This window comes from Taudactylus pleione, unplaced genomic scaffold (genome assembly GCF_031769625.1).
Source record: "Taudactylus pleione unplaced genomic scaffold, aTauple2 ptg001123l, whole genome shotgun sequence".
NCBI classification, from domain to species: domain Eukaryota; kingdom Metazoa; phylum Chordata; class Amphibia; order Anura; family Myobatrachidae; genus Taudactylus; species Taudactylus pleione.
In genome coordinates this window covers 1,085,030-1,157,118 of record NW_028285524.1, presented here as the reverse complement: position 1 = coordinate 1,157,118, position 72,089 = coordinate 1,085,030, and positions in this window count along the sequence as shown.

Sequence of the window (72,089 nt, the reverse complement as noted above, 5' to 3'; positions counted from 1 at the left end):
AAAGGGCCGGCTGGCTTGACCGTTAAAGGGTGCTGTAACCCCCGAAAGTACACTCCAGTCCAAACCAAAAAAAAATTATTTTCTGTGTTTGTGAATTGTGTGCGCAGTAGCCGCACGTGCATCAACAAAGTAGTGCCAAGCGTGCGCCTGTGTCATAAGTAAAGGGCCGGCTGGCTTGACCGTTAAGGGTGCTGTAACCCCCGAAAGTACACTCCAGTCCAAACCTAAAAAAAAATTATTTTCTGTGTTTGTGAATTGTGTGCGCAGTAGCCGCACGTGCATCAACAAAGTAGTGCCAAGAGTGCCCCTGTGTCATAAGTAAAGGGCCGGCTGGCTTGACCGTTAAAGGGTGCTGTAACCCCCGAAAGTACACTCCAGTCCAAACCTAAAAAAAATTATTTTCTGTGTTTGTGAATTGTGTGCGCAGTAGCCGCACGTGCATCAACAAAGTAGTGCCAAGCGTGCGCCTGTGTCATAAGTAAAGGGCCGGCTGGCTTGACCGTTAAAGGGTGCTGTAACCCCTGAAAGTACACTCCAGTCCAAACCAAAAAAAAATTATTTTCTGTGTTTGTGAATTGTGTGCGCAGTAGCCGCACGTGCATCAACAAAGTAGTGTCAAGCGTTCGCCTGTGTCATAAGTAAAGGGCCGGCTGGCTTGACCGTTAAGGGTGCTGTAACCCCCGAAAGTACACTCCAGTCCAAACCAAAAAAAAAATTATTTTCTGTGTTTGTGAATTGTGTGCGCAGTAGCCGCACGTGCATCAACAAAGTAGTGCCAAGCGTGCGCCTGTGTCATAAGTAAAGGGCCGGCTGGCTTGACCGTTAAGGGTGCTGTAACCCCCGAAAGTACACTCCAGTCCAAACCAAAAAAAAAATTATTTTCTGTGTTTGTGAATTGTGTGCGCAGTAGCCGCACGTGCATCAACAAAGTAGTGCCAAGCGTGCGCCTGTGTCATAAGTAAAGGGCCGGCTGGCTTGACCGTTAAGGGTGCTGTAACCCCCGAAAGTACACTCCAGTCCAAACCTAAAAAAAAATTATTTTCTGTGTTTGTGAATTGTGTGCGCAGTAGCCGCACGTGCATCAACAAAGTAGTGCCAAGCGTGCGCCTGTGTCATAAGTAAAGGGCCGGCTGGCTTGACCGTTAAAGGGTGCTGTAACCCCCGAAAGTACACTCCAGTCCAAACCAAAAAAAAATTATTTTCTGTGGTTGTGAATTGTGTGCGCAGTAGCCGCACGTGCATCAACAAAGTAGTGCCAAGCGTGCGCCTGTGTCATAAGTAAAGGGCCGGCTGGCTTGACCGTTAAGGGTGCTGTAACCCCCGAAAGTACACTCCAGTCCAAACCTAAAAAAAAATTATTTTCTGTGTTTGTGAATTGTGTGCGCAGTAGCCGCACGTGCATCAACAAAGTAGTGCCAAGAGTGCGCCTGTGTCATAAGTAAAGGGCCGGCTGGCTTGACCGTTAAAGGGTGCTGTAACCCCCGAAAGTACACTCCAGTCCAAACCAAAAAAAAATTATTTTCTGTGTTTGTGAATTGTGTGCGCAGTAGCCGCACGTGCATCAACAAAGTAGTGCCAAGCGTGCGCCTGTGTCATAAGTAAAGGGCCGGCTGGCTTGACCGTTAAAGGGTGCTGTAACCCCTGAAAGTACACTCCAGTCCAAACCAAAAAAAAATTATTTTCTGTGTTTGTGAATTGTGTGCGCAGTAGCCGCACGTGCATCAACAAAGTAGTGCCAAGCGTGCGCCTGTGTCATAAGTAAAGGGCCGGCTGGCTTGACCGTTAAGGGTGCTGTAACTCCCGAAAGTACACTCCAGTCCAAACCAAAAAAAAAATTATTTTCTGTGTTTGTGAATTGTGTGCGCAGTAGCCGCACGTGCATCAACAAAGTAGTGCCAAGCGTGCGCCTGTGTCATAAGTAAAGGGCCGGCTGGCTTGACCGTTAAGGGTGCTGTAACCCCCGAAAGTACACTCCAGTCCAAACCAAAAAAAAAATTATTTTCTGTGTTTGTGAATTGTGTGCGCAGTAGCCGCACGTGCATCAACAAAGTAGTGCCAAGCGTGCGCCTGTGTCATAAGTAAAGGGCCGGCTGGCTTGACCGTTAAGGGTGCTGTAACCCCCGAAAGTACACTCCAGTCCAAACCTAAAAAAAAATTATTTTCTGTGTTTGTGAATTGTGTGCGCAGTAGCCGCACGTGCATCAACAAAGTAGTGCCAAGCGTGCGCCTGTGTCATAAGTAAAGGGCCGGCTGGCTTGACCGTTAAAGGGTGCTGTAACCCCCGAAAGTACACTCCAGTCCAAACCAAAAAAAAATTATTTTCTGTGTTTGTGAATTGTGTGCGCAGTAGCCGCACGTGCATCAACAAAGTAGTGCCAAGCGTGCGCCTGTGTCATAAGTAAAGGGCCGGCTGGCTTGACCGTTAAAGGGTGCTGTAACCCCCAAAGTACACTCCAGTCCAAACCAAAAAAAAATTATTTTCTGTGTTTGTGAATTGTGTGCGCAGTAGCCGCACGTGCATCAACAAAGTAGTGCCAAGAGTGCGCCTGTGTCATAAGTAAAGGGCCGGCTGGCTTGACCGTTAAAGGGTGCTGTAACCCACAAAGTACACTCCAGTCCGAACCAAAAAAAAATTTATTTTCTGTGTTTAGCCGCACGTATATATCAAATCGATATAACATAAATGGAGGACCAAACTTTCTCCGATAAAAATAAAATAGAGAAAGATCAAGAACCACTTCCTCCTAGTGCTGAAGCTGCTGCCACTAGTCATGACATAGACGATAACATGCCATCAACGTCGTCTGCCAAGGCCGATGCCCAATGTCATAGTAGAGGGCACATACAATCCCAAATGGCAAAGTTCAGGAAAATGACCTTGAAAAAGACATTTAAATCAGCTGAAGAGAAACGTAAACTTGCCAATATGCCATTTACGACACGGAGTGGCAAGGAACGGCTAAGGTCGATCCCTAGTATGTTCATGACTAGTGGTTCAGCTTCACATGACGATGGAAGCACTCCTCCCACTAAAAAAATCAAAAGAGTTAAGCTGGCAAAAGCACAGCGAAGAACTGTGCTTTCTAAGAAGATATCACAAATCCCCAAAGAGAGTCCAAGTGTGGTGGTGGTTGCGATGCCTGACCTTCCCAGCACTGGACGGAAAGAGGTGGCTCTTTCCACCATTTGCACGCCCCCTGCAAGTGCTGAAAGGAGCACCCACAGTCCACTTGCTGATATGCAAATTGAAGATGTCACTGTTGAAGTACAACAGGATGAGGATACTGGTGTAGCTGGCGCTGAGGAGGAAGTTGGCGAGGAGGATTCTGATGGTGATGTGGTTTGTTTAAATCAGGCTCCGGGGGAGACAGTTGTTGTCCGTGGGATGAAAAAGCCCATCACGGTCATGCCTGGGCAGAAGACCAAACATTCCACCTCTTTGGTCTGGCAATATTTCTATCCAAATCCGGACAACAACTGTCTTGCCATATGTACCATATGTAAAGGTGAAATAAGTAGGGGTAGGGACGTCAACCACCTAGGAACATCCTCCCTTATACGGCACCTGCAGCGCGTTCATAAAAAGTTACTGTCAAGTTCAGAAACTTTGGCTCAGACCGTAAGCAGTCCAGGGACACCTAAATCCCGTTGTCCTGTTGTATCCAAGCGCCTGCAAACCACACCGTCAACTCCCTCCTCGTCAATTTCCTCCTTAGTCAGGATCGGAAGTAGTCCTGCAGGCCATATCACTGGCATGACTGACTCTCCTATCCGGGATTCCTCCGGAGGATCCTGCATTGCTACGCCTACTGCTGCCGCTGCTGCTGTTGCTGCTGCTGCTGGGAGTCGTTCATCATCCCAGAGAGGAAGTAGGAACACCACTACTTTTACTAAACAATTGACCCTCCAACAGTCCTTAGCGAGGAGGATGAAGTACGACAGCAGTCATCCTGAAGCAAAACGTATAACTGAGGCCTTGACTGCTATGTTGGTGTTAGACGTGCGTCCGGTATCCGCCATTAGTGCAGTGGGATTTAGACAATTGATGGAGGTAGTGTGTCCCCGGTTCCAAATCCCGTCTAGATTCCACTTCACTAGGCAGGCGATACCGAGACTGTACAGAAACGTCAGAAAAAGTGTCCTCAGTGTCCTGAAAAATGCCGTTGTACACAATGTCCACTTAACCACGGACATGTGGACAAGTGGAACAGGGCAGACTAAGGACTATATGACTGTGACAGCCCACTGGGTAGATGTATCACCTTACGCAGCAACAGCAGCAGCGTCACCAGTAGCAGCATCTCAGAAACGCCAGCTCGTTACAAGGCAGGCTACGCTGTGTATCACCGGTTTCAGTAAGAGGCACACCGCCGACAACCTCTTAGAGAAACTGAGGGAAATCATCGCCCAGTGGCTTACCCCACTTAGACTCTCCTGGGGATTTGTGATATCTGACAACGCCACCAATATTGTGCGGGCATTACATCTGGGCAAATTCCAGCACGTCCCATGTTTTGCTCACACAATAAACTTGGTGGTGCAGAATTTTCTGAAAAGCGACAGGGGCGTGCAGGAGACGCTTTGGGTGGCCCGAAAAATTTCTGGCCACTTTCGCCATTCAGCGACTGCGTGCCGAAGACTGGAGCGCCAGCAAACACTCTTGAACCTGCCCCGCCATCACCTGAAGCAAGAGGTTGTGACGCGGTGGAACTCAACCCTCTATATGCTTCAGAGGATGGAGGAGCAGCAAAAGGCCATACAAGCCTATACATCCACCTATGACATAGGCAAAGGAGGGGGTATGCACCTGACTCAAGCGCAGTGGAGAATGATTTCCGTGTTGTGCAAGGTTCTTCAGCCCTTCGAACTTGCCACACGTGAAGTCAGTTCAGACACTGCCAGCTTGAGTCAGGTCATTCCCCTCATCAGGCTTTTGCAGAAGCAGCTGGAGAAAGTGAAGGAGGAGCTAAGACGGAGCGATTCCGCTCGGCATGTGGGACTTGTGGATGAAGCCCTTCATTCGCTTTGCCAGGATTCCAGGGTGGTCAATCTGTTGAAATCAGACCACTACATTTTGGCCACCGTGCTCGATCCTAGGTTTAAAGCCTATGTGGTGTCTCTCTTTCCGGCCGACACAAGCCTGCAGAGGTGCAAAGACCTGCTGGTGAACACACTGTCAGCTGAAGCGGAACGTGACACATCAACGGCTCCTTCTTCATTTTCTCCCGCAACTGGGGCTGCCAGGAAAAAACTTAGGTATCCTAAGCAACCCGCTGGCGGTGATGCAGGGCAGGCAGGACCAAGTTTGGACATCTGGTCCGGACTGAAGGACCTGGCAACAATTTCTGACATGTCTACTGTCACTGCATATGATACTGTCACCATTGACAGAATGGTGGAGGATTACATCGGTGACAGCATCCAAGTAGGCATGTCAGACAGTGCATACCTGTACTGGCAGGAAAAAGAGGCAATTTGGAGGCCCCTGTACAAACTGGCTCTATTTTACCTGAGTTGCCCCCCCTCCAGTGTGTACTCCGAAAGAGTGTTTAGTGCAGCCGGGAACCTTGTCAGCGAAAGGCGTAGGAGGTTGCTTCCACAGAATGTGGAGAAGATGATGTTCATCAAAATGAATTATCAGCTCTTCCAGGGAGACCAGCCTCCAGAAGGTACAGAGGGACCTGTGGTGGTGGATTCAAGTGGGGACGAGTTAATACTTTGTGAGGATGAGGATGTACACACTGAAGAGGGTGAGGAATCGGTGGATGAGGAGGATGAGGATGACATCTTGCCTCCGTAGAGCCAGTTTGTGCAGGGACACATTAATTGCCAGCTTGTTTTGTGGGGGCCCAAACGAACCAATCATTTCAGCCACAGTTGTGTGGCAGACCCTGGCGCTGAAATGATTGATTTGTTAAAGTGTGCATGTCCTGTTTATACAACATAAGGGTGGGTGGGAGGGCCCAAGGACAATTCCATCTTGCACTTCTTTTTTTTCTTTGCATTATGTACAGTTTGGGGCCTAGTTTTTCTAACTGCCATCCTGTCTGCCACTGCAGTGTCACTCCTAGATGGGTCACGTGTTTGTGCCGCCCACTCGTGTCGCTTAGCATAGTCATCCAGCTACCTCGGTGCAACCTTTTGGACATAAAAACACTATTGTGAGGTGTGAGGTGTTCAGAATAGACTGGAAATGAGTGGAAATTAAGGTTATTGAGGTTAATAATAGCATAGGAGCAGAGAAACCAACAAATTCTGTGATTTTAGCTGTTTTTATGCTTTTTAAAAAAAAAATACAGATCCAAAACACAAAACCCAGAACCCAAAACACGGAAGGGTGGTTTTGGCAAAACCAATCCAGATCCAAAACACGAAGAAAGATCCAGATCCAAAACCAAAACACAAAACACGAAAAGTGGCCGATGCACACCCCTACTAAAAATGTGATCATCCCACGTGAATAAAAAAAGATATAGCCATCTACCTACTGGTAACATATAGATCATAGTCCCAGGTTTTGTTATATGCGCTAAAAAGGTGATCATTCCACCTAAATAAAAAAGATATAGCCATCTACCTACTGGTAACATATAGAATACAGTCCCAAGTATAGTTATATGCACTAAAAATGTGATCATCCCACGTAAATAAAAAAGATATAGGCATCTACCTACTGGAAACATATAGAAAACAGTCCCAGGTAAAGTTATATGCGCTAAAAACGTGATCATTTCACCTAAATAAAAAAGATATAGCCATCTACCTACTGGTAACATATAGAATACAGTCCCAAGTATAGTTATATGCACTAAAAACGTGATCATCCCACCTAAATAAAAAAGATATAGGCATCTTCCTACTGGAAACATATAGAACACATACCCAGGTATATGCGCTAAAAATGTGATCATCCCACCTAAATAAAAAAGATATAGCCATCTTCCTACTGGAAACATATAGAACACATTCCCAGGTATAGTTATATGCGCTAAAAACGTCGTCATCCCACCTAAATAAAAAAGATATAGCCATCTTCCTACTGGAAACATATAGAACACATTCTCAGGTATAGTTATATGCGCTAAAAACGTGGTCATCCCTCCTAAATAAAAAAGATATAGGCATCTTCCTACTGGAAACATATAGAACACATTCCCAGGTATAGTTATATGCGCTAAAAACGTGGACATCCCACCTAAATAAAAAAGATATAGGCATCTTCCTACTGGAAACATATAGAACACATACCAAGGTATAGTTATATGCTCTAAAAATGTGATCATCCCACCTAAATAAAAAAGATATAGCCATCTACCTACTGGTAACATATAGAATACAGTCCCAAGTATAGTTATATGCACTAAAAACGTGATCATCCCACCTAAATAAAAAAGATATAGCCATCTTCCTACTGGAAACATATAGAACACATTCCCAGGTATAGTTATATGCGCTAAAAACGTGGTCATCCCACCTAAATAAAAAAGATATAGGCATCTTCCTACTGGAAACATATAGAACAGATACCAAGGTATAGTTATATGCTCTAAAAATGTGATCATCCCACTTAAATAAAAAATAAATAGCCATCTTACTACAGGAAACATATAGAAAACATTCCCAGGTATAGCTATATGCGCTAAAAACGTGGTCATCCCACCTAAATAAAAAAGATATAGGCATCTTCCTCCTGGAAACATATAGAACACATACCCAGGTATAGTTATATGCGCTAAAAATGTGATCATTCCACCTAAATAAAAAAGATATAGCCATCTTCCTACTGGAAACATATAGAACACATTCCCAGGTATAGTTATATGCGCTAAAAATGTGATCAGCCCACCTAAATAAAAAAGATATAGCCATCTTTCTACTGGAAACATATAGAACACATACCCAGGTATAGTTATATGCGCTAAAAATGTGATCATCCCTCCTAAATAAAAAAGATATAGATATCTACCTACTGGTAACATATAGAAAACATTCCCAGGTATAATTATTTGCACTAAAAACTTGATCATCCCACCTAAATAAAAAAGTTATAGCCATCTTCCTACTGGAAAAATATAGAAAACATTCCCAGGTATAGTTATATGCGCTAAAAATTTGATCATCCCACGTAAATAAAAAAGATATAGCCATCTTCCCACTGGAAACATATAGAACACATACCCAGGTATAGTTATATGCGCTAGAAATGTATTCATCCCACCTAAATAAAAAAGATATAGCCATCTACCTACTGGAAACATATAGAAAACAGTCCCAGTTATATTTATATGCGCTAAAAACTTGATCATCCCACCTAAATAAAAAAGATATAGCCATCTACCTACTGGAAACATATAGAAAACAGTCCCAGGTAAAGTTATATGCGCTAAAAACGTGATTATTACACCTAAATAAAAAAGATATAGCCATCTACCTACTGGTAACATATAGAATACAGTCCCAAGTATAGTTATATGCGCTAAAAACGTGATCATCTCACCTAAATAAAAAAGATATAGGCATCTTCCTACTGGAAACATATAGAACACATACCCAGGTATATGCGCTAAAATCGTGATCATCCCACCTAAATAAAAAAGATATAGCCATCTTCCTACTGGAAACATATAGAACACATTCCCAGGTATAGTTATATGCGCTAAAAACGAGGTCATCCCACCTAAATAAAAAAGATATAGGCATCTTCCTACTGGAAACATATAGAACACATACCCAGGTATAGTTATATGCGCTAAAAATTTGATCATCCCAGCTAAATAAAAAAGATATAGCCATCTACCTACTGGTAACATAGAGAATACTGTCCCAAGTATAGTTATATGCGCTAAAAATGTGATCATTCCACCTAAATAAAAAGATATAGCCATCTACCTACTGCTAACATATAGAATACAGTCCCAAGTATAGTTATATGCGCTAAAAACGTGATCATCCCACCTAAATAAAAAAGATATAGCCATCTACCTACTGGAAACATATAGAAAACAGTACCAGATATAGTTATATGCGCTAAAAACGTGATCATCCCACCTAAATAAAAAATAAATAGCCATCTTCCTACAGGAAACATATAGAACACATTCCCAGGTATAGTTATATGCGCTAAAAACGTGGTCATCCCACCTAAATAAAAAAGATATAGGCATCTTCCTACTGGAAACATATAGAACAGATACCAAGGTATAGTTATATGCTCTAAAAATGTGATCATCCCACTTAAATAAAAAATAAATAGCCATCTTACTACAGGAAACATATAGAAAACATTCCCAGGTATAGCTATATGCGCTAAAAACGTGGTCATCCCACCTAAATAAAAAAGATATAGGCATCTTCCTCCTGGAAACATATAGAACACATACCCAGGTATAGTTATATGCGCTAAAAATGTGATCATTCCACCTAAATAAAAAAGATATAGCCATCTTCCTACTGGAAACATATAGAACACATTCCCAGGTATAGTTATATGCGCTAAAAATGTGATCAGCCCACCTAAATAAAAAAGATATAGCCATCTTTCTACTGGAAACATATAGAACACATACCCAGGTATAGTTATATGCGCTAAAAATGTGATCATCCCTCCTAAATAAAAAAGATATAGATATCTACCTACTGGTAACATATAGAAAACATTCCCAGGTATAATTATTTGCACTAAAAACTTGATCATCCCACCTAAATAAAAAAGTTATAGCCATCTTCCTACTGGAAAAATATAGAAAACATTCCCAGGTATAGTTATATGCGCTAAAAATTTGATCATCCCACGTAAATAAAAAAGATATAGCCATCTTCCCACTGGAAACATATAGAACACATACCCAGGTATAGTTATATGCGCTAGAAATGTATTCATCCCACCTAAATAAAAAAGATATAGCCATCTACCTACTGGAAACATATAGAAAACAGTCCCAGTTATATTTATATGCGCTAAAAACTTGATCATCCCACCTAAATAAAAAAGATATAGCCATCTACCTACTGGAAACATATAGAAAACAGTCCCAGGTAAAGTTATATGCGCTAAAAACGTGATTATTACACCTAAATAAAAAAGATATAGCCATCTACCTACTGGTAACATATAGAATACAGTCCCAAGTATAGTTATATGCGCTAAAAACGTGATCATCTCACCTAAATAAAAAAGATATAGGCATCTTCCTACTGGAAACATATAGAACACATACCCAGGTATATGCGCTAAAATCGTGATCATCCCACCTAAATAAAAAAGATATAGCCATCTTCCTACTGGAAACATATAGAACACATTCCCAGGTATAGTTATATGCGCTAAAAACGAGGTCATCCCACCTAAATAAAAAAGATATAGGCATCTTCCTACTGGAAACATATAGAACACATACCCAGGTATAGTTATATGCGCTAAAAATTTGATCATCCCAGCTAAATAAAAAAGATATAGCCATCTACCTACTGGTAACATAGAGAATACTGTCCCAAGTATAGTTATATGCGCTAAAAATGTGATCATTCCACCTAAATAAAAAGATATAGCCATCTACCTACTGCTAACATATAGAATACAGTCCCAAGTATAGTTATATGCGCTAAAAACGTGATCATCCCACCTAAATAAAAAAGATATAGCCATCTACCTACTGGAAACATATAGAAAACAGTACCAGATATAGTTATATGCGCTAAAAACGTGATCATCCCACCTAAATAAAAAATAAATAGCCATCTTCCTACAGGAAACATATAGAACACATTCCCAGGTATAGTTATATGCGCTAAAAACGTGGTCATCCCACCTAAATAAAAAAGATATAGGCATCTTCCTACTGGAAACATATAGAACAGATACCAAGGTATAGTTATATGCTCTAAAAATGTGATCATCCCACTTAAATAAAAAATAAATAGCCATCTTACTACAGGAAACATATAGAAAACATTCCCAGGTATAGCTATATGCGCTAAAAACGTGGTCATCCCACCTAAATAAAAAAGATATAGGCATCTTCCTCCTGGAAACATATAGAACACATACCCAGGTATAGTTATATGCGCTAAAAATGTGATCATTCCACCTAAATAAAAAAGATATAGCCATCTTCCTACTGGAAACATATAGAACACATTCCCAGGTATAGTTATATGCGCTAAAAATGTGATCAGCCCACCTAAATAAAAAAGATATAGCCATCTTTCTACTGGAAACATATAGAACACATACCCAGGTATAGTTATATGCGCTAAAAATGTGATCATCCCTCCTAAATAAAAAAGATATAGATATCTACCTACTGGTAACATATAGAAAACATTCCCAGGTATAATTATTTGCACTAAAAACTTGATCATCCCACCTAAATAAAAAAGTTATAGCCATCTTCCTACTGGAAAAATATAGAAAACATTCCCAGGTATAGTTATATGCGCTAAAAATTTGATCATCCCACGTAAATAAAAAAGATATAGCCATCTTCCCACTGGAAACATATAGAACACATACCCAGGTATAGTTATATGCGCTAGAAATGTATTCATCCCACCTAAATAAAAAAGATATAGCCATCTACCTACTGGAAACATATAGAAAACAGTCCCAGTTATATTTATATGCGCTAAAAACTTGATCATCCCACCTAAATAAAAAAGATATAGCCATCTACCTACTGGAAACATATAGAAAACAGTCCCAGGTAAAGTTATATGCGCTAAAAACGTGATTATTACACCTAAATAAAAAAGATATAGCCATCTACCTACTGGTAACATATAGAATACAGTCCCAAGTATAGTTATATGCGCTAAAAACGTGATCATCTCACCTAAATAAAAAAGATATAGGCATCTTCCTACTGGAAACATATAGAACACATACCCAGGTATATGCGCTAAAATCGTGATCATCCCACCTAAATAAAAAAGATATAGCCATCTTCCTACTGGAAACATATAGAACACATTCCCAGGTATAGTTATATGCGCTAAAAACGAGGTCATCCCACCTAAATAAAAAAGATATAGGCATCTTCCTACTGGAAACATATAGAACACATACCCAGGTATAGTTATATGCGCTAAAAATTTGATCATCCCAGCTAAATAAAAAAGATATAGCCATCTACCTACTGGTAACATAGAGAATACTGTCCCAAGTATAGTTATATGCGCTAAAAATGTGATCATTCCACCTAAATAAAAAGATATAGCCATCTACCTACTGCTAACATATAGAATACAGTCCCAAGTATAGTTATATGCGCTAAAAACGTGATCATCCCACCTAAATAAAAAAGATATAGCCATCTACCTACTGGAAACATATAGAAAACAGTACCAGATATAGTTATATGCGCTAAAAACGTGATCATCCCACCTAAATAAAAAATAAATAGCCATCTTCCTACAGGAAACATATAGAACACATTCCCAGGTATAGTTATATGCGCTAAAAACGTGGTCATCCCACCTAAATAAAAAAGATATAGCCATCTTCCTACTGGAAACATATAGAACACATTCCCAGGTATAGTTATATGCGCTAAAAATGTGATCATCCCATGTAAATAAAAAAGATATAGGCATCTTCCTACTGGTAATATATAGAAAACAGTCCCAGGTAAAGTTATATGCGCTAAAAACATGATCATCCCACCTAAATAAAAAAGATATAGCCATCTACCTACTGGAGACATATAGAAAACATTCCCAAGTATAGTTATATGCGCTAAAAACGTGAACATCCCACCTAAATAAAAAAGATATAGCCATCTACCTACTGGAAACATATAGAAAACTGTCCCAGGTATAGTTATATGCGCTAAAAACGTGATCATCCCACGTAAATAAAAAAGATATAGCCATCTACCTACTGGAAACATATAGAAAACAGTCCCAGGTATAGTTATATGCGCTAAAAACGTGATCATCCCACCTAAATAAAAAAGATATAGGCATCTTCCTACTGGAAACATATAGAACACATACCCAGGTATAGTTATATGCGCTAAAAATGTGATCATCCCACCTAAATAAAAAAGATATAGCCATCTACCTACTGGTAACATATAGAATACAGTCCCAAGTATAATTATATGCGCTAAAAATGTGATCATCCCACCTAAATAAAAAAGATATAGCCATCTTCCTACTGGAAACACATAGAAAACATTCCCAGGTATAGTTATATGCGCTAAAAATGTGATCATTCCACCTAAATAAAAAAGATATAGGCATCTTCCTACTGGTAACATATAGAACACACACCCAGGTATAGTAGCTATATGCGCTACAAATGTGATCATCCCACGTAAATAAAAAAGATATAACCATCTTCCTACTGGAAACATATAGAATACAGTCCCAAGTATAGTTATATGCGCTAAAAATGTGATCATCCCACCTAAATAAAAAAGATATAGCCATCTTCCTACTGGAAACATATAGAACACATTCCCAGGTATAGTTATATGCGCTAAAAACGTGGTCATCCCACCTAAATAAAAAAGATATAGGCATCTTCCTACTGGAAACATATAGAACACATACCCAGGTATAGTTATATGCGCTAAAAATGTGATCATCCCACCTAAATAAAAAAGATATAGCCATCTACCTACTGGTAACATATAGAATACTGTCCCAAGTATAGTTATATGCGCTAAAAATTTGATTATTCCACCTAAATAAAAAGATATAGCCATCTTCCTACTGCTAACATATAGAATACAGTCCCAAGTATAGTTATATGCGCTAAAAACGTGATCATCCCACCTAAATAAAAAAGATATAGCCATCTACCTACTTGGAAACATATAGAAAACAGTACCGAATATAGTTATATGCGCTAAAAACGTGATCATCCCACCTAAATAAAAAATAAATAGCCATCTTCCTACAGGAAACATATAGAAAACATTCCCAGGTATAGTTATATGCACTAAAAACGTGGTCATCCCACCTAAATAAAAAAGATATAGGCATCTTCCTACTGGAAACATATAGAACACATACCCAGGTATAGTTATATGCGTTAAAATTTGATCATTCCACGTAAATAAAAAAGAAATAGGCATCTTCCTACTGGTAATATATAGAAAACAGTCCCAGGTAAAGTTATATGCGCTAAAAACATGATCATCCCACCTAAATAAAAAAGATATAGCCATCTACCTACTGGAGACATATAGAAAACAATCCCAGGTATAGTTATATGCGCTAAAAACGTGAACATCCCACTTAAATAAAAAAGATATAGCCATCTACCTACTGGAAACATATAGAAAACAGTCCCAGGTATAGTTATATGCGCTAAAAACGTGATCATCCCACGTAAATAAAAAAGATATAGCCATCTACCTACTGGAAACATATAGAACACATTCCCAGGAATAGTTATATGCGCTAAAAACGTGGTCATCCCACCTAAATAAAAAAGATATAGGCATCTTCCTACTGGAAACATATAGAACACATACCCAGGTATAGTTATATGCGCTAAAAATGTGATCATTCCACCTAAATAAAAAAGATATAGCCATCTACCTACTGGTAACATATAGAAAACATTCCCAGGTATAATTATCTGCACTAAAAACGTGATCATCCCACCTAAATAAAAAAGATATAGCCATCTTCCTACTGGAAACATATAGAACACATTCCCAGGTATAGTTATATGCGCTAAAAATGTGATCATCCCACGTAAATAAAAAAGATATAGGCATCTTCCTATTGGTAATATATAGAAAACAGTCCCAGGTAAAGTTATATGCGCTAAAAACATGATCATCCCACCTAAATAAAAAAGATATAGCCATCTACCTACTGGAGACATACAGAAAACATTCCCAGGTATAGTTATATGCGCTAAAAACGTGAACATCCCACCTAAATAAAAAAGATATAGCCATCTACCTACTGGAAACATATAGAAAACAGTCCCAGGTATAGTTATATGCGCTAAAAACGTGATCATCCCACGTAAATAAAAAAGATATAGCCATCTACCTACTGGAAACATATAGAAAACAGTCCCAGGTATAGTTATATGCGCTAAAAACGTGATCATCCCACCTAAATAAAAAATAAATAGCCATCTTCCAACAGGAAACATATAGAAAACATTCCCAGGTATAGTTATATGCGCTAAAAACGTGGTCATCCCACCTAAATAAAAAAGATATAGGCATCTTCCGACTGGAAACATATAGAACACATACCCAGGTATAGTTATATGCGCTAAAAATGTGATCATCCCACCTAAATAAAAAAGATATAGCCATCTACCTACTTGTAACATATAGAATACAGTCCCAAGTATAATTATATGCGCTAAAAATGTGATCATCCCACCTAAATAAAAAAGATATAGCCATCTTCCTACTGGAAACACATAGAAAACATTCCCAGGTATAGTTATATGCGCTAAAAATGTGATCATTCCACCTAAATAAAAAAGATATAGGCATCTTCCGACTGGAAACATATAGAACACATACCCAGGTATAGTTATATGCGCTAAAAATGTGATCATCCCACCTAAATAAAAAAGATATAGCCATCTACCTACTGGTAACATATAGAATACAGTCCCAAGTATAATTATATGCGCTAAAAATGTGATCATCCCACCTAAATAAAAAAGATATAGCCATCTTCCTACTGGAAACACATAGAAAACATTCCCAGGTATAGTTATATGCGCTAAAAATGTGATCATTCCACCTAAATAAAAAAGATATAGGCATCTTCCTACTGGTAACATATAGAACACACACCCAGGTATAGTAGCTATATGCGCTACAAATGTGATCATCCCACGTAAATAAAAAAGATATAACCATCGTCCTACTGGTAACATATAGAATACAGTCCCAAGTATAGTTATATGCTCTAAAAATGTGATCATTCCACGTCAATAAAAAAGATATAGGCATCTTCCTACTGTTAACATATAGAACACACACCCAGGTATAGTAATATGCGCTAAAAATTTGATCATCCCACGTAAATAAAAAAGATATAGCGATCTACCTACAGGTAACATATAGAACACACACCCAGGTATAGTAATATGCGCTAAAAATGTGATCATCCCACATTAATAAAAAAGATATAGCGATCTTCCTACTGGAAACATATAGAAAACATTCCCAGGTATAGTTATATGCGCTAAAAACGTGATCATCCCACCTAAATAAAAAAAGATATAGCCATCTACCTACTGGTAACATATAGATCATAGTCCCAGGTTTTGTTATATGCGCTAAAAAGGTGATCATTCCACCTAAATAAAAAAGATATAGCCATCTACCTACTGGTAACATATAGAATACAGTCCCAAGTATAGTTATATGCACTAAAAACGTGATCATCCCACCTAAATAAAAAAGATATAGGCATCTTCCTACTGGAAACATATAGAACACATACCCAGGTATATGCGCTAAAAATGTGATCATCCCACGTAAATAAAAAAGATATAGCCATCTTCCTACTGGAAACATATAGAACACATTCCCAGGTATAGTTATATGCGCTAAAAACGTGGTCATCCCACCTAAATAAAAAAGATATAGGCATCTTCCTACTGGAAACATATAGAACACATTCCCAGGTATAGTTATATGCGCTAAAAATGTGATCATCCCACCTAAATAAAAAAGATATAGCCATCTTCCTACTGGTAACATATAGAATACAGTCCCAAGTATAATTATATGCGCTGAAAATGTGATCATCCCACCTAAATAAAAAAGATATAGCCATCTTCTAACTGGAAACATATAGAAAACATTCCCAGGTATAATTATATGCGCTAAAAATTTAATCATCCCACCTAAATAAAAAAGATATAGCCATCTACCTACTGGAAACATATAGAACACATACCCAGGTATAGTTATATGCGCTAAAAACGTGATCATCCCACCTAAATAAAAAGATATAGCCATCTACCTACTGGAAACATATAGAAAACAGTCCCAGGTATAGTTATATGCGCTAAAAACGTGATCATCCCACCTAAATAAAAAAGATATAGCCATCTATCTACTGGAAACATATAGAAAACAGACACAGGTATAGTTATATGCGCTAAAAATGTGATCATCCCACATAAATAAAAAAGATATAGGCATCTACCTACTGGAAACATATAGAAGACAGTCCCAGGTAAACTTATATGCGCTAAAAACGTGATCATTCCACCTACAAAAAAAAGATATAGCCATCTACCTACTGGTAACATATAGAATACAGTCCCAAGTATAGTTATATGCACTAAAAACGTGATCATCCCACCGAAATAAAAAAGATATAGGCATCTTCCTACTGGAAACATATAGAACACATACCCAGGTATATGCGCTAAAAATGTGATCATCCCACCTAAATAAAAAAGATATAGCCATCTTCCTACTGGAAACATATAGAACACATTCCCAGGTATAGTTATATGCGCTAAAAACGTGGTCATCCCACCTAAATAAAAAAGATATAGCCATCTTCCTACTGGAAACATACAGAACACATTCCCAGGTATAGTTATATGCGCTAAAAACGTGGTCATCCCACCTAAATAAAAAAGATATAGGCATCTTCCTACTGGAAACATATAGAACACATACCAAGGTATAGTTATATGCTCTAAAAATGTGATCATCCCACCTAAATAAAAAAGATATAGCCATCTACCTACTGGTAACATATAGAATACAGTCCCAAGTATAGTTATATGCACTAAAAACGAGATCATCCCACCTAAATAAAAAAGATATAGCCATCTTCCTACTGGAAACATATAGAACACATTCCCAGGTATAGTTATATGCGCTAAAAATTTGATTATTCCACCTAAATAAAAAGATATAGCCATCTTCCTACTGCTAACATATAGAATACAGTCCCAAGTATAGTTATATGCGTTAAAAATGTGATCATCCCACCTAAATAAAAAAGATATAGCCATCTACCTACTTGGAAACATATAGAAAACAGTACCAGATATAGTTATATGCGCTAAAAACGTGATCATCCCACCTAAATAAAAAATAAATAGCCATCTTCCTACAGGAAACATATAGAAAACATTCCCAGGTATAGTTATATGCGCTAAAAACGTGGTCATCCCACCTAAATAAAAAAGATATAGGCATCTTCCTACTGGAAACATATAGAACACATACCCAGGTATAGTTATATGCGCTAAAAATGTGATCATTCCACCTAAATAAAAAAGATATAGCCATCTACCTACTGGTAACATATAGAAAACATTCCCAGGTATAATTATCAGCACTAAAAACGTGATCATCCCACCTAAATAAAAAAGATATAGCCATCTTCCTACTGGAAACATAAAGAACACATTCCCAGGTATAGTTATACGCGCTAAAAATGTGATCATCCCACGTAAATAAAAAAGAAATAGGCATCTTCCTACTGGTAATATATAGAAAACAGTCCCAGGTAAAGTTATATGCGCTAAAAACATGATCATCCCACCTAAATAAAAAAGATATAGCCATCTACCTACTGGAGACATATAGAAAACATTCCCAGGTATAGTTATATGCGCTAAAAACGTGAACATCCCACTTAAATAAAAAAGATATAGCCATCTACCTACTGGAAACATATAGAAAACAGTCCCAGGTATAGTTATATGCGCTAAAAACGTGGTCATCCCACCTAAATAAAAAAGATATAGGCATCTTCCTACTGGAAACATATAGAACACATACCCAGGTATAGTTATATGCGCTAAAAATGTGATCATTCCACCTAAATAAAAAAGATATAGCCATCTACCTACTGGTAACATATAGAATACTGTCCCAAGTATAGTTATATGCGCTAAAAATTTGATTATTCCACCTAAATAAAAAGATATAGCCATCTTCCTACTGCTAACATATAGAATACAGTCCCAGGTATAGTTATATGCGCTAAAAATGTGATAAGCCCACCTAAATAAAAAAGATATAGCCATCATTCTACTGGAAACATATAGAACACATACCCAGGTATAGTTATATGCGCTAAAAATGTGATCATCCCTCCTAAATAAAAAAGATATAGATATCTACCTACTGGTAACATATAGAAAACATTCCCAGGTATAATTATTTGCACTAAAAACTTGATCATCCCACCTAAATAAAAAAGTTATAGCCATCATCCTACTGGAAAAATATAGAAAACATTCCCAGGTATAGTTATATGCGCTAGAAATGTATTCATCCCACCTAAATAAAAAAGATATAGCCATCTACCTACTGGAAACATATAGAAAACAGTCCCAGGTATAGTTATATGCGCTAAAAACGTGATCATCCCACCTAAATAAAAAAGATATAGCCATCTACCTACTGGAAACATATAGAAAACAGTCCCAGGTATAGTTATATGCGCTAAAAACTTGATCATCCCACCTAAATAAAAAAGATATAGCCATCTACCTACTGGAAACATATAGAAAACAGTCCCAGGTAAAGTTATATGCGCTAAAAACGTGATTATTACACCTAAATAAAAAAGATATAGCCATCTACCTACTGGTAACATATAGAATACAGTCCCAAGTATAGTTATATGCGCTAAAAACGTGATCATCTCACCTAAATAAAAAAGATATAGGCATCTTCCTACTGGAAACATATAGAACACATACCCAGGTATATGCGCTAAAATCGTGATCATCCCACCTAAATAAAAAAGATATAGCCATCTTCCTACTGGAAACATATAGAACACATTCCCAGGTATAGTTATATGCGCTAAAAACGAGGTCATCCCACCTAAATAAAAAAGATATAGGCATCTTCCTACTGGGAACATATAGAACACATACCCAGGTATAGTTATATGCGCTAAAAATGTGATCATCCCACCTAAATAAAAAAGATATAGCCATCTACCTACTGGTAACATAGAGAATACTGTCCCAAGTATAGTTATATGCGCTAAAAATGTGATCATTCCACCTAAATAAAAAGATATAGCCATCTACCTACTGCTAACATATAGAATACAGTCCCAAGTATAGTTATATGCGCTAAAAACGTGATCATCCCACCTAAATAAAAAAGATATAGCCATCTACCTACTGGAAACATATAGAAAACAGTACCAGATATAGTTATATGCGCTAAAAACGTGATCATCCCACCTAAATAAAAAATAAATAGCCATCTTCCTACAGGAAACATATAGAACACATTCCCAGGTATAGTTATATGCGCTAAAAACGTGGTCATCCCACCTAAATAAAAAAGATATAGCCATCTTCCTACTGGAAACATATAGAACACATTCCCAGGTATAGTTATATGCGCTAAAAATGTGATCATCCCATGTAAATAAAAAAGATATAGGCATCTTCCTACTGGTAATATATAGAAAACAGTCCCAGGTAAAGTTATATGCGCTAAAAACATGATCATCCCACCTAAATAAAAAAGATATAGCCATCTACCTACTGGAGACATATAGAAAACATTCCCAAGTATAGTTATATGCGCTAAAAACGTGAACATCCCACCTAAATAAAAAAGATATAGGCATCTTCCTACTGGAAACATATAGAACACATACCCAGGTATAGTTATATGCGCTAAAAATGTGATCATCCCACCTAAATAAAAAAGATATAGCCATCTACCTACTGGTAACATATAGAATACAGTCCCAAGTATAATTATATGCGCTAAAAATGTGATCATCCCACCTAAATAAAAAAGATATAGCCATCTTCTTACTGGAAACACATAGAAAACATTCCCAGGTATAGTTATATGCGCTAAAAATGTGATCATTCCACCTAAATAAAAAAGATATAGGCATCTTCCTACTGGTAACATATAGAACACACACCCAGGTATAGTAGCTATATGCGCTACAAATGTGATCATCCCACGTAAATAAAAAAGATATAACCATCTTCCTACTGGAAACATATAGAATACAGTCCCAAGTATAGTTATATGCGCTAAAAATGTGATCATCCCACCTAAATAAAAAAGATATAGCCATCTTCCTACTGGAAACATATAGAACACATTCCCAGGTATAGTTATATGCGCTAAAAACGTGGTCATCCCACCTAAATAAAAAAGATATAGGCATCTTCCTACTGGAAACATATAGAACACATACCCAGGTATAGTTATATGCGCTAAAAATGTGATCATCCCACCTAAATAAAAAAGATATAGCCATCTACCTACTGGTAACATATAGAATACTGTCCCAAGTATAGTTATATGCGCTAAAAATTTGATTATTCCACCTAAATAAAAAGATATAGCCATCTTCCTACTGCTAACATATAGAATACAGTCCCAAGTATAGTTATATGCGCTAAAAACGTGATCATCCCACCTAAATAAAAAAGATATAGCCATCTACCTACTTGGAAACATATAGAAAACAGTACCGAATATAGTTATATGCGCTAAAAACGTGATCATCCCACCTAAATAAAAAATAAATAGCCATCTTCCTACAGGAAACATATAGAAAACATTCCCAGGTATAGTTATATGCACTAAAAACGTGGTCATCCCACCTAAATAAAAAAGATATAGGCATCTTCCTACTGGAAACATATAGAACACATACCCAGGTATAGTTATATGCGTTAAAATTTGATCATTCCACGTAAATAAAAAAGAAATAGGCATCTTCCTACTGGTAATATATAGAAAACAGTCCCAGGTAAAGTTATATGCGCTAAAAACATGATCATCCCACCTAAATAAAAAAGATATAGCCATCTACCTACTGGAGACATATAGAAAACAATCCCAGGTATAGTTATATGCGCTAAAAACGTGAACATCCCTCTTAAATAAAAAAGATATAGCCATCTACCTACTGGAAACATATAGAAAACAGTCCCAGGTATAGTTATATGCGCTAAAAACGTGATCATCCCACGTAAATAAAAAAGATATAGCCATCTACCTACTGGAAACATATAGAACACATTCCCAGGAATAGTTATATGCGCTAAAAACGTGGTCATCCCACCTAAATAAAAAAGATATAGGCATCTTCCTACTGGAAACATATAGAACACATACCCAGGTATAGTTATATGCGCTAAAAATGTGATCATTCCACCTAAATAAAAAAGATATAGCCATCTACCTACTGGTAACATATAGAAAACATTCCCAGGTATAATTATCTGCACTAAAAACGTGATCATCCCACCTAAATAAAAAAGATATAGCCATCTTCCTACTGGAAACATATAGAACACATTCCCAGGTATAGTTATATGCGCTAAAAATGTGATCATCCCACGTAAATAAAAAAGATATAGGCATCTTCCTATTGGTAATATATAGAAAACAGTCCCAGGTAAAGTTATATGCGCTGAAAACATGATCATCCCACCTAAATAAAAAAGATATAGCCATCTACCTACTGGAGACATACAGAAAACATTCCCAGGTATAGTTATATGCGCTAAAAACGTGAACATCCCACCTAAATAAAAAAGATATAGCCATCTACCTACTGGAAACATATAGAAAACAGTCCCAGGTATAGTTATATGCGCTAAAAACGTGATCATCCCACGTAAATAAAAAAGATATAGCCATCTACCTACTGGAAACATATAGAAAACAGTCCCAGGTATAGTTATATGCGCTAAAAACGTGATCATCCCACCTAAATAAAAAATAAATAGCCATCTTCCAACAGGAAACATATAGAAAACATTCCCAGGTATAGTTATATGCGCTAAAAACGTGGTCATCCCACCTAAATAAAAAAGATATAGGCATCTTCCGACTGGAAACATATAGAACACATACCCAGGTATAGTTATATGCGCTAAAAATGTGATCATCCCACCTAAATAAAAAAGATATAGCCATCTACCTACTGGTAACATATAGAATACAGTCCCAAGTATAATTATATGCGCTAAAAATGTGATCATCCCACCTAAATAAAAAAGATATAGCCATCTTCCTACTGGAAACACATAGAAAACATTCCCAGGTATAGTTATATGCGCTAAAAATGTGATCATTCCACCTAAATAAAAAAGATATAGGCATCTTCCGACTGGAAACATATAGAACACATACCCAGGTATAGTTATATGCGCTAAAAATGTGATCATCCCACCTAAATAAAAAAGATATAGCCATCTACCTACTGGTAACATATAGAATACAGTCCCAAGTATAATTATATGCGCTAAAAATGTGATCATCCCACCTAAATAAAAAAGATATAGCCATCTTCCTACTGGAAACACATAGAAAACATTCCCAGGTATAGTTATATGCGCTAAAAATGTGATCATTCCACCTAAATAAAAAAGATATAGGCATCTTCCTACTGGTAACATATAGAACACACACCCAGGTATAGTAGCTATATGCGCTACAAATGTGATCATCCCACGTAAATAAAAAAGATATAACCATCGTCCTACTGGTAACATATAGAATACAGTCCCAAGTATAGTTATATGCTCTAAAAATGTGATCATTCCACGTCAATAAAAAAGATATAGGCATCTTCCTACTGTTAACATATAGAACACACACCCAGGTATAGTAATATGCGCTAAAAATTTGATCATCCCACGTAAATAAAAAAGATATAGCGATCTACCTACAGGTAACATATAGAACACACACCCAGGTATAGTAATATGCGCTAAAAATGTGATCATCCCACATTAATAAAAAAGATATAGCGATCTTCCTACTGGAAACATATAGAAAACATTCCCAGGTATAGTTATATGCGCTAAAAACGTGATCATCCCACCTAAATAAAAAAAGATATAGCCATCTACCTACTGGTAACATATAGATCATAGTCCCAGGTTTTGTTATATGCGCTAAAAAGGTGATCATTCCACCTAAATAAAAAAGATATAGCCATCTACCTACTGGTAACATATAGAATACAGTCCCAAGTATAGTTATATGCACTAAAAACGTGATCATCCCACCTAAATAAAAAAGATATAGGCATCTTCCTACTGGAAACATATAGAACACATACCCAGGTATATGCGCTAAAAATGTGATCATCCCACGTAAATAAAAAAGATATAGCCATCTTCCTACTGGAAACATATAGAACACATTCCCAGGTATAGTTATATGCGCTAAAAACGTGGTCATCCCACCTAAATAAAAAAGATATAGGCATCTTCCTACTGGAAACATATAGAACACATTCCCAGGTATAGTTATATGCGCTAAAAATGTGATCATCCCACCTAAATAAAAAAGATATAGCCATCTTCCTACTGGTAACATATAGAATACAGTCCCAAGTATAATTATATGCGCTGAAAATGTGATCATCCCACCTAAATAAAAAAGATATAGCCATCTTCTAACTGGAAACATATAGAAAACATTCCCAGGTATAATTATATGCGCTAAAAATTTAATCATCCCACCTAAATAAAAAAGATATAGCCATCTACCTACTGGAAACATATAGAACACATACCCAGGTATAGTTATATGCGCTAAAAACGTGATCATCCCACCTAAATAAAAAGATATAGCCATCTACCTACTGGAAACATATAGAAAACAGTCCCAGGTATAGTTATATGCGCTAAAAACGTGATCATCCCACCTAAATAAAAAAGATATAGCCATCTATCTACTGGAAACATATAGAAAACAGACACAGGTATAGTTATATGCGCTAAAAATGTGATCATCCCACATAAATAAAAAAGATATAGGCATCTACCTACTGGAAACATATAGAAGACAGTCCCAGGTAAACTTATATGCGCTAAAAACGTGATCATTCCACCTACAAAAAAAAGATATAGCCATCTACCTACTGGTAACATATAGAATACAGTCCCAAGTATAGTTATATGCACTAAAAACGTGATCATCCCACCGAAATAAAAAAGATATAGGCATCTTCCTACTGGAAACATATAGAACACATACCCAGGTATATGCGCTAAAAATGTGATCATCCCACCTAAATAAAAAAGATATAGCCATCTTCCTACTGGAAACATATAGAACACATTCCCAGGTATAGTTATATGCGCTAAAAACGTGGTCATCCCACCTAAATAAAAAAGATATAGCCATCTTCCTACTGGAAACATACAGAACACATTCCCAGGTATAGTTATATGCGCTAAAAACGTGGTCATCCCACCTAAATAAAAAAGATATAGGCATCTTCCTACTGGAAACATATAGAACACATACCAAGGTATAGTTATATGCTCTAAAAATGTGATCATCCCACCTAAATAAAAAAGATATAGCCATCTACCTACTGGTAACATATAGAATACAGTCCCAAGTATAGTTATATGCACTAAAAACGAGATCATCCCACCTAAATAAAAAAGATATAGCCATCTTCCTACTGGAAACATATAGAACACATTCCCAGGTATAGTTATATGCGCTAAAAATTTGATTATTCCACCTAAATAAAAAGATATAGCCATCTTCCTACTGCTAACATATAGAATACAGTCCCAAGTATAGTTATATGCGTTAAAAATGTGATCATCCCACCTAAATAAAAAGATATAGCCATCTACCTACTTGGAAACATATAGAAAACAGTACCAGATATAGTTATATGCGCTAAAAACGTGATCATCCCACCTAAATAAAAAATAAATAGCCATCTTCCTACAGGAAACATATAGAAAACATTCCCAGGTATAGTTATATGCGCTAAAAACGTGGTCATCCCACCTAAATAAAAAAGATATAGGCATCTTCCTACTGGAAACATATAGAACACATACCCAGGTATAGTTATATGCGCTAAAAATGTGATCATTCCACCTAAATAAAAAAGATATAGCCATCTACCTACTGGTAACATATAGAAAACATTCCCAGGTATAATTATCAGCACTAAAAACGTGATCATCCCACCTAAATAAAAAAGATATAGCCATCTTCCTACTGGAAACATAAAGAACACATTCCCAGGTATAGTTATACGCGCTAAAAATGTGATCATCCCACGTAAATAAAAAAGAAATAGGCATCTTCCTACTGGTAATATATAGAAAACAGTCCCAGGTAAAGTTATATGCGCTAAAAACATGATCATCCCACCTAAATAAAAAAGATATAGCCATCTACCTACTGGAGACATATAGAAAACATTCCCAGGTATAGTTATATGCGCTAAAAACGTGAACATCCCACTTAAATAAAAAAGATATAGCCATCTACCTACTGGAAACATATAGAAAACAGTCCCAGGTATAGTTATATGCGCTAAAAACGTGATCATCCCACGTAAATAAAAAAGATATAGCCATTTACCTACTGGAAACATATAGAACACATTCCCAGGAATAGTTATATGCGCTAAAAACGTGGTCATCCCACCTAAATAAAAAAGATATAGGCATCTTCCTACTGGAAACATATAGAACACATACCCAGGTATAGTTATATGCGCTAAAAATGTGATCATTCCACCTAAATAAAAAAGATATAGCCATCTACCTACTGGTAACATATAGAAAACATTCCCAGGTATAATTATCTGCACTAAAAACGTGATCATCGCACCTAAATAAAAAAGATATAGCCATCTTCCTACTGGTAATATATAGAAAACAGTCCCAGCTAAAGTTATATGCGCTAAAAACATGATCATCCCACCTAAATAAAAAAGATATAGCCATCTACCTACTGGAGACATATAGAAAACATTCCCAGGTATAGTTATATGCGCTAAAAACGTGAACATCCCACCTAAATAAAAAAGATATAGCCATCTACCTACTGGAAACATATAGAAAACAGTCCCAGGTATAGTTATATGCGCTAAAAACGTGATCATCCCACGTAAATAAAAAAGATATAGCCATCTACCTACTGGAAACATATAGAAAACAGTCCCAGGTATAGTTATATCCGCTAAAAACGTGATCATCCCACCTAAATAAAAAATAAATAGCCATCTTCCTACAGGAAACATATAGAAAACATTCCCAGGTATAGTTATATGCGCTAAAAATGTGATCATCCCACCTAAATAAAAAAGATATAGCCATCTACCTACTGGTAACATATAGAATACAGTCCCAAGTATAATCATATGCGCTAAAAATGTGATCATCCCACCTAAATAAAAAAGATATAGCCATCTTCCTACTGGAAACACATAGAAAACATTCCCAGGTATAGTTATATGCGCTAAAAATGTGATCATTCCACCTAAATAAAAAAGATATAGGCATCTTCCGACTGGAAACATATAGAACACATACCCAGGTATAGTTATATGCGCTAAAAATGTGATCATCCCACCTAAATAAAAAAGATATAGCCATCTACCTACTGGTAACATATAGAATACAGTCCCAAGTATAATTATATGCGCTAAAAATTTGATCATCCCACCTAAATAAAAAAGATATAGCCATCTTCCTACTGGAAACACATAGAAAACATTCCCAGGTATAGTTATATGCGCTAAAAATGTGATCATTCCACCTAAATAAAAAAGATATAGGCATCTTCCTACTGGTAACATATAGAACACACACCCAGGTATAGTAGCTATATGCGCTACAAATGTGATCATCCCACGTAAATAAAAAAGATATAACCATCTTCCTACTGGTAACATATAGAATACAGTCCCAAGTATAGTTATATGCTCTAAAAATGTGATCATTCCACGTAAATAAAAAAGATATAGGCATCTTCCTACTGTTAACATATAGAACACACACCCAGGTATAGTAATATGCGCTAAAAATTTGATCATCCCACGTAAATAAAAAAGATATAGCGATCTACCTACAGGTAACATATAGAACACACACCCAGGTATAGAAATATGCGCTAAAAACGTGGTCATCCCACCTAAATAAAAAAGATATAGGCATCTTCCTACTGGAAACATATAGAACACATTCCCAGGTATAGTTATATGCGCTAAAAATGTGATCATCCCACCTAAATAAAAAAGATATAGCCATCTTCCTACTGGTAACATATAGAATACAGTCCCAAGTATAATTATATGCGCTAAAAATGTGATCATCCCACCTAAATAAAAAAGATATAGCCATCTTCTAACTGGAAACATATAGAAAACATTCCCAGGTATAATTATATGCGCTAAAAATTTAATCATCCCACCTAAATAAAAAAGATATAGCCATCTACCTACTGGAAACATATAGAACACATACCCAGGTATAGTTATATGCGCTAATAATGTGATCATCCCACCTAAATAAAAAAGATATAGCCATCTTCCTACTGGAAACATATAGAACACATTCCCAGGTATAGTTATATGCGCTAAAAACGTGGTCATCCCACCTAAATAAAAAAGATATAGCCATCTTCCTACTGGAAACATACAGAACACATTCCCAGGTATAGTTATATGCGCTAAAAACGTGGTCATCCCACCTAAATAAAAAAGATATAGGCATCTTCCTACTGGAAACATATAGAACACATACCAAGGTATAGTTATATGCTCTAAAAATGTGATCATCCCACCTAAATAAAAAAGATATAGCCATCTACCTACTGGTAACATATAGAATACAGTCCCAAGTATAGTTATATGCACTAAAAACGTGATCATCCCACCTAAATAAAAAAGATATAGCCATCTTCCTACTGGAAACATATAGAACACATTCCCAGGTATAGTTATATGCACTAAAAATGTGATCATTCCACCTAAATAAAAAGATATAGCCATCTACCTACTGGTTACATATAGAATACAGTCCCAAGTATAGTTATATGCACTAAAAACGTGATCATCCCACCTAAATAAAAAAGATATAGGCATCTTCCTACTGGAAACATATAGAACACATTCCCAGGTATAGTTATATGCGCTAAAAACGTGGTCATCCCACCTAAATAAAAAAGATATAGGCATCTTCCTACTGGAAACATATAGAACACATACCAAGGTATAGTTATATGCTCTAAAAATGTGATCATCCCACCTAAATAAAAAAGATATAGCCATCTACCTACTGGTAACATATAGAATACAGTCCCAAGTATAGTTATATGCACTAAAAACGTGATCATCCCACCTAAATAAAAAAGATATAGCCATCTTCCTACTGGAAACATATAGAACACATTCCCAGGTATAGTTATATGCGCTAAAAACGAGGTCATCCCACCTAAATAAAAAAGATATAGGCATCTTCCTACTGGAAACATATAGAACACATACCAAGGTATAGTTATATGCTCTAAAAATGTGATCATCCCACCTAAATAAAAAAGATATAGCCATCTACCTACTGGTAACATATAGAATACAGTCCCAAGTATAGTTATATGCGCTAAAAATGTGATCATTCCACCTAAATTAAAAGATATAGCCATCTACCTACTGGTTACATATAGAATACAGTCCCAAGTATAGTTATATGCACTAAAAACGTGATCATCCCACCTAAGTAAAAAAGATATAGCCATCTACCTACTGGAAACATATAGAAAACAGTACCAGGTATAGTTATATGCGCTAAAAACGTGATCATCCCACTTAAATAAAAAATAAATAGCCATCTTGCTACAGGAAACATATAGAAAACATTCCCAGGTATAGCTATATGCGCTAAAAACGTGGTCATCCCACCTAAATAAAAAAGATATAGGCATCTTCCTACTGGAAACATATAGAACACATACCCAGGTATAGTTATATGCGCTAAAAATGTGATCATTCCACCTAAATAAAAAAGATATAGCCATCTTCCTACTGGAAACATATAGAACACATTCCCAGGTATAGTTATATGCGCTAGAAATGTGATCAGCCCACCTAAATAAAAAAGATATAGCCATCTTTCTACTGGAAACATATAGAACACATACCCAGGTATAGTTATATGCGCTAAAAATGTGATCATCCCTCCTAAATAAAAAAGATATAGATATCTACCTACTGGTAACATATAGAAAACATTCCCAGGTATAATTATTTGCACTAAAAACTTGATCATCCCACCTAAATAAAAAAGTTATAGCCATCTTCCTACTGGCAAAATATAGAAAACATTCCCAGGTATAGTTATATGCGCTAAAAATTTGATCATCCCACGTAAATAAAAAAGATATAGCCATCTTCCCACTGGAAAATTATAGAACACATACCCAGGTATAGTTATATGCGCTAGAAATGTATTCATCCCACCTAAATAAAAAAGATATAGCCATCTACCTACTGGAAACATATAGAAAACAGTCCCAGGTATAGTTATATGCGCTAAAAACGTGATCATCCCACCTAAATAAAAAAGATATAGCCATCTACCTACTGGAAACATATAGAAAACAGTCCCAGGTATAGTTATATGCGCTAAAAACGTGATCATCCCACCTAAATAAAAAAGATATAGCCATCTACCTACTGGAAACATATAGAAAACAGTCCCAGGTAAAGTTATATGCGCTAAAAACGTGATTATTACACCTAAATAAAAAAGATATAGCCATCTACCTACTGGTAACATATAGAATACAGTCCCAAGTATAGTTATATGCGCTAAAAACGTGATCATCTCACCTAAATAAAAAAGATATAGGCATCTTCCTACTGGAAACATATAGAACACATACCCAGGTATATGCGCTAAAATCGTGATCATCCCACCTAAATAAAAAAGATATAGCCATCTTCCTACTGGAAACATATATAACACATTCCCAGGTATAGTTATATGCGCTAAAAACGAGGTCATCCCACCTAAATAAAAAAGATATAGGCATCTTCCTACTGGAAACATATAGAACACATACCCAGGTATAGTTATATGCGCAAAAAATGTGATCATCCCACCTAAATAAAAAAGATATAGCCATCTACCTACTGGTAACATAGAGAATACTGTCCCAAGTATAGTTATATGCGCTAAAAATGTGATCATTCCACCTAAATAAAAAGATATAGCCATCTACCTACTGCTAACATATAGAATACAGTCCCAAGTATAGTTATATGCGCTAAAAACGTGATCATCCCACCTAAATAAAAAAGATATAGCCATCTACCTACTGGAAACATATAGAAAACAGTACCAGATATAGTTATATGCGCTAAAAACGTGATCATCCCACCTAAATAAAAAATAAATAGCCATCTTCCTACAGGAAACATATAGAAAACATTCCCAGGTATAGTTATATGCGCTAAAAACGTGGTCATCCCACCTAAATAAAAAAGATATAGCCATCTTCCTACTGGAAACATATAGAACACATTCCCAGGTATAGTTATATGCGCTAAAAATGTGATCATCCCATGTAAATAAAAAAGATATAGGCATCTTCCTACTGGTAATATATAGAAAACAGTCCCAGGTAAAGTTATATGCGCTAAAAACGTGATCATCCCACCTAAATAAAAAAGATATAGCCATCTACCTACTGGAGAAATATAGAAAACATTCCCAAGTATAGTTATATGCGCTAAAAACGTTAACATCCCACCTAAATAAAAAAGATATAGCCATCTACCTACTGGAAACATATAGAATACAGTCCCAGGTATAGTTATATGCGCTAAAAACGTGATCATCCCACGTAAATAAAAAAGATATAGCCATCTACCTACTGGAAACATATAGAAAACAGTCCCAGGTATAGTTATATGCGCTAAAAACGTGATCATCCCACCTAAATAAAAAAGATATAGGCATCTTCCTACTGGAAACATATAGAACACATACCCAGGTATAGTTATATGCGCTAAAAATGTGATCATCCCACCTAAATAAAACAGATATAGCCATCTACCTACTGGTAACATATAGAATACAGTCCCAAGTATAATTATATGCGCTAAAAATGTGATCATCCCACCTAAATAAAAAAGATATAGCCATCTTCCTACTGGAAACACATAGAAAACATTCCCAGGTATAGTTATATGCGCTAAAAATGTGATCATTCCACCTAAATAAAAAAGATATAGGCATCTTCCTACTGGTAACATATAGAACACACACCCAGGTATAGTAGCTATATGCGCTACAAATGTGATCATCCCACGTAAATAAAAAAGATATAACCATCTTCCTACTGGTAACATATAGAATACAGTCCCAAGTATAGTTATATGCGCTAAAAATGTGATCATCCCACCTAAATAAAAAAGATATAGCCATCTTCCTACTGGAAACATATAGAACACATTCCCAGGTATAGTTAAATGCGCTAAAAACGAGGTCATCCCACCTAAATAAAAAAGATATAGGCATCTTCCTACTGGAAACATATAGAACACATACCCAGGTATAGTTATATGCGCTAAAAATGTGATCATCCCACCTAAATAAAAAAGATATAGCCATCTACCTACTGGTAACATATAGAATACTGTCCCAAGTATAGTTATATGCGCTAAAAATTTGATTATTCCACCTAAATAAAAAGATATAGCCATCTTCCTACTGCTAACATATAGAATACAGTCCCAAGTATAGTTATATGCGCTAAAAACGTAATCATCCCACCTAAATAAAAAAGATATAGCCATCTACCTACTTGGAAACATATAGAAAACAGTACCAGATATAGTTATATGCGCTAAAAACGTGATCATCCCACCTAAATAAAAAATAAATAGCCATCTTCCTACAGGAAACATATAGAAAACATTCCCAGGTATAGTTATATGCGCTAAAAACGTGGTCATCCCACCTAAATAAAAAAGATATAGGCATCTTCCTACTGGAAACATATAGAACACATACCCAGGTATAGTTATATGCGCTAAAAATGTGATCATTCCACGTAAATAAAAAAGAAATAGGCATCTTCATACTGGTAATATATAGAAAACAGTCCCAGGTAAAGTTATATGCGCTAAAAACATGATCATCCCACCTAAATAAAAAAGATATAGCCATCTACCTACTGGAGACATATAGAAAACAATCCCAGGTATAGTTATATGCGCTAAAAACGTGAACATCCCACTTAAATAAAAAAGATATAGCCATCTACCTACTGGAAACATATAGAAAACAGTCCCAGGTATAGTTATATGCGCTAAAAACGTGATCATCCCACGGAAATAAAAAAGATATAGCCATCTACCTACTGGAAACATATAGAACACAATCCCAGGAATAGTTATATGCGCTAAAAACGTGGTCATCCCACCTAAATAAAAAAGATATAGGCATCTTGCTACTGGAAACATATAGAACACATACCCAGGTATAGTTATATGCGCTAAAAATGTGATCATTCCACCTAAATAAAAAAGATATAGCCATCTACCTACTGGTAACATATAGAAAACATTCCCAGGTATAATTATCTGCACTAAAAACGTGATCATCCCACCTAAATAAAAAAGATATAGCCATCTTCCAACTGGAAAAATATAGAAAACATTCCCAGGTATAGTTATATGCGCTAAAAATTTGATCATCCCACGTAAATAAAAAAGATATAGCCATCTTCCCACTGGAAACATATAGAACACATACCCAGGTATAGTTATATGCGCTAAAAACGTGATCATCCCACCTAAATAAAAAAGATATAGCCATCTTCCTACTGGAAAAATATAGAACACATTCCCAGGTATAGTTATATGCGCTAAAAACGTGATCATCCCACCTAAATAAAAAAGATATAGCCATCTTCCTACTGGAAACATAAAGAACACATTCCCAGGTATAGTTATATGCACTAAAAACGTGATCATCCCACCTAAATAAAAAAGATATAGGCATCGTCCTACTGGAAACATATAGAACACATACCCAGGTATATGCGCTAAAAATGTGATCATCCCACCTAAATAAAAAAGATATAGCCATCTTCCTACTGGAAACATATAGAACACATTCCCAGGTATAGTTATATGCGCTAAAAACGTGGTCATCCCACCTACATAAAAAAGATGTAGCCATCTTCTTACTGGAAACATATAGAACACATTCCCAGGTATAGTAATATGCGCTAAAAACCTGGTCATCCCACCTAAATAAAAAAGATATAGGCATCTTCCTACTGGAAACATATAGAACACATACCAAGGTATAGTTATATGCTCTAAAAATGTGATCATCCCACCTAAATAAAAAAGATATAGCCATCTACCTACTGGTAACATATAGAATACAGTCCCAAGTATAGTTATATGCACTAAAAACGTGATCATCCCACCTAAATAAAAAAGATATAGCCATCTTCCTACTGGAAACATATAGAAAACAGTCCCAGGTATAGTTATATGCGCTAAAAACGTGATCATCCCACCTAAATACTGAAGATATAGGCATCTTCCTACTGCAAACATATAGAACACATACCCAGGTATAGTTATATGCGCTAAAAACGTGATCATCCCACCTAAATAAAAAAGATATAGCCATCTTCCTACTGGAAACATATAGAACACATTCCCAGGTATAATTATATGCGCTAAAAATGTGATCATCCCACGTAAATAAAAAAGATATAGGCATCTACCTACTGGAAACATATAGAAAACAGTCCCAGGTAAAGTTATATGCGCTAAAAACGTGATCATTCCACCTAAATAAAAAAGATATAGCCATCTACCTACTGGTAACATATAGAATACAGTCCCAAGTATAGTTATATGCACTAAAAACGTGATCATCCCACCTAAATAAAAAAGATATAGGCATCGTCCTACTGGAAACATATAGAACACATACCCAGGTATATGCGCTAAAAATGTGATCATCCCACCTAAATAAAAAAGATATAGCCATCTTCCTACTGGAAACATATAGAACACATTCCCAGGTATAGTTATATGCGCTAAAAACGTGGTCATCCCACCTACATAAAAAAGATATAGCCATCTTCTTACTGGAAACATATAGAACACATTCCCAGGTATAGTAATATGCGCTAAAAACCTGGTCATCCCACCTAAATAAAAAAGATATAGGCATCTTCCTACTGGAAACATATAGAACACATACCAAGGTATAGTTATATGCTCTAAAAATGTGATCATCCCACCTAAATAAAAAAGATATAGCCATCTACCTACTGGTAACATATAGAATACAGTCCCAAGTATAGTTATATGCACTAAAAACGTGATCATCCCACCTAAATAAAAAAGATATAGCCATCTTCCTACTGGAAACATATAGAACACATTCCCAGGTATAGTTATATGCGCTAAAAACGTGGTCATCCCACCTAAATAAAAAAGATATAGGCATCTTCCTACTGGAAACATATAGAACACATACCCAGGTATAGTTATATGCGCTAAAAATGTGATCATTCCACCTAAATAAAAAAGATATAGCCATCTTCCTACTGGAAACATATAGAACACATTCCCAGGTATAGTTATATGCGCTAAAAATGTGATCAGCCCACCTAAATAAAAAAGATATAGCCATCTTTCTACTGGAAACATATAGAACACATACCCAGGTATAGTTATATGCGCTAAAAATGTGATCATCCCACCTAAATAAAAAAGATATAGATATCTACCTACTGGTAACATATAGAAAACATTCCCAGGTATAATTATTTGCACTAAAAACTTGATCATCCCACCTAAATAAAAAAGTTATAGCCATCTTCCAACTGGAAAAATATAGAAAACATTCCCAGGTATAGTTATATGCGCTAAAAATTTGATCATCCCACGTAAATAAAAAAGATATAGCCATCTTCCCACTGGAAACATATAGAACACATACCCAGGTATAGTTATATGCGCTAAAAACGTGATCATCCCACCTAAATAAAAAAGATATAGCCATCTTCCTACTGGAAACATATAGAACACATTCCCAGGTATAATTATATGCGCTAAAAATGTGATCATCCCACGTAAATAAAAAAGATATAGGCATCTACCTACTGGAAACATATAGAAAACAGTCCCAGGTAAAGTTATATGCGCTAAAAACGTGATCATTCCACCTAAATAAAAAAGATATAGCCATCTACCTACTGGAAACATATAGAACACATTCCCAGGTATAGTTATATGCGCTAAAAATGTGATCATCCCATGTAAATAAAAAAGATATAGGCATCTTCCTACTGGTAATATATAGAAAACAGTCCCAGGTAAAGTTATATGCGCTAAAAACGTGATCATCCCACCTAAATAAAAAAGATATAGCCATCTACCTACTGGAGAAATATAGAAAACATTCCCAAGTATAGTTATATGCGCTAAAAACGTTAACATCCCACCTAAATAAAAAAGATATAGCCATCTACCTACTGGAAACATATAGAATACAGTCCCAGGTATAGTTATATGCGCTAAAAACGTGATCATCCCACGTAAATAAAAAAGATATAGCCATCTACCTACTGGAAACATATAGAAAACAGTCCCAGGTATAGTTATATGCGCTAAAAACGTGATCATCCCACCTAAATAAAAAAGATATAGGCATCTTCCTACTGGAAACATATAGAACACATACCCAGGTATAGTTATATGCGCTAAAAATGTGATCATCCCACCTAAATAAAACAGATATAGCCATCTACCTACTGGTAACATATAGAATACAGTCCCAAGTATAATTATATGCGCTAAAAATGTGATCATCCCACCTAAATAAAAAAGATATAGCCATCTTCCTACTGGAAACACATAGAAAACATTCCCAGGTATAGTTATATGCGCTAAAAATGTGATCATTCCACCTAAATAAAAAAGATATAGGCATCTTCCTACTGGTAACATATAGAACACACACCCAGGTATAGTAGCTATATGCGCTACAAATGTGATCATCCCACGTAAATAAAAAAGATATAACCATCTTCCTACTGGTAACATATAGAATACAGTCCCAAGTATAGTTATATGCGCTAAAAATGTGATCATCCCACCTAAATAAAAAAGATATAGCCATCTTCCTACTGGAAACATATAGAACACATTCCCAGGTATAGTTAAATGCGCTAAAAACGAGGTCATCCCACCTAAATAAAAAAGATATAGGCATCTTCCTACTGGAAACATATAGAACACATACCCAGGTATAGTTATATGCGCTAAAAATGTGATCATCCCACCTAAATAAAAAAGATATAGCCATCTACCTACTGGTAACATATAGAATACTGTCCCAAGTATAGTTATATGCGCTAAAAATTTGATTATTCCACCTAAATAAAAAGATATAGCCATCTTCCTACTGCTAACATATAGAATACAGTCCCAAGTATAGTTATATGCGCTAAAAACGTAATCATCCCACCTAAATAAAAAAGATATAGCCATCTACCTACTTGGAAACATATAGAAAACAGTACCAGATATAGTTATATGCGCTAAAAACGTGATCATCCCACCTAAATAAAAAATAAATAGCCATCTTCCTACAGGAAACATATAGAAAACATTCCCAGGTATAGTTATATGCGCTAAAAACGTGGTCATCCCACCTAAATAAAAAAGATATAGGCATCTTCCTACTGGAAACATATAGAACACATACCCAGGTATAGTTATATGCGCTAAAAATGTGATCATTCCACGTAAATAAAAAAGAAATAGGCATCTTCATACTGGTAATATATAGAAAACAGTCCCAGGTAAAGTTATATGCGCTAAAAACATGATCATCCCACCTAAATAAAAAAGATATAGCCATCTACCTACTGGAGACATATAGAAAACAATCCCAGGTATAGTTATATGCGCTAAAAACGTGAACATCCCACTTAAATAAAAAAGATATAGCCATCTACCTACTGGAAACATATAGAAAACAGTCCCAGGTATAGTTATATGCGCTAAAAACGTGATCATCCCACGGAAATAAAAAAGATATAGCCATCTACCTACTGGAAACATATAGAACACAATCCCAGGAATAGTTATATGCGCTAAAAACGTGGTCATCCCACCTAAATAAAAAAGATATAGGCATCTTGCTACTGGAAACATATAGAACACATACCCAGGTATAGTTATATGCGCTAAAAATGTGATCATTCCACCTAAATAAAAAAGATATAGCCATCTACCTACTGGTAACATATAGAAAACATTCCCAGGTATAATTATCTGCACTAAAAACGTGATCATCCCACCTAAATAAAAAAGATATAGCCATCTTCCAACTGGAAAAATATAGAAAACATTCCCAGGTATAGTTATATGCGCTAAAAATTTGATCATCCCACGTAAATAAAAAAGATATAGCCATCTTCCCACTGGAAACATATAGAACACATACCCAGGTATAGTTATATGCGCTAAAAACGTGATCATCCCACCTAAATAAAAAAGATATAGCCATCTTCCTACTGGAAACATATAGAACACATTCCCAGGTATAGTTATATGCGCTAAAAACGTGATCATCCCACCTAAATAAAAAAGATATAGCCATCTTCCTACTGGAAACATAAAGAACACATTCCCAGGTATAGTTATATGCACTAAAAACGTGATCATCCCACCTAAATAAAAAAGATATAGGCATCGTCCTACTGGAAACATATAGAACACATACCCAGGTATATGCGCTAAAAATGTGATCATCCCACCTAAATAAAAAAGATATAGCCATCTTCCTACTGGAAACATATAGAACACATTCCCAGGTATAGTTATATGCGCTAAAAACGTGGTCATCCCACCTACATAAAAAAGATGTAGACATCTTCTTACTGGAAACATATAGAACACATTCCCAGGTATAGTAATATGCGCTAAAAACCTGGTCATCCCACCTAAATAAAAAAGATATAGGCATCTTCCTACTGGAAACATATAGAACACATACCAAGGTATAGTTATATGCTCTAAAAATGTGATCATCCCACCTAAATAAAAAAGATATAGCCATCTACCTACTGGTAACATATAGAATACTGTCCCAAGTATAGTTATATGCACTAAAAACGTGATCATCCCACCTAAATAAAAAAGATATAGCCATCTTCCTACTGGAAACATATAGAAAACAGTCCCAGGTATAGTTATATGCGCTAAAAACGTGATCATCTCACCTAAATACTGAAGATATAGGCATCTTCCTACTGCAAACATATAGAACACATACCCAGGTATAGTTATATGCGCTAAAAACGTGATCATCCCACCTAAATAAAAAAGATATAGCCATCTTCCTACTGGAAACATATAGAACACATTCCCAGGTATAATTATATGCGCTAAAAATGTGATCATCCCACGTAAATAAAAAAGATATAGGCATCTACCTACTGGAAACATATAGAAAACAGTCCCAGGTAAAGTTATATGCGCTAAAAACGTGATCATTCCACCTAAATAAAAAAGATATAGCCATCTACCTACTGGTAACATATAGAATACAGTCCCAAGTATAGTTATATGCACTAAAAACGTGATCATCCCACCTAAATAAAAAAGATATAGGCATCGTCCTACTGGAAACATATAGAACACATACCCAGGTATATGCGCTAAAAATGTGATCATCCCACCTAAATAAAAAAGATATAGCCATCTTCCTACTGGAAACATATAGAACACATTCCCAGGTATAGTTATATGCGCTAAAAACGTGGTCATCCCACCTACATAAAAAAGATATAGCCATCTTCTTACTGGAAACATATAGAACACATTCCCAGGTATAGTAATATGCGCTAAAAACCTGGTCATCCCACCTAAATAAAAAAGATATAGGCATCTTCCTACTGGAAACATATAGAACACATACCAAGGTATAGTTATATGCTCTAAAAATGTGATCATCCCACCTAAATAAAAAAGATATAGCCATCTACCTACTGGTAACATATAGAATACAGTCCCAAGTATAGTTATATGCACTAAAAACGTGATCATCCCACCTAAATAAAAAAGATATAGCCATCTTCCTACTGGAAACATATAGAACACATTCCCAGGTATAGTTATATGCGCTAAAAACGTGGTCATCCCACCTAAATAAAAAAGATATAGGCATCTTCCTACTGGAAACATATAGAACACATACCCAGGTATAGTTATATGCGCTAAAAATGTGATCATTCCACCTAAATAAAAAAGATATAGCCATCTTCCTACTGGAAACATATAGAACACATTCCCAGGTATAGTTATATGCGCTAAAAATGTGATCAGCCCACCTAAATAAAAAAGATATAGCCATCTTTCTACTGGAAACATATAGAACACATACCCAGGTATAGTTATATGCGCTAAAAATGTGATCATCCCACCTAAATAAAAAAGATATAGATATCTACCTACTGGTAACATATAGAAAACATTCCCAGGTATAATTATTTGCACTAAAAACTTGATCATCCCACCTAAATAAAAAAGTTATAGCCATCTTCCAACTGGAAAAATATAGAAAACATTCCCAGGTATAGTTATATGCGCTAAAAATTTGATCATCCCACGTAAATAAAAAAGATATAGCCATCTTCCCACTGGAAACATATAGAACACATACCCAGGTATAGTTATATGCGCTAAAAACGTGATCATCCCACCTAAATAAAAAAGATATAGCCATCTTCCTACTGGAAACATATAGAACACATTCCCAGGTATAATTATATGCGCTAAAAATGTGATCATCCCACGTAAATAAAAAAGATATAGGCATCTACCTACTGGAAACATATAGAAAACAGTCCCAGGTAAAGTTATATGCGCTAAAAACGTGATCATTCCACCTAAATAAAAAAGATATAGCCATCTACCTACTGGTAACATATAGAATACAGTCCCAAGTATAGTTATATGTAGGGGTGAGCGGGTTCGGATTTCTGAAATCCGAACCCCCCCGAGCCCCCCCGATCCGAGTCCGATCCGAGTCAGGCTCGACTTTTCCCGCCTGACTCGGATCTGACATCGAGGCAAAACGTCATCATCCCGCCTTCCGAGTCTCGCGGGTTTTGGATCCTATATAAGGTACCCGCGTCGGCGCCATTTTCTCACTCGGCTGTGGACAGTGAAGAGGGAGGGTGGGAGTTAGTGCTGTGTAGTGTAGTGTAGTGTAGTGCTGCTGTTGTCCACTACTTCAAAGTCCATAGGGGCTGGCTGTGTTGTGCTGTGCTGCTGTTGTTAATAGGGGCTGTGTCCACTACTTCAAAGTCCATAGGGGCTGGCTGGACTGTGTTGTGCAGTCAGTTCCAAAGTCCTGTGCAGTGTCCCAGTCCTAAAGGGGTGCTGTAGTGTTGTCCAGGGGGTGCTCTGTCCATCAGGGGTGCTCCCCCCAAGTGCTAAAAAAATAATATATTTTCTGTGTTTGTGAATTGTGTGCGCAGTAGCCGCACGTGCATCAACAAAGTAGTGCCAAGCGTGGGCCTGTGTCATAAGTAAAGGGCCGGCTGGCTTGACCGTTAAGGGTGCTGTAACCCCCGAAAGTACACTCCAGTCCAAACCAAAAAAAAAATTATTTTCTGTGTTTGTGAATTGTGTGCGCAGTAGCCGCACGTGCATCAACAAAGTAGTGCCAAGCGTGCGCCTGTGTCATAAGTAAAGGGCCGGCTGGCTTGACCGTTAAGGGTGCTGTAACCCCCGAAAGTACACTCCAGTCCAAACCTAAAAAAAAATTATTTTCTGTGTTTGTGAATTGTGTGCGCAGTAGCCGCACGTGCATCAACAAAGTAGTGCCAAGCGTGCGCCTGTGTCATAAGTAAAGGGCCGGCTGGCTTGACCGTTAAAGGGTGCTGTAACCCCCGAAAGTACACTCCAGTCCAAACCAAAAAAAAATTATTTTCTGTGTTTGTGAATTGTGTGCGCAGTAGCCGCACGTGCATCAACAAAGTAGTGCCAAGCGTGCGCCTGTGTCATAAGTAAAGGGCCGGCTGGCTTGACCGTTAAAGGGTGCTGTAACCCCTGAAAGTACACTCCAGTCCAAACCAAAAAAAAATTATTTTCTGTGTTTGTGAATTGTGTGCGCAGTAGCCGCACGTGCATCAACAAAGTAGTGTCAAGCGTTCGCCTGTGTCATAAGTAAAGGGCCGGCTGGCTTGACCGTTAAGGGTGCTGTAACCCCCGAAAGTACACTCCAGTCCAAACCAAAAAAAAAATTATTTTCTGTGTTTGTGAATTGTGTGCGCAGTAGCCGCACGTGCATCAACAAAGTAGTGCCAAGCGTGCGCCTGTGTCATAAGTAAAGGGCCGGCTGGCTTGACCGTTAAGGGTGCTGTAACCCCCGAAAGTACACTCCAGTCCAAACCAAAAAAAAAATTATTTTCTGTGTTTGTGAATTGTGTGCGCAGTAGCCGCACGTGCATCAACAAAGTAGTGCCAAGCGTGCGCCTGTGTCATAAGTAAAGGGCCGGCTGGCTTGACCGTTAAGGGTGCTGTAACCCCCGAAAGTACACTCCAGTCCAAACCTAAAAAAAAATTATTTTCTGTGTTTGTGAATTGTGTGCGCAGTAGCCGCACGTGCATCAACAAAGTAGTGCCAAGCGTGCGCCTGTGTCATAAGTAAAGGGCCGGCTGGCTTGACCGTTAAGGGTGCTGTAACCCCCGAAAGTACACTCCAGTCCAAACCTAAAAAAAAATTATTTTCTGTGGTTGTGAATTGTGTGCGCAGTAGCCGCACGTGCATCAACAAAGTAGTGCCAAGCGTGCGCCTGTGTCATAAGTAAAGGGCCGGCTGGCTTGACCGTTAAGGGTGCTGTAACCCCCGAAAGTACACTCCAGTCCAAACCTAAAAAAAAATTATTTTCTGTGTTTGTGAATTGTGTGCGCAGTAGCCGCACGTGCATCAACAAAGTAGTGCCAAGAGTGCGCCTGTGTCATAAGTAAAGGGCCGGCTGGCTTGACCGTTAAAGGGTGCTGTAACCCCCGAAAGTACACTCCAGTCCAAACCCAAAAAAAATTATTTTCTGTGTTTGTGAATTGTGTGCGCAGTAGCCGCACGTGCATCAACAAAGTAGTGCCAAGCGTGCGCCTGTGTCATAAGTAAAGGGCCGGCTGGCTTGACCGTTAAAGGGTGCTGTAACCCCTGAAAGTACACTCCAGTCCAAACCAAAAAAAAATTATTTTCTGTGTTTGTGAATTGTGTGCGCAGTAGCCGCACGTGCATCAACAAAGTAGTGCCAAGCGTGCGCCTGTGTCATAAGTAAAGGGCCGGCTGGCTTGACCGTTAAGGGTGCTGTAACTCCCGAAAGTACACTCCAGTCCAAACCAAAAAAAAAATTATTTTCTGTGTTTGTGAATTGTGTGCGCAGTAGCCGCACGTGCATCAACAAAGTAGTGCCAAGCGTGCGCCTGTGTCATAAGTAAAGGGCCGGCTGGCTTGACCGTTAAGGGTGCTGTAACCCCCGAAAGTACACTCCAGTCCAAACCAAAAAAAAAATTATTTTCTGTGTTTGTGAATTGTGTGCGCAGTAGCCGCACGTGCATCAACAAAGTAGTGCCAAGCGTGCGCCTGTGTCATAAGTAAAGGGCCGGCTGGCTTGACCGTTAAGGGTGCTGTAACCCCCGAAAGTACACTCCAGTCCAAACCTAAAAAAAAATTATTTTCTGTGTTTGTGAATTGTGTGCGCAGTAGCCGCACGTGCATCAACAAAGTAGTGCCAAGCGTGCGCCTGTGTCATAAGTAAAGGGCCGGCTGGCTTGACCGTTAAGGGTGCTGTAACCCCCGAAAGTACACTCCAGTCCAAACCAAAAAAAAAATTATTTTCTGTGTTTGTGAATTGTGTGCGCAGTAGCCGCACGTGCATCAACAAAGTAGTGCCAAGCGTGCGCCTGTGTCATAAGTAAAGGGCCGGCTGGCTTGACCGTTAAGGGTGCTGTAACCCCCGAAAGTACACTCCAGTCCAAACCTAAAAAAAAATTATTTTCTGTGTTTGTGAATTGTGTGCGCAGTAGCCGCACGTGCATCAACAAAGTAGTGCCAAGCGTGCGCCTGTGTCATAAGTAAAGGGCCGGCTGGCTTGACCGTTAAAGGGTGCTGTAACCCCCGAAAGTACACTCCAGTCCAAACCAAAAAAAAATTATTTTCTGTGTTTGTGAATTGTGTGCGCAGTAGCCGCACGTGCATCAACAAAGTAGTGCCAAGCGTGCGCCTGTGTCATAAGTAAAGGGCCGGCTGGCTTGACCGTTAAAGGGTGCTGTAACCCCCAAAGTACACTCCAGTCCAAACCAAAAAAAAATTATTTTCTGTGTTTGTGAATTGTGTGCGCAGTAGCCGCACGTGCATCAACAAAGTAGTGCCAAGAGTGCGCCTGTGTCATAAGTAAAGGGCCGGCTGGCTTGACCGTTAAAGGGTGCTGTAACCCACAAAGTACACTCCAGTCCGAACCAAAAAAAATTTTATTTTCTGTGTTTAGCCGCACGTATATATCAAATCGATATAACATAAATGGAGGACCAAACTTTCTCCGATAAAAATAAAATAGAGAAAGATCAAGAACCACTTCCTCCTAGTGCTGAAGCTGCTGCCACTAGTCATGACATAGACGATAACATGCCATCAACGTCGTCTGCCAAGGCCGATGCCCAATGTCATAGTAGAGGGCACATACAATCCCAAATGGCAAAGTTCAGGAAAATGACCTTGAAAAAGACATTTAAATCAGCTGAAGAGAAACGTAAACTTGCCAATATGCCATTTACGACACGGAGTGGCAAGGAACGGCTAAGGTCGATCCCTAGTATGTTCATGACTAGTGGTTCAGCTTCACATGACGATGGAAGCACTCCTCGGACTAAAAAAATCAAAAGAGTTAAGCTGGCAAAAGCACAGCGAAGAACTGTGCTTTCTAAGAAGATATCACAAATCCCCAAAGAGAGTCCAAGTGTGGTGGTGGTTGCGATGCCTGACCTTCCCAGCACTGGACGGGAAGAGGTGGCTCTTTCCACCATTTGCACGCCCCCTGCAAGTGCTGAAAGGAGCACCCACAGTCCACTTGCTGATATGCAAATTGAAGATGTCACTGTTGAAGTACAACAGGATGAGGATACTGGTGTAGCTGGCGCTGAGGAGGAAGTTGGCGAGGAGGATTCTGATGGTGATGTGGTTTGTTTAAATCAGGCTCCGGGGGAGACAGTTGTTGTCCGTGGGATGAAAAAGCCCATCACGGTCATGCCTGGGCAGAAGACCAAACATTCCACCTCTTTGGTCTGGCAATATTTCTATCCAAATCCGGACAACAACTGTCTTGCCATATGTACCATATGTAAAGGTGAAATAAGTAGGGGTAGGGACGTCAACCACCTAGGAACATCCTCCCTTATACGGCACCTGCAGCGCGTTCATAAAAAGTTACTGTCAAGTTCAGAAACTTTGGCTCAGACCGTAAGCAGTCCAGGGACACCTAAATCCCGTTGTCCTGTTGTATCCAAGCGCCTGCAAACCACACCGTCAACTCCCTCCTCGTCAATTTCCTCCTTAGTCAGGATCGGAAGTAGTCCTGCAGGCCATATCACTGGCATGACTGACTCTCCTATCCGGGATTCCTCCGGAGGATCCTGCATTGCTACGCCTACTGCTGCCGCTGCTGCTGTTGCTGCTGCTGCTGGGAGTCGTTCATCATCCCAGAGAGGAAGTAGGAACACCACTACTTTTACTAAACAATTGACCCTCCAACAGTCCTTAGCGAGGAGGATGAAGTACGACAGCAGTCATCCTGAAGCAAAACGTATAACTGAGGCCTTGACTGCTATGTTGGTGTTAGACGTGCGTCCGGTATCCGCCATTAGTGCAGTGGGATTTAGACAATTGATGGAGGTAGTGTGTCCCCGGTTCCAAATCCCGTCTAGATTCCACTTCACTAGGCAGGCGATACCGAGACTGTACAGAAACGTCAGAAAAAGTGTCCTCAGTGTCCTGAAAAATGCCGTTGTACACAATGTCCACTTAACCACGGACATGTGGACAAGTGGAACAGGGCAGACTAAGGACTATATGACTGTGACAGCCCACTGGGTAGATGTATCACCTTACGCAGCAACAGCAGCAGCGTCACCAGTAGCAGCATCTCAGAAACGCCAGCTCGTTACAAGGCAGGCTACGCTGTGTATCACCGGTTTCAGTAAGAGGCACACCGCCGACAACCTCTTAGAGAAACTGAGGGAAATCATCGCCCAGTGGCTTACCCCACTTAGACTCTCCTGGGGATTTGTGATATCTGACAACGCCACCAATATTGTGCGGGCATTACATCTGGGCAAATTCCAGCACGTCCCATGTTTTGCTCACACAATAAACTTGGTGGTGCAGAATTTTCTGAAAAGCGACAGGGGCGTGCAGGAGACGCTTTGGGTGGCCCGAAAAATTTCTGGCCACTTTCGCCATTCAGCGACTGCGTGCCGAAGACTGGAGCGCCAGCAAACACTCTTGAACCTGCCCCGCCATCACCTGAAGCAAGAGGTTGTGACGCGGTGGAACTCAACCCTCTATATGCTTCAGAGGATGGAGGAGCAGCAAAAGGCCATACAAGCCTATACATCCACCTATGACATAGGCAAAGGAGGGGGTATGCACCTGACTCAAGCGCAGTGGAGAATGATTTCCGTGTTGTGCAAGGTTCTTCAGCCCTTCGAACTTGCCACACGTGAAGTCAGTTCAGACACTGCCAGCTTGAGTCAGGTCATTCCCCTCATCAGGCTTTTGCAGAAGCAGCTGGAGAAAGTGAAGGAGGAGCTAAGACGGAGCGATTCCGCTCGGCATGTGGGACTTGTGGATGAAGCCCTTCATTCGCTTTGCCAGGATTCCAGGGTGGTCAATCTGTTGAAATCAGACCACTACATTTTGGCCACCGTGCTCGATCCTAGGTTTAAAGCCTATGTGGTGTCTCTCTTTCCGGCCGACACAAGCCTGCAGAGGTGCAAAGACCTGCTGGTGAACACACTGTCAGCTGAAGCGGAACGTGACATGTCAACGGCTCCTTCTTCATTTTCTCCCGCAACTGGGGCTGCCAGGAAAAAACTTAGGTATCCTAAGCAACCCGCTGGCGGTGATGCAGGGCAGGCAGGACCAAGTTTGGACATCTGGTCCGGACTGAAGGACCTGGCAACAATTTCTGACATGTCTACTGTCACTGCATATGATACTGTCACCATTGACAGAATGGTGGAGGATTACATCGGTGACAGCATCCAAGTAGGCATGTCAGACAGTCCATACCTGTACTGGCAGGAAAAAGAGGCAATTTGGAGGCCCCTGTACAAACTGGCTCTATTTTACCTGAGTTGCCCCCCCTCCAGTGTGTACTCCGAAAGAGTGTTTAGTGCAGCCGGGAACCTTGTCAGCGAAAGGCGTAGGAGGTTGCTTCCACAGAATGTGGAGAAGATGATGTTCATCAAAATGAATTATCAGCTCTTCCAGGGAGACCAGCCTCCAGAAGGTACAGAGGGACCTGTGGTGGTGGATTCAAGTGGGGACGAGTTAATACTTTGTGAGGATGAGGATGTACACACTGAAGAGGGTGAGGAATCGGTGGATGAGGAGGATGAGGATGACATCTTGCCTCCGTAGAGCCAGTTTGTGCAGGGACACATTAATTGCCAGCTTGTTTTGTGGGGGCCCAAACGAACCAATCATTTCAGCCACAGTTGTGTGGCAGACCCTGGCGCTGAAATGATTGATTTGTTAAAGTGTGCATGTCCTGTTTATACAACATAAGGGTGGGTGGGAGGGCCCAAGGACAATTCCATCTTGCACCTCTTTTTTTCTTTGCATTATGTACAGTTTGGGGCCTAGTTTTTCTAACTGCCATCCTGCCTGCCACTGCAGTGTCACTCCTAGATGGGTCACGTGTTTGTGCCGCCCACTCGTGTCGCTTAGCATAGTCATCCAGCTACCTCGGTGCAACCTTTTGGACATAAAAACACTATTGTGAGGTGTGAGGTGTTCAGAATAGACTGGAAATGAGTGGAAATTAAGGTTATTGAGGTTAATAATAGCATAGGAGCAGAAAAACCTACAAATTCTGTGATTTTAGCTGTTTTTATGCTTTTTTTCAAAAAAATACAGATCCAAAACACAAAACCCAGAACCCAAAACACGGAAGGGTGGTTTTGGCAAAACCAATCCAGATCCAAAACACGAAGAAAGATCCAGATCCAAAACCAAAACACAAAACACGAAAAGTGGCCGATGCACACTCCTAATACATACATACATACTCATGTACAAATATATTCCCTTTTAGAGTGGAAAACATACTGCCTTTTGTTTATTTATGCTGTTCATGCATTATTACATAGGTACACTTATACTGTACATAACTAAACACACACAGATCCTAATATACATAGGGACACATATATACACAGATACATAGGTACATATACTGTACAGTCATATACATAGAAATTCACATATACATATATATTCCCTTTCCTAAAAGAAAACATGCTGCCTCTTGTTTATTTATACTGTATTACATACATACACATATATATTTATAAGTAGATACACATTACATAGGTACATATATACACACATACAGATACATACAATAAGTACATACATACATACTCAATATACTCGTATACTAGATGCTCATATTATAGGTACATACATGCATACACACATACATATACCAGATATATATCTAACACATATACAGATACAAGATGCGCAAATACATAGGTATATACATACACCAGATATACATAGTTACATGCTTACATAAACTAGATAAATAAATACATACATAACACATACATACAAATACCAGATGTACATACAGTATATATAGGTACATACCACATTAGTGCAATGCAAGCTTTTAGTTCTCACTGCAGGCCTGGCAGCTGGCTCCTCGTCAGTAATATCAGTCATGAAGAGGAGGAGAAAGATGCTGGATACAGGTGCCCGCCCTGGTATCACAGCGGAGCGGACGTCAGTGCTGTGACTGCTCGGGTGTCAGACGGACCTGGAGTAGTCAGTGTGGGCGTGGGTGATGTTTAGTAGAGAGGTCTTGGAAAATGGCAGCTGCGGGGGCGGCGGCAGACTGGACACGCAGCCGCTGCCAATGCCATAGAGATGAAGGATGTCTATCTTTTTTTGCAGGGGGACTCAGCAGCGCCCTCCACAGTAAGCTTCTGCGCATGCGCAGAAGTTGTGACACTGCCTGATCCGAGCTGGACAGCTCCGATCGCGGCAGCTGGGGCCAGGCCGGCGAATCATAAAAGTGGTGAGCGACGGAAGCGCGCCAGGCGGCCGCCGGCCCCTAAAGACATGTTTAGGGACTGGCCCAGCGGGAAACGGCCTGGCGTCCCAATCCGCCCCTGACTTACAGTACAATACAATGCAGGACAAGGGCAAAGTCTATATACATTTCTGCAATAGCCATCATAACACTCAGAGTAAGCAGCAGGGCGGCAGCTACCAAGTGTTAGGTGCCCTTGTGGGGAGTTTGGAGTAGATGATTGTATGAGTGAGGGAAGGAGGAGCACATGAGGGATGAGGGCCCTGCTCGTGAGAGCTTACATTCTAAAGGGTCTAGGGGTTTCCACCTCCTGCTACCCAAATCTCAGTGCATGCTCTATATCTGGGGCCTCCCACCTCCTGTACTCGAAATCTCACTGCATGCACTATATCTGGGACCTCCCACCTCCTGTCCCCGAAATCTCACTGCATACACTATATCTGGGGCCTCCCACCTCCTGTCCCCGAAATCTCACTGCATACACTATATCTGGGAAGGCCCCGTCTGCACTCCAATCCCCTCATTCCAAACACAATATTAGGAATCCCCAGACTTCCACTGGCAATTTTATTGTCTTTTTATTTCTGCAATATATCACAATCTTATTTTATGTCACATATATACTTTATACTGTATGCAAGATAAAGCAGAATTGGGTTATGATCATGTTTGCGGGTCCAATTATGTTGGGGGGGGACAGTGGGCCTGATTCAGACCCGGATGCAAGCGTCCTCTTGCTCTGAGCGATGTTTCTCCGTCTGCGCATGCTTACGGTTCTAAAAATGTGAATTCGTACGCTCGTAAAACAATGACTGAGCGCTACTTTGAGTGACAGATAGTGCCGTTTGTTGGTGGTAACAGGGGAAGGTGCTTGTGAACGGGGGAGTGGATGTGCGAACGCCGGTGTGCCCAACCATCAGAACGGAGTTTAATGGGTGCGCATAATTAGCAAAGTAGCGTCATTACACACGTGACTGGGTTGTATTTTAGCCTGAACTGCTCGCAATGTTGCGGTGGGAAAAGGCTACCACAAGCGCTGTGAGCAGTTCTGATGGCTCTTGATGTTCCCGATTAATCCAACAACTGCCGGAGATGACATGTGTTGCGAGCGGCAAATGGGCGACTTTAAACACTTGCGAGCGCAATAAGCTGTCGCTCGCTTAGACATAGAGGCGTCCTTACACCGCAAAGAGCGAGCGCATGTTTTCCATAGATGGCCCTTTTTTTGAGAGCGAGCGCTCAAATAGCGTCCGGGTCTGAATCAGGCCCTGTGTCCTTTGTCATTTACACCTCAGGGGTGGATCACTCTATACCAATCTGCTATTTTATTTACATAATCACAAGTGCCATAAGAAGAACATATCTAAAAATAAGAGATCATAAAAGAACGATAAAGTATGTAGAGGTTAATGGAACAATATACTCTCAATGTAGAACTGTCTCAACCATTACATTGCTAGCGCTCCTTTATCTGCCAGAGAACATGCAGATTAATCCATAAGGGGGCAGCACTGAAGCGCTGCTGCTAGCAATACTGTATATATAATGAGTGTGTACATATACTGTATATAGATAGATAGATAGCGTTCCGACTAGGCTGTCTTAGCGGGGCACCACGCCCTGCCCGATTTCAAAAGGGCAGAATGCGCCCTGCCCCCCTTTGCAGTGACCTGCTAAAACAGCCTGCGGGTGCCGTCCCCACCCGCAGGCCGCAGTGTCCCACGGGTGGGGAAAATTGAGGTATAGCGATTACCGCCGGCATCTATTCACAGAGACATGAGTGCTTGGGGACAGCCAGTGATGTCCGTAAGTGTCGGGCACGCCCCAAGAGTAATGAGAAGGGGGGGTTGTCTTAAAGACACGCCCCATTTTCCAGTGACCACGCCTCCTTGTCGGACGTGCACCAGAGCGGCCTTTCTCTAGGTCCGGAGCCCTGCACGGCGCTGGACCTGCAGTCAACACTATATATACATACACATATATTTACCAGGGTGCAACAGTTTTTACTCACTTCAAAATTTATTGAAATGGTAAACCCTGTGCTTAATTGGATCCCCCCAGAGGGGTTTAGTTTTGCAAAAAATACAGATAGCAATGAACATAATACAGAGTTAATTCTAATTCTAATAATTATTTATCCTACCCACGCAAGTACCAGATGAGGCAGCCATCTTGGGTGCACCACCATGGGCGTTTCTAGTGAGGAGGGAGCCCGTGTGCAGTCTCAGTCACGGGCCCCCTCCTCTCCGTTTGGCAGCCGGCAGCGCACTGAGCTGTGCGCAGCCAGCACCGAAGTTATAGACTCTGGGCACTAGGGTGTTCTCAGAGTCTATAGCACATGTAGAGGTCACCGGGAAAATGCCAATGCATAGGGGGGAACTACTACTGGGGGCAATGCATAGGGGGGGACTACTACTGGGGGCAATGCATTGGGGGGACTACTACTGGGGGTACTGCATAGGGGGGACTACTACTGGGGGCAATGCATAGGGGGGACTACTACTGGGGGTACTGCATAGGGGGGACTACTACTGGGGGTACTGCATAGGGGGGACTACTACTGGGGGCAATGCATAGGGGGGATTACTTCTGGGGGCAATGCATAGGGGGGACTACTACTGGGGCAATGCATAGGGGGGACTACTACTGGGGGTAATGCATAGGGGGGATTACTTCTGGGGCACAGCATAGGGGGGACTACTACTGGGGCAATGCATAGGGGGGGACTACTACTGGGGGTACTGCATAGGTGGAATTACTTCTGGGGCACAGCATAGGGGGGACTACTACTGGGAGTAATGCATAGGGGGGATTACTTCTGGGGCAATGCATAGGTGGAATTACTTCTGGGGTACTGCATAGGGGGGACTAATACTGGGGGCAATGCATAGTGGGGACTACTACTGGGGGTAATGCATAGGGGGGATTACTTCTCGGGGCAATGCATAAGTGGGACTACTACTGGGGGCAATGCATAGTGGGGACTACTACTGGGGGTAATGCATAGGGGGGATTACTACTGGGAGTAATGCATAGTGGGGACTACTACTGGGGGTAATGCATAAGGGGGATTACTTCTCGGGGCAATGCATAAGTGGGACTACTACTGGGGGCAATGCATAGGGGATTACTACTGGGGGCAATGCATAGGAGGGACTACTACTGGGGGCAATGCATGGGGGACTACTACTGGGGGTAATACATAGGGGGGACTACTAATGGGGGCACTGTATAGGTGGGACTACTACTGGGGCAATGCATAGGGGTGACTACTACTGGGGGTAATGCATAGGGGGGATTACTACTGGGGGTAATGCATAAGGGGGATTACTACTGGGGGCAAATCATAGGGTGGACAACTACTAGGGGCACTGCATAGGGGGGACTACTACTGGGGGTAATGCATAGGGGGGACTACTTCTGGGGGTAATGCATAGGGGGGATTACTTCTGGGGCAATGCATAGGTGGGACTACTACTGGGTTCACTGCATAGGGGGGACTACTACTGGGGGCAATGCATAGGTGGGACTACTACTGGGGGCACTGCAAAGGGGGGACTACTACTGGGGGCAATGCATAGGTGGGACTACTACTGGGGGTAATGCATAGGGGGGACTACTACTGGGGGTAATGCATAGGGGGGATTACTTCTCGGGGCAATGCATAGGAGGGACTACTACTGGGGGCAATGCATGGAGGACTACTACTGGGGGTAATACATAGGGGGGACTACTAACGGGGGCACTGTATAGGTGGGACTACTACTGGGGCAATGCATAGGGGCGACTACTACTGGGGGTAATGCATAGGGGGGATTACTACTGGGGGTAATGCATAGGGGGGACTACTACTGGGGGCAATGCATAGTGGGGACTACTACTGGGGGCAATGCATAAGGGGGATTACTTCTCGGGGCAATGCATAAGTGGGACTACTACTGGGGGCAATGCATAGGGGATTACTACTGGGGGCAATGCATAGGAGGGACTACTACTGGGGGCAATGCATGGGGGACTACTACTGGGGGTAATACATAGGGGGGACTACTAATGGGGGCACTGTATAGGTGGGACTACTACTGGGGCAATGCATAGGGGCGACTACTACTGGGGGTAATGCATAGGGGGGATTACTACTGGGGTAATGCATAAGGGGGATTACTACTGGGGGCAATTCATAGGGTGGAGAACTACTAGGGGCACTGCATAGGGGGGACTACTACTGGGGGTAATGCATAAGGGGACTACTACTGGGGGTAATGCATACAGGGGACTACTACTGGGGGTAATGCATACAGGGGACTACTACTGGGGGCAATGCATAGGGGGGACTACTACTGGGGGCACTGCATAGGGGGGACTACTACTTGGGGCAATGTATAGGGGGACCACTACTGGGGGCACTGCATAGGGGGGCTCTAAGCATATTCTTTCACCTGGGCCCACCACTGCATGAAAGTAAGATATATACGTGTAAATGAAGAGTAACTAACACAATACCCACTGCATGAATAGTTATTTATTTATTAACAGCTACAATACGTATATACCGCAAGCATATTCCATGACGCTTTACAAATGGGATCAAAACATACTTCCTTGCGAGAGGCTCCCGATTTCTTGGGTAGCTTCCCATACCCCTGTAAGAGTAAGTACTTCTCCCGCATCTCATCTATTTCCTAGTGAAGTGGGCAGAATGGGGATAATCCATACTTGCCGACATTCAGCTCCCTCCTTCCTGCATACAGTGAGGGGTGTGGCCGGTCAATGACTCCCTATTGGGGGAAATTAAAGGCATTGTGAAGCAGGTGGCAGGGCCACAATGACACTACTATTAGTAGTCCAGGGGGCAGGCGGCAGCCGGGGGGCTTGCCTTCCTTTCCGGGGGGTTGGGAGCGGCACCCGATATTCGGGAGGGTAGGCTAGACTGGGATAATCTTACTGGGAATCTGTAGTCTGTGAGGAGGGGTGGGGCCTAATGGTGCGATTCTGATAGTCGCGTTATTTGACACACCCCCTATGCAAATATGCATGTTTTGCTGCATGCTGCCCCAAGGGATGGAGTCTAATGATGCAGATAGTTCAGCCCCACCCCATCACCACCTACATGCGTCTCCTCTACGGGCAGGGCATTACTAACGTAGGCAGGTATGGAATAAACAGTAATAAAACAAGACTGGGTAATTACAGACATACAAAGAGGTAAGAGGCAGGGCCGTATTAGGAGAGGAGGGGGCCCGTTTCCAGTCTCCGTCCGGGGCCCCCTCCTGTCCACCCAGCTGCCGGCGGTGCACTGAGCACAGCAGACTTCAGGCACTAGAGTAGACTCTAGTGCTATACCGGAGTCTATTGCGTATGCAGGGCTGGTTCTATAATTACGCATTGTACGCGGCTGCGTAGGGCACCACATAGTGAAGGGCGCCGCGGCTGCGTTCATGCTGACATGTTGCTTAATTAAACTATAGCAAGCAGCAGAGAGGTAGACTGCGGTTGTTATTGGCGGCCCTCCGATTTACCGCTAGGCGATAAAGGCACCCGCACCCGGCGGGTCCTAGAGGGCCCGTGGCCAGGGATGTATGCAGGGCTTTTCCAGCAGAACATGAACTCCACCATAGAAGTCAATGGGCGCGCGTGCCGCAGTGGCTGGCTGACTGAGAGTCCAACAGCTACACTGTCACTGACGGTCTCCGCCGAGTCGGCTCCAGTGGCTAGTCTCCGTACTGTGTGTTCTGCCTGTGACGTCATGATGCACAAGCGCATGACATCACATGCACAGAGACAGGAGCTGGGACCAGCCGCTAAGGATGAGCACTGCAGCAAGGTGAGTGTTGTTGACACTGGAGGCTGCTGTTAAACACTGTATAGGAGATAGGGGCTGTTGCTATATGGGAGAAAGGAGAGGGGTGTCTGGGTGATGCTGAGTACCTAGCTGTTATTAAATACTATATAGGAGATTGTGGCCTGCTCCTACTGTATATGTGAGGGAGGGAGAGGGAGAGGGGGGGTAGGGGGTTAGCAGTGGCACCCATCCATTAAGGGTGTAGTAGGTATTATCGCTGGACGCATGGCCGGTGGTTCAAATCCCGAGAGCGGCAGCCCAGCAAGAGTGAAAATCCCGATCGTCCCTAAGGTAAGTATCGCTAACCTAATTCTACCCCCTAACCCTCCCTTAGGGGTGCCTAACCCTAACCTCCCCCCCAAGTGCCTAACCCTAATCCCCCCTCAAAGTGCCTAAACCTAACCCCCTCCTTCCCCACTGCTAAAACCTAAGTCCCCCTGGGGGGAGTGCCTAACCGTAACCTCAGACCGGGGGTGCCTAACCCTAACCCCCCCTTCCCTTAGCCTAAACCTAACCCTTCCGGGGGGGGTGCCTAACCCTAAGTCCCCCTGGGAGCCCTAAACCTAACCCTCCGCCCCGCGGCTGCCCGCGCCCAGCTTGCCTTCGTTCGGTATGCCGGGCATCGGTCTTTCGGCATCTGGTTAATGACAGGCGTCGAGCTTTCGACCAGTATTTAGACCGTCGGCTTCCGGACTACATCCCATCCCTTCTGAGCCGGCCCTAGCCAATTTGGTACCCTAGGCAAAATTTTGAGTGGTGTCCCCGAGCATATAATCCCACCACCAATTTTATTGTATATACGCGGTCGCCAAAAATAATACATTGGTTTATAACTTTTTATTGTTGAAGAAACATGTGCTAAAGCACAAATTGTAGTACAAATACACAGGTACCAATCATATATATATATATATATATATATATATATATATATATATATATATATATATATATATACACACACACACACAGGTGCATAAATATTGGGACATTGGCAGAATTTTCATATTTTGGCCTCTATTCTCCACCACATTGGCTTTGAAATGAAACAAACAAGATGTGCTTTAACTGCAGACTTTCAGATTTAATTTGAGGGTAATTACATTCAAATCAGGTGAACGGTGTAGGAGTTACAACAGTCATTAACCAGATGCCGAAAGACCGATGCCCGGCATACCGAACGAAGGTATGTGCCTCCCACTTTAAGGGGCCAAAAGTAATGGGACAAACTAAACAATCCTAAATCTAACTTTCACTTTTTAATACTTTGTTGCAAATCCTTTGCAGGCAATTACAGCCTGAAGTCTGGAATGCATAGACATCACCAGACACTGGGTTTCATCCCTGGTGATGCTCTGCCAGGCCTCTACTGCAAATGTCTTCAGTTCTTACTTGTTCTTGGGGCATTTTCCCTTCAGTTTTGTCTTCATCAACTGAAATGCATGCTCAATCAGATTCAGGTCAGGGGATTGACTTGGCCATTGCATAACATTCCACTTTTTAGCCTTAAAAAACTCTTTGGTTGCTTTTGCAGTATGCTTCGGGTCATTGTCCATCTGCACTGTGAAGCGCCGTCCAATAAATTCTGAAGCATTTGACTGAATATGAGCATATAATATTGGGCGAAACACTTCAGAATTAATTCTGCTGCTTTTGTCAGCAGTCACATCATCAATAAATACAAGGGAACCAGTTCCATTGGCAGCCATACATGCCCACGCCATGACACTACCACCACGCTTCACTGATGAGATGGTATGTTTTGAGCAGTTCCTTTCCTTCTCCATACTCTTCTCTTCCCATCACTCTGGTACAAGTTGATCTTTGTCTCATCTGTCCATAGGATGTTGTTCCAGAACTGTAATGGCTTTTTTAGATGTTGTTTGGCAAACTCTAATCTGGTCTTCCTGTTTTTGAGGCTCACCAATGGTTTACATCTTGTGGTGAACCCTCTATATTCACTCTTGTGAAGTCTTCTCTTGATTGTTGACTTTGACACATATACACCTACCTCCTGGAGAGTGTTCTTGATTTGGCCAACTGTTGTGAAGGGGTTTTTCTTCACCAGGGAAATAATTCTTCTGTCATCCACCACAGTTGTTTTCCGTGGTCTTCCGGGTCTTTTGGTGTTGCTGAGCTCTCCAGTGCGTGTTCCAAACAGTTGATTTGGCCACACCTAATGTTTTTGCTATCTCTCTGATGGGTTTGTTTTGATTTTTCAGCCTAATGATGGCTTGCTTCACTGATAGTGACAGCTCTTTGGATCTCATATTGAGAGTCGGCAGCAACTGATTCCAAATGCAAATGTCACACCTAGAATCAACTCCAGACCTTTTACCTGCTTAATTGATAATGAAATAACGAGGGAATAGCCCACACCTGTCCATGAAATAGCTTTTGAGTTGATAGTCCCATTACTTTTGGCCCCTTAAAAAGTGGGAGGCACATATAGAAACCATTGTAATTCCTACACCGTTCACCTGATTTGGATGTAATTACCCTCAAATTAAATCTGAAAGTCTGCAGTTAAAGCACATCTTGTGTGTTTCATTTCAAAGCCATTGTGGTGGTGAATAGAGGCCAAAATATGAAAATTCTGTCAATGTCCCAATATTTATGCACCTGACTGTGTATATATATATATATATATATATATATAATATATATTATATTTATATAATAATATGATAGTATAATATGTTCGTATAGGGAGCAGAAAGTCTTCCGATACACTCCAAACCAGGGGAGAAAATCGAAAAAAATGGGACCACCCTGTGATCTTCAAATAAAATATAGACATACTTGCCTACCCGAAAATAGTGTGCCATTCCCTACCCCCCCGGAAAAGCGGGCAAGTCTCCCGGCCGGCGCAACCCGCCCACCCCCTCTGCATAACCCTGATGGCGTCTGCTCCCACCTCGTTTAAGTGGCTGGTTCGGGGGATCGGATGATGTGATTCATGCTGAATCACAACATCGTGGCCCATCCCCGGCTACACAATGTCAAAATCGCATCACGCCCGATTCCCTCCCACCGCTGTGCCGAGCTGGCTGCCTCCTCTGGAAGAGGCAGCCAGATTCGTCAGCAAGCCTGTATATAGAAATGCTTACATCAAAGCTTACATCCAAAGATATAATTCAGACTTATAAAGGTATCTTGAACTTATCCCATGTGGATAATCAAGGAATTCAGACTTTTAACCACCTCGTGTGTCAGCAACCTCAAGGATAATGAAGCTTCCATGTCTCATATTATGTACTTTCACGTAGCAGTTTCTTCGGTCCTCATAGTGTAGAATCTGGATAGTCCGTACAAGGAGGACGCCTGCTTGGGAGCTGCGCAGTGATAGAGCAGCGGCTGATACTGGTACTTGTCTGGGACTGAAACGTAGATATATTTTATGGCTTCAATGTGAATAAAATCCGGCTGCTTGTTTAAGTCTGTACAGAAAATGGTAGGGGCGCATTTTGGCCCTTTAAAATCAGACAGGTGCCCCGCTAAAACAGCCTAGCGGGAACAGTATATGTATTGTATATAGAGAATTTATTTTTTTCCTCCATACATGCAAGACTGATTGCAGTACACATAATATGGCTCCAGCAACAACACAGGGATAATGAGCGTAGAACAGTGATTCCCAAACTGTGCGCCGTGGCACCCTGGGGTGCCTCGTGACACATGCAGGGGTGCCTCAGGTTGGTGGTTCAGCACCAAATGAAATTATTGATGGTCAATGTAATGTAAATTTGTGGACAAATAAAAGCACAAACCTGTCCATCACCACATAACTGAACCTAGGAATGACAGGTAGCACAATTTACTTAATTTTACTACTTCACTACATTTTTTTCTGAATTTCTCAATAACAGACTTTTGGTTTAGGGGTGTCGAGAAAACATTGCTGATACTCTAGGGCGCCGTGATTCAAAGAAGTTTGGGAACCACTGGTGTAGAAGAATCACTTACCGAATTTTTGAACGCTGGTTATTATCCCAGAGTGCTACTGCAAAAAAAGGCACTAAAAAAAAGTAAAAATGGACTTTGGTACATTTTGGCCCAGGACATTTCATCATAGTTAATGAGAGGTTCAGCAGAGTTCCTGCTTGTCCCTGTTGAAAAATAGCACTGACTGTATGTGTGTGTGTGTACGTACATACATATATTATGTATATATACTACGGAAGCCCTAGACCCTTATTTTGCCTAGGGCCTGGTGGGGACTTAACGAAAAAGCAACATGCAGGGAATGCATTGCACAAAACATAAATGTACACTTCGAAGTTTCCATGTACAAATTGTTAAAGTTCAAGAATATTCAATAAAAATTTAAAATTTCTAAATAATGTTGAAATGCTGAAAACAGGATTTTGTTACTTACCGATAAATCCCTTTCTCCGATTCCACAGGGGACACTGGAGGCTTCATGACAGTGGGGTATAGATGTGTGCTAACTGGGAGCTGGCACTTTAAATTTAAAAAGTGTGACTAGCTCCACCCCCTCTATACCCCCCCTACAAACCAGTCTTAAGAAACTGTGCCCGAGGAGAGCTGGAAAGACAAACAGCAGAGGAGGAGGTGAAGCAAGTACACAGAAAGATAAACACATAACGTGTAAAAATGTTCTAAAAAAACAGTAGAACAAAGAAAAACAAACCAGTCATAATGTAGAATGGCAACCAACCATGGCAGGAAGGAACAGCGCCGGGTGGGCATCCAGTGTCCCTGTGGAATCTGAGAAAGGGATCTATCAGTAAGTACCAAAATCCTGTTTTCTCCTTCATCCACTAGGGGACACTGCAGGTTTCATGACAGTGGGGACGTCCCAGAGCTCCCATCCCGGGAGGGAGAGTGCTGAGAACCCAGCAAAACAGCACGGCAATATTGCGAAGCTGAGGCCGCAAACGTATCGTTGTCCTGCTGAAATATAAACCGTCCCCCCTGTCTGAGGTCAGGAGCGCTCTGGAGCAGGTTTTCATCCAGGATGTCTCTGTACATTGCTGCATTCATCTTTCCCTCTATCCTGACTAGTCTCCTAGTTCCTGCCACTGAAAAACATCCCCACAGCATGTTGCTTCCACCTCCATGCTTCACTGTAGGGATGGTATTAGCCTGGTAATGAGCGGTGTCTGGTTTCCTCCAAACATAACGCCTGGCATTCACACCAAAGAGTTCAATCTTTGTCTCTCATGGTCTGAGAGTCCTTCAGGTGCATTTTGACAAACTCCAGGTGGGCTGCAATGTGCTTTTTACTAAGGAGTGGCTTCCGTCTGGCCACTCTTCCATACAGGCCTGATTGGTGGATTCCTAGAGATTGTTGTCCTTCTGGAAGGTTCTCCTCTCTCCACAGAGGAATGCTGTAGCTCTGACAGAGTGACCATCGGATTCTTGGTCACCTCCCTGACTAGGGCTCTTCTCCCCCGATCGCTCAGTTTAGACGGCCGGCCAACTCTAGGAAGAGTCCTGGTGGTTCCGAACTTCTTCCATTTATGGATGGAGGCCACTGTGCTCATTGGGATCTTCAAAGCAGCAGATATTTTTCTGTACCGTTCCCCAGATTTGTGCCTCGAGACAATCATGTCTGAGAGGTCTACAGACAATTCATTGGACTTCATGCTTGGTTTGTGCTCTGACATTCACTGTCAAGTGTGGGACCTTATATAGACAGGTGTATGCCTTTCAAAATCATGTCCAGTGAACTGAATTTACCACAGGTGGACTCTAATTAAGCTGTAGGAACATCTCAAGGATGATCAGTGGAAACAGGATGCACCTGAGCTCAATTTAAGCTTCATGGCAAAGGCCGTGAATACTTATGTACATGTGATTTCTTAGTGGTTTTTTTTTTATTACATTTGCAAAAATCTAAAAAAAATGTTTTTACACGTTGTCATTATGGGGAAAAAAGTGAAGCGTTGTGAATACTTTCCAGATGCACTGTACATATATCTACATCATGCCATCTATCATGCTACGGACCCCGATGCCCTCCCCTGGTCACTATATCAAGAGGCCACATGCCTAGACGCACTCCGTTATACTCTAATAGGGTGAATGGGAGTAAAATAAAAAGTGTAAAGAGATTGTCACCACTTGCAGTGAGCCACCGGCTACTGGTGTGATATAAGAGAGAGACAGTAATTAGTTAGACAATGTCTAGATAGACACCAGATGTTAGACAGTGGTCGATAATTTTTTTGTTTTTTTAGCCCTAATCTTCACCCTAACCCTCCCCTGTCTAACCTGTGTCTATCTAGACATTGTCTAACTAATTACTGTCTATCTATAGTCGGTAACCCGGGCGGCCCACATATTTTATATTCCTCAGTATATAGTACATCGGGAAGTCAATAGCCACCTCAACATCATGCTAGTCAGCCAGACATGTGTAAGCTGGGTACACAATTACCCGACAGGGCGGCCGCTTTGGTAAGTATAAAGATGTAGCCACACACATCTATCCCGTGATGCGAGGGTATCGCGGCATGGATGGCGCGACTAGCGTGCCTGCGTCTATGTAGTGTGTGCGTGGGGTAATAGCTGGCTACAAGTGCTCGCAGCCTGGCATTTGCTCGCGGCAAAGAGGAGGATGGCTACATCTATACACACTTCTGGACAGATATCTCAACTGGGTGGATATTTAAATTTGCCCGTCCAGTAAAGATGTCAGCGTCGGCAGTCCCTGCAGCCAGTGTACAGACATGAACAGATATATCACGGAATCGGCTGGCCTGCAGGATCCACCTGACATGTCTGTGACCGACGGCGCTCACAGACATATCTGGTGTACACACGAGCAGATCCGCTACAGATACATCATTCGTCGATTGTATTATATATATATATTCATATACATACATACATACAAGTTTGTACCCAGCTTAGCTTAGGTCCTGGTAACTAATGCTGTATTTATCAAACTTTAAATCGCCATAATCACTTGAGCTAGAATAGCTGTAATTGAGGGCATAATTGAGGGTAAAGGAGGGAATAATTCCTCTGCAGAAATGGAAGGTCGGTATACTTGGGTTTAGCTCTGCGGTGACAGCGCTGTGCTCACACATGGGTCTGATAAATATCGCCTGTATTATTACAGCCTTACTCAGACATTGCTGACAGACCCTATTGCAATGTCAGTAGCGTTCTATGCAAACAGGAGGGAAGAGACACATTCAGCAAGTATTCTCCTAGTTTATACCACTATGGCATTGGGGAGAAGATATAATAGCTCAGTGCAAATAATTCTTCTGTCATCTGTATAAAGTAATCTGATGTATCATAAGACACCAAGGCCCCCATTTACTGACGAGTTTTATCACCAAAACGAGTAATAAATGTCACTGTGTATGATAAATGGTGCTCCAGCCAATCAGCTCCCAACTGTCACCTGTTAGAAAAATGACAGTTGGAAGCTGATTGGCTGGAGCACCATTTATGCTCCATTTATGGACATATCTGACCATTATTTATCTGTTACATTTCATGTGTGCTAGAGCGGTGTATATTCTTCTGTATTTGTATTTTTACACCTACTTCCCACCATTTTAAACATCATATTCAACACAGCCGCTCCCATGATTTACCCAACCACACAAACTACTTCCCAGCCATATTTGCCAACTCTCCATGATGGTCAGGGAGAATCCCTGAAATAGTAGCAAATTAAATCTCCCTGAAGAGCCTAGGAATCTCCCTGTTTGCACCTGACCCTAATTAAGGAGCTGTATTAAAAAAAAACAGAAATATATACATGCAAATGGGATCATTAATATCATTTCCCTGCATTGGGTATAAGGCACAATGATCCCTATGGTTACATGCATTTTCTGAAAAGGATCAGTGTGTTTTGATCACCAATTAAATCTTACTAACTGCGCGTACACATGGGACGATCGACAATGATAACGATATCGTTGTACAATCTTCCCGGTGTGCTGGGCGATCGATATCATTCATTCAGCACACCACCAACTCACCAATGACCCGCGACCAACGAGCGCGGGTCCCTATATTAACCTGGTCGATATCGACCACGTTGGCCTGCATGCACAGGCGATGGACGATAATGGTATCGTCCATATGTGCCCGCGCATCGCAGGGCACCAAAAAATGCACGATATGATCAATATAGTTATCGTTCATATCGTCCATTTTAATCGTACCGTGTGTACGCACCTTAACTGCTTTGGGGCTCATTTACATTTGGATGTAAATCAAATCACACCTCTTAGATGTAGCAGGACACGCCCACTTTACAGTTGCGCTCATAAGTGCTGCTTTCACAATCTCCCTGACATGCTTTATCACAAGTAGACAGGTATGGTCTCAGCCAGGGGCTGGCTGGCAACTTTCAGCCTGGGGGGCAAACACAAGCAAGTGGCCCCAGCACTGTATGTATATATACAGTATATATATATATATATATGAGACTCAAGTGGATACCTTTGTCCGAGGATCGACAACTGTTTATTATATATATATATGCGTCCAATGGTCCGGCACTCCTATGTAAAAATGGACAGCTGCCCGGGTGCTCCTGTTGAATTAATGCAGATCAAATTCGGGTGGCACTAAATGAATAGTCCAGAACCACACAGGTCACTCCAGGGCTTGCAAAAAAAATTCCTTTATATGTAATCAACGTTTCGGGACTGTGCAAGTCCACATTACAAAATGATTTTCTAAAAATAAACATAAAATACAAAGAATGCAAAACCCAATGCTCAGCTGTGAGGACTGAGAGAGGCATTTGGATAAAGAGGGGAGGTGTGAGGGTGTACCAGTGTAAGTAGTATAGGTGGGAGTAGGGTAGGTGTGAGGGAGTATTAGTGTGAGTAATATAGGTGGGAGTAGGGAAGGTGTGAGGGTGTATTAGTGTGAGTAGTATAGGTGGAAGTAGGGTAGGTGTGAGGGTGTATTAGTGTGAGTAATATAGGTGGGAGTAGGGTAGGTGTGAGGGTGTATTAGTGTGAGTAGTATAGGTGGGAGTAGGGTAGGTGTGCGGCCGTATCAATGTGAGTAGTGTAGGTGGGAGTAGGGCAGGTGTGAGGGTGTACCAGTGTGGTAGTATAGGTGGTTTAGGGTAGGTGTGAGGGTGTATCAGTTTGGGTAGTATAGGTGGAGTAGGGTAGGTGTGAGGGTGTATCAGTGTGGGTAGTATAGGTGGAATAAGGTAGGTGTGAGAGTGTACCAGTGTGAGTAGTATAGGTGGGAGTAGGATAGGTGTGAGAGTGTAGCAGTGTGGTAGTATAGGTGGGAGTAGGGTAGGTGTGAGGGTGTACCAGTGTGGGTAATATAGGTGGGAGTAGGGTAGGTGTGAGGGCGTACCAGTGTGGTAGTATAGGTGGTTTAGGGTAGGTGTGAGAGTGTATCAGTGTGGGTAGTATAGGTGGAGTAGTGTAGGTGTGAGGGTGTATCAGCGTGGGTAGTATAGGTGGAGTAGGGTAGGTGTGAGGGTGTATTAGTGTGAGTAGTATAGGTGGGAGTAGGGTAGGTGTGGGTGTACCAGTGTAAGTAGTATAGGTGGGAGTAGGGTAGGTGTGAGGGAGTATTAGTGTGAGTAATATAGGTGGGAGTAGGGTAGGTGTGAGGGTGTATTAGTGTGAGTAGTATAGGTGGGAGTAGGGTAGGTGTGCGGCCGTATCAATGTGAGTAGTGTAGGTGGGAGTAGGGCAGGTGTGAGGGTGTACCAGTGTGGTAGTATAGGTGGTTTAGGGTAGGTGTGAGGGTGTATCAGTTTGGGTAGTATAGGTGGAGTAGGGTAGGTGTGAGGGTGTATCAGTGTGGGTAGTATAGGTGGAATAAGGTAGGTGTGAGAGTGTACCAGTGTGAGTAGTATAGGTGGGAGTAGGATAGGTGTGAGAGTGTAGCAGTGTGGTAGTATAGGTGGGAGTAGGGTAGGTGTGAGGGTGTACCAGTGTGGGTAATATAGTAATATAGGTGGGAGTAGGGTAGGTGTGAGGGCGTACCAGTGTGGTAGTATAGGTGGTTTAGGGTAGGTGTGAGAGTGTATCAGTGTGGGTAGTATAGGTGGAGTAGTGAAAGTGTGAGGGTGTATCAGCGTGGGTAGTATAGGTGGAGTAGGGTAGGTGTGAGGGTGTATTAGTGTGAGTAGTATAGGTGGGAGTAGGGTAGGTGTGGGTGTACCAGTGTAAGTAGTATAGGTGGGAGTAGGGTAGGTGTGAGGGTGTATTAGTGTGAGTAGTATAGGTGGGAGTAGGGTAGGTGTGAGGGTGTATTAGTGTGAGTAGTATAGGTAGGAGTAGGGTAGGTGTGCGGCCGTATTAATGTGAGTAGTATAGGTGGGAGTAGGGCAGGTGTGAGGGTGTATCAGTGTGAGTAGTATAGGTGGGAATAGGGTAGGTGTGTGGCTGTACCAGTGTGAGTAGCATAGGTGGGAGTAGGTTAGGTGTGAGGGTGTATCAGTGTGGTAGTATAGGTGGGAGTAGGGTAGGTGTGAGGGTGTACCAGTGTGGTAGTATAGGTGGTTTAGGATAGGTGTGAGAGTGTATCAGTGTGGGTAGTGTAGGTGTGAGGGTGTATCAGCGTGGGTAGTATAGGTGGAGTAGGGTAGGTGTGGGGGTGTACCAGTGTAAGTAGTATAGGTGGGAGTAGGGTAGGTGTGAGGGTGTACCAGTGTAAGTAGTATAGGTGGGAGTAGGGTAGGTGTGAGGGTGTATTAGTGTGAGTAGTATAGGTGGGAGTAGGGTAGGTGTGAGGGTGTATTAGTGTGAGTAATATAGGTGGGAGTAGGGTAGGTGTGAGGGTGTATTAGTGTGAGTAGTATAGGTGGGAGTAGGGTAGGTGTGAGGGTGTATTAGTGTGAGTAGTATAGGTAGGAATAGGGTAGGTGTGCGGCCGTATCAATGTGAGTAGTATAGGTCATGCTTCGTTTTATTAAAACTTGCAACAAGTATAATAATAATAATAAATACATAAAATGTAAATAAATAATTACATAAAATCAAAAACTTAATAAAAAAAGGCAAAAAAAAAAATACATAATATTACTTCATATTATACTTTTCCTAACCTAATACAAACACTTATCTACCCTACTACCTATATACATTCCACCACCTGCAAGGGAAAACTAAGCAAGGATTTAGAAACCACCTCAAGTAAAAGGAAACTATCTAAATCATACATCAAACCCTAAACTATATTACCCATCACCAACACCTACAGGCAGATGTATGCAAACCTTTCCATAAATAAAACAAAATACTTCAAAAAACCATCTACAAGGGAGTGAAAAAAGAGAAAAGAAAACCCAAAGCTGGAATTCAGAGAGACTGTTTGCCACCCACTCAAGGGGGTTTCAACTGGCCCCACCGACGAGACCAGCCGACAGCATCCAACCCCTCCCTATCCATATCCATCATCCTTCTCACCTCTTGAAGAATCAAACCCACCACATTACTATAGGGGAGGACCTTTTTCCTTATGGACACCTGACACCGTGACCTCCACGTGTGAAATCTAACTGCTAAACTAACTAAATAAATCGTGACTAAATTAAATCCACCGTATCTTCTGACTACCCCATAAACCCACTCAGGGTAACTAAGCCCCGAAAGGCACGGAATACCAATGGCTTTTGACACCTCCTCATAAACCTTTACATTAAAGGGACACTCAAGCAGAAAGTGGTCCATCGTCTCCACCACCCCTGGACACTCCTCCCGTGGGCAACCACGATCATTGACACTCTTCCACCTGAGATTCTCCCCAACATAAAGTCTTCCTTGAAAAGAGAGCCAAGCAATGTCTCTAAACTTCTGCGGTATCCTCTGTGAATTTAACAGAGCTAACCCGGCCGAAGCGACATCACTCGGACAGTCCCTCAGGGACAGATGGTCATGGAAGTGAGTCTGCAAAATTCTTCTCTCCAACTCCCTTCTAGAGAAGTTTTTGACTTCACTCACCACCATGCCAAAACGCCTCATCGCCTTCAAACTCTGGATGACGTAGATCGGGAGGTAACCACACTGAATCCGAAAGCTTTTCACCTGGCCACCCTCTAGCCACAACCTGAGGAAGGGGAACATCCAGAATCTAAATCCCTCTACCCACCGAGGGGGAGCATCTAAAATCAAACTCCCAAGATTAAATTTTAAAAGGGATGTTACAAAAAAGACAACGGGGTTTACCATATTTAAACCCCCGTCTTTCCTCGGTCTGTAGGTGATGTTTCTCCTGACAATATTGACCCCGTTTCCCCACAAAAGAAGGAAAAACAAGGAATTCAATCTGGACCACATAGATTGAGGCAAAAAACACACATAACTGACATATAAAAAAATCGGAATCAAGTAAGTCTTACACAAGTCAACCCTTTCCCTCAGAGATAACTTCCATCTCTTCCAGCTCTCTACCTTCTTGGTAGCATCTTCCAGCTTCTTATCCCAATTTAGGGAGGCATAGTCACCATGGTCAAATGTTATGCCTAGAATTTTAATCTGCTGACTGGCCCGAGGGAAGCTGTCCGGAAGGCAAAATTCATCACCCTCCTCCCCCATCCAGAAAACTTCACACTTTTCACGGTTTACCCTGGAGCACGAGGCTTCAGAATATTCACAGATAAGATGTTCCACATCACGGGCCTCCATCCGTGAGGAGAGAACCACCGTGACATCATCTGCGTAGGCCACCACCTTTAGCGGAAACTCTGGGCTCAGCTGCACCCCACCCACAGTTCCGCTCTCTACCCTTCTGACGAAGGGGTCAATCGCAAAAACATATAGGAGGGGGCTCAGGGGGCATCCCTGACGAACACCAGAGCCTACCCCAAAAGTGGGACTCACCCAACCATTTACAAGTGGGAAGCTCTCGGCCTGACGATAAATAGCCTGCAGCCAATTCACCACCCGCTCTGGAAGACCATACCTTTTCAGAAGGGCCCAAAGGTACTCATGGTTTACCCGATCAAAAACCTTAGATTGGTCCAATGCCAGTAAATACTTTCCACACTTCTCAGCCCTGCACCGCTCAATGACCTCCCGGACACCTAGGACAGCACTAAAGGTGCTACGGCCCTTCACCGTACAGTGCTGAGAGGGGGAAAGCAACAGCTCAGAAAATTCCGATAGCCTATTGAACAGTACCTTTGCCAAAATCTTCCTGTCTGTATTAAGAAGGGCTATGGGGCACCAGTTCTCAATATGGGACGGATCCTTTCCTTTAGACAGTAGTATAAGGGCAGATAACTTCATGGAAGGAGGGAGGGCTCCCTCATCCAGGCTCTCATTAAATACTTCCACAAGGCGAGGAATTAAGAGGTCTGAAAAGGTCTTATAGAATTCAGATGTTAAACCATCCTGTCCTGGAGATTTTTTGGAGTTCAACCCCTCTATCGCTATCTTAACTTCCTCTGCCGTTATATCACTCTCCAAAGATTCAGAAGAAACAACCTGAGAACCCAAACCTGGTGTCCTCCTCAGAAATTCCTCCATCCTCTCCCTGATGAGTGAATGCTCAGATAAAAGATCTGAATAATAGGACTCAATCACTTCCAGAATGCCCTTCTTATCAATATGAAGAACACCCTGTCCATCCTTCAGTCCCCTGATCTCTTTGGCATCAACTGACCTCCTACAGCTCTGGTAGGGATCTGGTGAGTGGTATGTTCCATAATCCCTCTCCAGAACTAAGGATGCCAGTCGGTTGTACTGAAACTCCTTCATCCGAGCCTTCACCCGGGAGATTTCCCCACTATCTCCCTCCTCAGAGATCAAGAGATCCAATTTCTTTCTCAGGCTATGGTAGATGTTACATCTTAACAAGTTTTTTTTAGCAATAGACCCACGGAAAAACTTCCGGATTCTCTTTTTAATCACCTCCCACCACTCAGATCTACTCCAACCCGCCTCCAAAAGTGTCTCCTGAGATTGAAAGAAGACCCTAAAGGATTGTCTAACGCTCTCTTCTTCCAGAAGCTCTGAGTTCAATCGCCACAGGCCCCGCCCTTTCTGAGGGGTTTCTGAGGCATTCAAAGTCACTGAGAGAAAAGCGTGATCGGAAAACTCCACTAACCTCACCCCTAAAGATGAGGTCTTTGAAGATTCCTTAACAAAAAACCTATCTATTCTAGATCTATGACTACCACTAAAAAAGGTGAAACCTGTGAGGTCTGGGAAATGCCGAATATGCACATCTACCAGATCCACCTGTCTAATCATGCTAACTAAAAAATTGGAGTCATAGCCCAGAGTTTTCTTTGAGCCTCCCCTATCTTTTGGCCTAATTATGGTATTAAAATCACCACCAAAGATAACTTGCTGGGCCGTAAAAAGAAAAGGTTTTATCTCCATGAAGAGACATTTCCTATCCCACTGTGACTGAGGACCATAAATATTAATTAACCTAAGGTCCTGTCCCTTCATGTTGATATCCAAAATCATACATCTACCTGCTTGCAACTCTATAACCTTGTACACAGTTACCATGTCAGTAAAAAGCACTGCCACTCCACCGTACGGCTCGGCCGCAAGAGACCAGTAAGAAGGACCCCTCCCCCACTCACGCTTCGCTTTGTGGAGGAGATCCAACTTACTAATCCTAGTCTCCTGCAAAAACAAAAAATCAACCTCAACCGTGTTGAAAAAATCAAAGGCCATTATACGAGCACGTTCAGAAACTACGGAAGCCACATTAATCGTGGCACATCGTATGGGTTGGGGATCCATGATGTATAGATTATTAAATGCAAGACCTTGCTTACTTTTACCTTGCACAATTCCCAACACCAAATCCACCACAAAACTACAAGCTAACCCTACTCGGGCCAGCCTTCTCTTCCATAGCGACAACTGTCACTACCCGTTCCTCCCTTACTCCCTGACAATCTACAGGGACCTTCTCCCCCGTACGAGAAGGCCCAGGATCAGGAGGTTTGGGTACAAACTTGATAACCTGATGCTCAGTACCAGGTACCTGTACCTGACTCGGCCCTACACAGGAGCCTTGGGACACACCTTGAGCCACCCTATCCTCCTCCATACCCTGGGTCTCCTCTATCACAGTCACTTCCTCCACCACACTCCCTAAACTGCACATATTTTCCTCTTCCAGCTGAGTTCCAGCAGGGTCACACTCTAATCCCTCCCCATCACCTTCCTCCTGATCTGATCTCTTTCTCCTCCTTTTATTCCTTTCCTCCCCCCCTTTAATTTTATTAACTTTCTTTGTCACTGTCCTTGCTTGCTTCTTATCCTTCCCTGTTACCAAAATCAATTCACCCCCACTCCTCATTACTTCCTCCTCATCAGAGGAAAATACATCAAATCTGTTGCTTAGCACAACTTGCACATCTTCACCTTTCCTCTTTTTCTTATTTCCTCTCCTTACCTCCTGAAAAGGTCCCTCCTCTACCTGTTTCCCTTGCACCTGCTTTACATGTTCATCTACACCTATTGGCTCTTTTTGTCTCACCACCTCCTCCTCCCTTCTTGGTTCTGGCCTAACCTCCTGCCCACTATTATGGCTGGCCCGAGGACACCTGCTATACGGGTGGCATTCTTCCCCGCATAAATTACATTTGACCACCCCACATTCTCTGGATACATGGCCGATCTTATTACACAATGAACATTTTATCACGTTACATTCGCTGCTCAGATGCCTGAAATCCCCGCACTTAAAGCAGGTTCTTGGTTGACCCTGGTAGAAGCATTGTACTCGATCCCTGCCAATGTACGCAGCGGATGGTACATGGATGAATCCTCTGTCAGAATGACGCAGCTTTACCAGGGCCTCCCAAGCTCCCCCCCATACCCCCATCGTATATCCAGATTTACTTAGGTCAGACTGTATATCACAATATCTGGACAACCAGTACGCAATATCTTGGACAGGAATGGACTCATTCCTCACTAGAATATGCACCTTCACTTTATCATGCTTTGTAACCAAATTTACTCTGTACATATCATATGGTTTTGACATTTTACATGCCTGCCATTTTGTCCAGAACACTTGTAGTCCCTGGTAGGATAAAAAACTCAAATCAAACTCTGCAGATTTGACCGGGTGTATGCAAGCATATAAATCTGAGGGTTTAAACCCCAGACCAAAAATCATTTTTAAGAAGGTCTCCTTTGTAGGAACTTCCCCCTCTCCTGCCCATCGGAACTGGATTAAATTTCTCCTTTTTCCAACCTGGCCTGCTGCACCCGGCATTTGTGAACCAGCATTATTCACATTCATATTGAAAGCATTAGATCTTGTCACCATTTTAGCATACGATATACTTCCAGGAACAGTTTGTTTGTCCGATACGTTTGTTACCACACTCCCCCCACCCTCTCTCCTTCTTACATCATCACAAATAATTTTGGCAGCCTCTGCAGCCCTGGCTGGTACAAGCATTTTATCTCCATAAACAGTTTCTATTACTTTAATCTGCTCCTCCGGCAGCCCAGTCTTTTCTAATGCAGGCATTCCTTGTGCAAATTGTCTTTCCTTTATGCGCCCTCCTAAACCAGTACCATGCGGCAACCTCCTTGTACCTATAACCTTCTCGCCCTGCACGTCTCCAGGTACAATCCCCAGAGCCTCCCCAGTAACAGGTAATTCACCTGCCACTGCAGATTCACCTGGAGATCCCCCCTCAGTGCCACTTTTCTGTAAAGCTTCCTCAAGCCTTAATTCCGCCATAACAACCTCCATTTGAGCCTGGAAGACCGCGCCCTCTGTATTCCTGGCTCCGCCATCTGCCATCACTACAGGTGGAAATAGTCCATGCCGGGCACTGTCAGGCTCAGCCGTCACCGGCCACTTCTTACCTGCCTTACCCCCAGCACCCAGCACACTGTTACTCACCTGCAGGACAGCCGGCTCACCGAAAGCGCCCTTTTCCGCAACATCCTCCACCTCAGGCTCGCAAGACATCTCCACTGTGTCCCCTGCCACGGACTTCTCCTGGGAATCAGCAATCACAGCACCAGACACCACCACCTCTGTCATAACTTTATCCTCCATATTTGCTGCATCTTCAGCTGTATTAGACTCCGTTACTGCTGCTGCCTCCAGCTGCATACACTCTGCCTGGACATCAGCTGGTAGGTTTGTTTCACTTTCAGTTGCAGAAACAGGCTGTGAGATGC